This window comes from Rhinichthys klamathensis, unplaced genomic scaffold, assembly GCF_029890125.1.
Source record: "Rhinichthys klamathensis goyatoka isolate OS25496 unplaced genomic scaffold, OSU_Roscu_1.1 h1tg000454l_1, whole genome shotgun sequence".
NCBI lineage: Eukaryota > Metazoa > Chordata > Actinopteri > Cypriniformes > Leuciscidae > Rhinichthys > Rhinichthys klamathensis.
In genome coordinates this window covers 17,647-89,735 of record NW_026606946.1, presented here as the reverse complement: position 1 = coordinate 89,735, position 72,089 = coordinate 17,647, and the positions used below count along the sequence as shown (strand labels likewise).

The following is a 72,089-nucleotide window of genomic DNA, read 5'->3' as shown; positions in this document are numbered from 1 at the left end:
ACGATATTCTAAAAATAGTTAATAATTATAAAAGAATAGCAGAGTCCACATCACAATTATAACGATAACAACGATAACAGCACAGTGAGATATCGCTGAAATCACTTTCAGAATGTGTTTTTGTGCTTTTTTCAGCTGATCAACGATTTGAAATATTGACAGCCAATCAGAATCCATCCTGCTTTAACAAGCTCGAGCATTTAAAGCTGCAGCACTATAATACAATACAATAACGATATAGTCCGTTGATGTGGACGCTAATATAGTTATCGTTATATTTATCTTTAAGTCCAGTTCACACAAAGGATTTATGAAAACGATAGTTATAAAATTAAAAATCGCTGTAAATATAAAAGAATAGCAGATCGAGTCCACAGCACAACTTCTAACGATAACATCACAGTGAAATTAGACGATTTTGTCCAGCTGATTAACAAAACATTGACAGCCAATCAGAATCCATCCTTCATTAAAGCGCTGGAGCATTTAAAGCGACAGAGGACAAAACTGCAGCACAAGTTAATAAACAGAACAATATCGTCCAATGGACGTTAATACAGGTTATCATTATAGTTGTCTTTATAATTATTGTTCTTGGTGTGAATAGGCCTTAAAGGATTAGTTCACCCAAAAAGGTAAATAATCCCATAATTGGCTCACCCGCAAGCCATCCTAGGTGTAGCCTACATGACTTTCATCTTTCATCCAAATACAATCAGATCAATATTTTAAAAAATCCTAGCTCTTCCGAGCTTTATAATGGGAGTGAATGGGAGTTGAAGCCCAAAAAAGCGAATGTATTGCAGTCGAGACTTATTTTTGGACAAATTTAACGGCTGAATGTCAAGTGTTGTGAATCTGCGGCTGCTCCCAAACAACACAAGTGTCCGTCAGCTCTCATGATAGTGAAACTAATTTTAGCCTGGTGTTAAAGGGTAGAGAGGGGGAAACAGGGAAAATAGAGGCATGCGGTGCGGGTGTGTGTGTGTGTGTGTGATCATCATAGGTGCCCTTTAGGTCCGAACTCAAACGCACTCTCACATTTCCCCCTTTAATTCAACCCTGACCTTTCATTCAAGTCTGGAGGAGGACTAGGGAGAGTCTGCGTGTTTCTACACCTCCGCTGAAAGGAAAAGACCGTCTCCAATCATTGTTCTCTCCTGTTTCTTTAACCCCGGATCTATACATATCTGACTCTTATGGAAGCTTGTTTCCGCCACAGAATAAAAGAATAAAAAAGGTAGTTGCATGTTTATATCTCACAATTCTGACTTTGTAAAACGCAATTGGGAGATATAAAGTCAGAATTGCAAGATATAAACATGTAATTCTGAGAAAAAAATCGGAATTGTATGATATAAAGTTGCAATTGTGTGTTATAAAGTCAGAATTGTGAGATATAAACTCGCAATTCTCAAGAAAAAAAGTATTTTTTCCTTAGAATTGGAACTTATAACTTGCAATTGTGAGATAAAAAGTCACAATTATATTTTAAAATGTTTTATTATGTGGCGGAAACAAGCTTCATAGACTTGCATTTAAAAAAAAAAAACTTTAAACTTTATGCAATTGCAATACCATTGTATTCCTTTCAATATGTTAACTGAGTTTGTTCTTAAGATTTACTCTAAAAAATGCAGGGTTGTTTTAACCCAACTTTGGGTCAAATATGGACAAACCCAGCCATTGGGTTGCATTTTTTAATTAGATTTTTAACCCAACGTTTGGGTTTGTCCATATTTGACCCAAAGTTGGGTTAAAACAACCCAGCATTTTTATGTGGAAAAATCTGTTCTTTATTTGGTTGAATGTGCTATTGCAAGTTGAGAAAATATGCCAAATTAAGTTCAATGAGTACAGATAACTTGAAAATGTAAGTTATCGTCTTTCAGCTAAACTTTGCAAGGTGTCCAGGTTACCTGAAATAAGTTGTTGGATCAACTATTTTAACTATGTGAACTAAACTTTTTAAGTTGAAATTACTTAGAAGATTACGTAAATAAAACCTGAGTCAAAGCAAAAAAAAAAAAAAAAAAAAAAAATTAAGTTGAGTGAACAAACTTTTTTTTACAGTGTAGAACATACACATTCAGCCATATTATCATACTTCATGCGGCAAGCATATTTTACATGTGGACATAGCAGGGGCTAATTATCCCAAATCTGTTAAAATGTTGCTCATTTGCACATATAATAATATTAATGCTTATAAAGTTATGCTGTGTTTGTAGGCCGACCCGTTCGTACACATTTGACATTGGATGAAGTGCATGGAATTTAGGATCAAATCTGATGTTTTTTGTAAATTAGGTTTTTAGGCAACATTTGATTTGATTAACTGTGCAGTTTGCAGGTTACAGTAATTTAAATAGCACTGACCTTCAGACAATCTGAAACCCAAAGGCATGCTTTCGAATGACCTCTTGACCTCCAGATCAAACAGGCCTTTTGTTCACAGTACAACCATATGACTTAGTAAACTTTATTAACTTTATAAAATTATACTAGTTTTGCAGTATGTTCATTTTCAGTATGCGTGGAATACGAATACCAAGATTTGCCGTATTTAACCAGAGGAATAAACCTGATGTTTATAGTTACAAACTGCATTATATTTAACATGTGTCTAAAAAACAGGCACTCATAGCACACACTCTTCAGTATCCAGTTAAGAAATATACAATCCATCCCAAACATATCCAGAATAAGTGACCGTTAATCTAGAAATGGCAAGATTGATCTGGTTGAATGTCAAACATTGTCACTACAACTACATTAGCTGCTTAATTTAATGCGTTAGTGCCTGATGTGTGTATGTGTTCAGGGTCTGTCCTGTATATAAAGCCTGACGTGGAGTTAGAACCACATCAGGTTATTATATAAATATATCAGTGCCTGGGTAAATTACAATACATTAATTAAAAGAAGTGCGTCATGGTTTCTAATGTCGTTCAAAGCAGATGCATATTGTTTAGTTAAACGAGTGATTACATTTCTATTTAATGCAACAAAAAACAAGACAAAACAGTAATGAGCAATAATAGACAACAATGAGGGTTACAAGACAAAACAACAAAGAATCTTAAATTAGCTTAAATGTTTTACACCATGACCGAGTCAGAGATTTCCTGAAGGAGTTTAAATACATATCAAACTCTTAAAAATAAAAAACAAATGATTTTTCTTTGAAAATTTACATTTGAAAACAAAGTTTGAAAAGTCAACCCCAAATACTTTGCAATACACAGTCCCAAAACAAATGATTAGATGAGATTAGACAACTTTATTAATCCCTGTAAGAGGAAACTCATTTGCCACCATTGTACATTACAAACACCACAAATAGACAATTAAACATTCAAAACAACAACAATCAGTACAAAAAATGACACAACTTCATTAAAAAAACAAACTGCAGTAATAAAAGACCTTCTACAACGCTCTGAACCCCGAGGCATTGCTTAATAAGAGATTAAGTGTCTATTCAAACTGATGATAATTACATTTTGAATTACTCTGTTGTAATATAGCCTGACACACTCGCGCTGTGGGCGTGTCCTGAAACACTCGCGCGCTCTGTAATGTTCGGTGTTTTTAGACGCTCCCCAAAGGTTTTCCCATATACGGGGACGTAGTTTAGAGACCGTCTATAAATTGCGGTGCTGCAATTTCATTGTTCATTCCCACCCTGTCAAACGCCGAGACTGACACCGACGCGAATCGCCCTCAGGTAAACGCGCACGCATTTCACTCGAACTGTGTTTTTATGAGCTTTTCTGACACTTGTTTTGCGGTATCGAACGGGCGCGTGCACGAGTTCTGCAAAAGTGCGTTGAAGTCTAATGTGGAGTTACTTCCTGATTGGGGAGCAGCTGATCTGAGATCAGCTCTTAATGACCGAACTCTCGCTAGTCTCTGTCTTTATTTGACGCGTCTTCTGATCTGGGACCTGTAGATCTTTAATCTTAAACTTTACACCGCCTGAGAGCTGGATGAGTGTGTAAGTTTGCTGTAAGGGGATATATCGTGTTATATGGAGACTGTAGATAAACGCTGAGTTTGTTAAACCGGAGCAGATTTAAGACCGTTAGACTTTCTGTAGTGAATGACCTTCACGCTTCCGGTGGCACCATCACAGGTTCTCCGGTTCTAGATCAGAAACGTTACGGTTAAAGTCGTGTTTTACAGGGACCATCAGTGGCGATTTAACATCATGACCAATAAACGACATGCACAATTATCATTTTATTTACAAAAAAAAAAAAAAACGTATAGAAAAGTTACACCTCGGGTAAAGTCCACTCGGAGTCGCTGAATATTGCGTCATTAGGGGGTTATTTAATAACTGATTGTTGCGTCAATGTGCACGCGCCTATAGATAGTTGGGTTTGTATGATGATCACGTGCCACACGTTCGTGGGCAGCTCCGCGCGCTCGATAAAATGCTGTGCTGTGATTGGTGATTTATGCTCTGTCCGTCTCGCAGACAAACTGAGAAAACTTTAAAATGTCAGAGAAGAATAGGCTAAAGACATTGTAATAAATGATGATGATAAAAAGTATCAATATCCTGATAAAAAAATAAATAATAATAAGATTGATACCTGATATCAAAAATGAGAACTTCGGTTTCAAAATGTAAACATTGCTTTATCTCTGAAATACGAAAAATCAGGTAAAAAAGAGTGGACCCTAATGCAACATGGATGGACGCTTGTTTCTGCCACGGAATAAAAATATATATTTACGACAGTTTTTTGCAATAGTAATTTGTTTCTTCTTATAGTTCTGAGAAAAAGTTATGAGTTATACAGTCTGAATTGTAGTCACAATTGCTTTTAAAAACTATTCCATGGCAGAAACAATATTCCATAGTCCATCTGCATGTCTGTCAGAGGAAAATTACATTTGCATTGTTTACATTGTCCACCACTAATCTTCAAAAATGGCAAAAAAAAAAAAAAACTTGTACCAATAGCACCAAATTGAAATTTAGAAGATCTGGTGTAGATTAATTTAATTGAATTAAATCAAATCTACTGTGTCGGCCTAATGTCTTCTATAAAGCTGCACTACGACACAGTGTGTGTGTTACAGTTGCATGCATTGCTCAAATACAAAGGTCAGAATGTTGTACACAAAGGTCAGGGTTCAGCAGGGCTTTGTAAAGGGCATATAGAGTCGTCGAGGTATGACTGAGATTTCTCACACACACACACACACACACACTCCTGAGGTATTTTCTGTCTTCTGCTGTAGCCGCTCTATTAATAGCAGTGAAACTTCAGACTGTATCAGACAGCTGAGGGGTGACCGTGTGTGTGTGTGTGTACAGTATTTTAAGGTTTGTGCAGAGGTCTTAACTCATTTCACCAATTTAAGTTTTTTTTGTACTCCTAAAAATGGTTTTCTCTCTCATAATTTGGTGACTGTTTTAAATATGCTATCCAAACAAACAGGACTTTATTTGCTAAGCACAGAAATGAAGCTAAACGTTCAGAGTGAGAACGATACACACACTCTCTCACTCACTCACACACACACACTCTCTCTCTCTCTCTCTCTCTCTTTCAGGATGTCCATCAGCAAGATTCACGCTCGTGAAATCCTCGACTCCAGAGGAAACCCCACTGTTGAAGTCGATCTTTACACAACCAAAGGTACAAATGCTGTGTTTTAGTATCATTGCGTTTCTATTGTGGTGTCATTCATTTTGAAATAATTTTCATTTTCAGTTATTTTGTTGTGTTTGTCACTTTAATTAATAGTTTATTTAAAAGTCTATACAGTTTTTATTAATTTACTTTCAATGTACTTGTTTTAGTACATTGAGTTAGCAGCTAACTTAAGTTAATTGAAAAATTTAACGCCATTTTTAAGTTTTTCATGTACGTGTATTTTACATGTACATCATGTTCGTACCGACGTACAAAACGAGCCTAACGACGCTGTGTTCTGCTGCCGGGCCAGTGGGTGGCGCCGTCACTCAAGAAACGCCACACTCTTATAGACTGAACATGTGATGTGCATGCTTATGATGTCACTGTTTTCACAAATTTAAGCTTTTACACAAAAACGATGGTGGTATCGCTTTAAAACTTGAGTTTTCAGGCTGCCAGAACACACAACTTTTCCGTTTTAGGTTAAATGGTGTTGTTGCCCCGTATAATAACCCTGGAGTGACTGAATTAATCTGGTGAAGCCCTAGTAACAACAGAACTCCTTAGCAACTCCTTAGCAACCACCTAGCAACACCCTAGCAACCTTTACTCAGTAGACCGGCAGGTAGATCAATAATCTTTTGATGTTCTTCAGACTTTTTATTTTATTTTTTTAATTACTTCAATCAGAGTTTGCCTTGAGAAAGTGTGTAATGGTTGATTGTTTCCTGGTGGTTTCAGGTCGTTTCCGGGCGGCTGTTCCCAGCGGCGCTTCCACTGGAGTCCATGAGGCTCTGGAGCTCCGAGATGGAGACAAAACACGTTACCTGGGCAAAGGTACCCCACACACACACACACACACACACACACACACACACCATTCATGAGACAAAGACCAATATTAATGTGTGTGTTAAGGTACCCAGAAGGCTGTGGACCATGTGAACAAGGAGATCGCTCCCAAACTGATTGAGAAGGTGAGATCACGGATTACTTTTTTCTCATATTTTAATAATCATCATTCGAAAGCTCACTCTAATTCATTCTTTGAAAAGTTACAATGGAAATGCTCCGAAAACCTTTTAACGGCTCAATTTTTGTGATGCCAACTTCAAATTTTGAACACAACTGTTTATTTTATAGCGTTTTTAAAACAAATTATTTTGTGAAATATATTTTGAATTAAAAAAATATATATATATTTAGTTAAATTCTGCATTTGCTTTGCGGTAAACTTACACAGTTTATCGTGATGGTTTTTGGTATCATATTTATATAAATAATCTTGGCTTCCAACCTAATAAACCCTTTATCCTCATAGTATTTAATATATGTACATTTGTATTTAAAATGTGTAAAATTTGTATAATTAAACTAATGAAATGCTCCATTTACCTGATAAATATTCACATTTATTTGATTCATCCCATCATAATTATCAGAGTGAATAACCGCCATCTGCTGGCCACTATATGCACATGATTCTCAGATGGACCAAATGTGAGATTCTCTTGTTTTCTTTGTTTCAGCTTATAGAGATGTAGATTTTTACTGTAGTGAAGTTTGCATATTTGCGTGTACAAATGAAGAAATACACTCATTTACACATCTTAATGACCTGAGAGTCTTTTGTTACTTCTACAGTGAAATTATTTTTATTTTATTTTTAAAAAAGTTACTCTTACTCTTACTGTTCCAAAAATGACTGCGAAAGCCAATGTGTTTCTTTTGTCAAACTGATCTGACATCCCATCATGCTTGTGTCTAAACAGAAGTTCAGCGTCGTTGATCAGGAGAAAATTGACAAGTTCATGCTGGAACTCGATGGAACTGAGAACAAATGTAAATAACACACACACACGCATTCTCACACACACTTAAGCTCAAATACATGCGCACGCACACACACACACACTTATGCTCACACACGCGCACGCACGCACACACAAACAGTCACACACACACACTTAAGCTCAAATACATGCTTACACACACACTTATGCTCACACGCGCACACACAAACGCGTCGTTCATACAGTCTCACATACACATTTATACAATAAACAGTACGTGCACTCACGTACACACAAACCCATACACACACACACACAATTTATGCTCCCACACAGCCACACTCTCACAGACATTTATACTCACGCACACACAAACACATACACACATTTATACGCGTACACACACATACACACACACACACTTATGCTCATGCTCACGCACACCCACACATACACATGTATACACTCACGCACACACAAACGCATACACACTCACATTTATGCTCATGCTCACGGACACCCACACTCACACATACACAAACATTTATACACTCACACACACACACATTTATGCTCATGCTCACGGACACCCACACTCACACATACACAAACATTTATACACTCACACACACACATTTATGCTCATGCTCACGGACACCCACACTCACACATACACAAACATTTATACACTCACACACACACACATTTATGCTCATGCTCACGGACACCCACACTCACACATACACAAACATTTATACACTCACACACACACACATTTATGCTCATGCTCACGGACACCCACACTCACACATACACAAACATTTATACACTCACGTCGCACACACAAACACATACACACTCACTCACACATTGATGCTCACGCGCAGACACTTTAGAACGTGTCATTAATGTGTCACACACTCTCCCCCACAGCTCAGTTTGGGGCGAACGCTATCCTGGGTGTGAGTCTGGCGGTGTGTAAGGCCGGCGCGGCTGAGAAGGGAGTGCCGCTGTACCGCCACATCGCAGACCTCGCGGGAAACAAAGACGTGATCCTCCCCGTACCCGTACGTGAGCCGCACGCTAGTTGTGTTTTCTTTTATGTTTTTCATCGTAATCTCCGTTTAAGTTTTAGTAATTATTTTTTGCTTTTGTCATTTTTATTAGTTTAGTTATACAAATAGAATATATAAATAACCTTGTTTACTACTAAACTCTAAACTTTTATTTTATACAATTAGTTTTCATTTACGTTACTAATTTATGTGCCTTTGTAAATTTTTTTATTTTTTTATAATTTATTATTAGTAGTAGTTTAGTATTATTATTTGTATACCTTTTACTCCTATTTTGAATGAGTTTTTTTATATATATTTTCAGGTTTTATTAATTTTAGTGTTGTGCTTTTGATTATTTTATTTTTTAATAGTTTTCAGTAGTGCTGGGCGATATGACCAAAAATGTATATCATAGTATTTTTCAAGATTATGAAAAATAATTCATAATATGAATTACTTTTTTTTTTATTCAAGCATGATTGTGTGTTAACTACATTTTCTACTGATTGAGAGGAAATACTGTAGTTGATTGGCTTAAAATGCCCTATTTTCTGTCATGACTGAGTTAATATTGTAGAAAAATCCACACTAGTATTAATACAGGTTTGCAAGGCCCCACAAAATGATGCTGTTTACAAAGAGCTGCCAGCAGGAGGCGCTCTAATAAACGCTGCTTTATCAGGAAACATTCAATGAAAATAACATTGAATCTTTTCTAAACGCCGTCAGTTCCCTTCAAAGATACATTCATATATAAACACCTGCGCCGCATTTTGACTTTGAAATTCAACGTTTTATTTATTCAACTATGTCAAAGCCTTTTAACACTGTAATATAATTTGACCGCTATCAATTATAGTTTAACCTATCCATCTTCACCGTCAGGCTTAGTAACACACACACACACACACAGAGAGCTGAGCATCACCACAGTGAAGACCCTCTCAAACAGTGTCGTGCCGCGTTCCCAATGTTGTTAAAGCGACATACTTAAAAGTGATGTATTGCGGTATATTAAATTCAAATCATAACAAAAATGAACACCGGTGTTCGGTGTGAACCGGTATACCGCCGATCACTCTGTCTCCGCTCATCCCTCTCTTCTCGTTTCTTTCCCTTCAGGCGTTTAACGTCATCAACGGAGGCTCTCACGCCGGGAACAAGCTGGCCATGCAGGAGTTCATGATCCTCCCTGTGGGAGCCAAGAACTTCCACGAGGCCATGAGGATCGGCGCCGAGGTGTACCACAACCTGAAGAACGTCATCAAAGCCAAGTACGGCAAAGACGCCACCAACGTGGGAGACGAGGGCGGATTCGCACCCAACATCCTCGAGAACAACGAGGGTACGAGTTATTGCATGAGTTTATACCCAGTGGCTGGTCCCAGTAATAGCTCATAAACCCAGAGTCTCGATCGCCCCCCGGTGGCTGGTCCCAGTATAGCTCACAAACCCAGAGTCTCGATCGCCCCCCGGTGGCTGGTCCCAGTAATAGCTCATAAACCCAGAGTCTCGATCGCCCCCCGGTGGCTGGTCCCAGTATAGCTCATAAACCCAGCGTCTCGATCGCCCCCCAGTGGCTGATCCCAGTATAGCTCATAAACCCAGAGTCTCGATCGCCCCCCGGTGGCTGGTCCCAGTATAGCTCACAAACCCAGCGTCTCGATCGCCCCCCAGTGGCTGGTCCCAGTAATAGCTCATAAACCCAGAGTCTCGATCGCCCCCCGGTGGCTGGTCCCAGTATAGCTCATAAACCCAGCGTCTCGATCGCCCCCCAGTGGCTGATCCCAGTATAGCTCATAAACCCAGCGTCTCGATCGCCCCCCCGGTGGCTGGTCCCAGTACAGCTCATAAACCCAGAGTCTCGATCGCCCCCCGGTGGTTGGTCCCAGTATAGCTCATAAACCCAGAGTCTCGATCGCCCCCCGGTGGCTGGTCCCAGTATAGCTCATAAACCCAGAGTCTCGATCGCCTCCCGGTGGCTGGTCCCAGTATAGCTCATAAAGCAGCGTCTTGATCGCCCCCCGGTGGTTGGTCCCAGTATAGCTCATAAACCCAGAGTCTCGATCGCCTCCCGGTGGCTGGTCCCAGTATAGCTCATAAAGCAGCGTCTCGATCGCCCCCCCGGTGGCTGGTCCCAGTATAGCTCATAAAGCAGTGTCTCGATCGCCCCCCGGTGGCTGGTCCCAGTATAGCTCATAAACCAGCGTCTCGATCGCCCCCCGGTGGCTGGTCCCAGTATAGCTCATAAACCAGCGTCTCGATCGCCCCCCGGTGGTTGGTCCCAGTATAGCTCATAAACCCAGAGTCTCGATCGCCTCCCGGTGGCTGGTCCCAGTATAGCTCATAAAGCAGCGTCTCGATCGCCCCCCCGGTGGCTGGTCCCAGTATAGCTCATAAAGCAGTGTCTCGATCGCCCCCCGGTGGCTGGTCCCAGTATAGCTCATAAACCAGCGTCTCGATCGCCCCCCGGTGGCTGGTCCCAGTATAGCTCATAAACCAGCGTCTCGATCGCCCCCCGGTGGCTGGTCCCAGTATAGCTCATAAACCCAGAGTCTCGATCGCCCCCCGGTGGTTGGTCCCAGTATAGCTCATAAACCCAGAGTCTCGATCGCCCCCCGGTGGCTGGTCCCAGTATAGCTCAGAAAGCAGCGTCTCGATCGCCCCCCGGTGGCTGGTCCCAGTATAGCTCATAAACCCAGAGTCTCGATCGCCTCCCGGTGGCTGGTCCCAGTATAGCTCATAAAGCAGCGTCTTGATCGCCCCCCGGTGGTTGGTCCCAGTATAGCTCATAAACCCAGAGTCTCGATCGCCTCCCGGTGGCTGGTCCCAGTATAGCTCATAAAGCAGCGTCTCAATCGCCCCCCCGGTGGCTGGTCCCAGTATAGCTCATAAAGCAGTGTCTCGATCGCCCCCCGGTGGCTGGTCCCAGTATAGCTCATAAACCAGCGTCTCGATCGCCCCCCGGGTGGTTGGTCCCAGTATAGCTCATAAAGCAGCGTCTCGATCGCCCCCTGGTGGAGTTGCCACTTGGTTTATTCACTGCAAAAAAAAAAAAGTTTAAACGTTCTCTAATAAAGATGCATTTCCGTAGCTCTCGAGCTGTTGAAATCCGCCATCGAAAAGGCCGGCTATCCTGATAAGATCATCATCGGGATGGATGTTGCAGCATCTGAGTTCTTCAGGAGTGGAAAATATGATCTGGACTTCAAATCACCCGACGACCCGAAGCGCCACATCACTGGAGAGCAGCTGGGAGATCTGTACAAGAGCTTCATTAAGAACTACCCAGGTACACACACACACACACTGACTCACGCACACACACACACGGTTTGTGCACAAACAGACCTGCTTATGTGTGTCTGGGTTTTTCTGCAGTTCAGTCCATTGAGGATCCGTTCGACCAGGACGACTGGGAGAACTGGAGCAAGTTTACAGGATCTGTGGACATCCAGGTGGTGGGAGATGATCTGACCGTGACGAACCCCAAGCGCATCCAGCAGGCGTGCGAGAAGAAGGCCTGCAACTGCCTCCTGCTTAAAGTCAACCAGATCGGCTCTGTCACCGAGTCCATCCAGGCGTGAGTATACAGCACAGCCTCCTCGCAGAGCTGCGCCACAGGGCCCATTATGGCCTCCTCGCAGAGCTGCGCCACAGGGCCCATTACGGCCTCCTCGCAGAGCTGCGCCACAGGGCCCATAACGGCCTTCTCGCAGAGCTGCGCCACAGGGCCCATAACGGCCTCCTCGCAGAGCTGCGCCACAGGGCCCATTACGGCCTCCTCGCAGAGCTGCGCCACAGGGCCCATTACGGCCTCCTCGCAGAGCTGCGCCACAGGGCCCATAACGGCCTCCTCGCAGAGCTGCGCCACAGGGCCCATAACGGCCTCCTCGCAGAGCTGCGCCACAAGGCCCATTAAGGCCTCCTCGCAGAGCTGCGCCACAGGGCCCATAACGGCCTTCTCGCAGAGCTGCGCCACAGGGCCCATAACGGCCTCCTCGCAGAGCTGCGCCACAGGGCCCATTACGGCCTCCTCGCAGAGCTGCGCCACAGGGCCCATAACGGCCTTCAATTATTATTCAGTTCAATAAATGTGTCAATGTTGCAAAATTCATAAATGATTGATTAAATTCAGTTCAATGGTAATGCAGTTCAGTAAATGTTGAAAAATTCATAAATTATGAAATTCAGTTTCTGTTGTAAAGCAGTTCTACAGAATTCAATAGTGTCATTCAGATCCATGTCAATGCTGAATTTTGTCAATTATGAAACATTCAATTCAGTTGTCAATGTGGCAAAATTGATTAAATTCAGTTTAATTTAATTCATCAGTAATAGGCCATGAGACGGGACCCCAAATTTGGGCTACCGTTACCATTTAAGGGATTGCATTTCTTTTTGATTTTCATGAAGCTACACATCTCTAGTGTTGGAAAATGTGTGATAGCATCCGATCCATGGTAGCTTTCATCAGAAATCAACACTTATATCATCCTACCTCAAGGTAAGGTGTTCAGTGACTACAAGAGAGAAAAATGTATTAAAAAAAACTATAATTTTATTATAAAATTTATAAAATTTCATAATTTTATAAATTTCATAAAATTTTCAAATTTAAGGATAAATAAATAAATGTATCCTTTTTCTTGACACATGTTTGAAAATCGTCCTCCGTAACCAAAAACTACCTTGAATCTAATGCTATCACACATTTTTCAAATACAGGGTCATATACCTACACAAATCACCATGCGGTTTAATCCCTCAAAATGGTACCAATCAACCCTCTGTCTCACGGCCTATAATGAAAAGACTTCAATTCAGTTTCTCTTGTATAGCAGTTCTACAGAATTGAAGAGTCATTATTCAGTTCAAAGTTGATTCCGTTCTGTTCAATCAGTGTTTAACTCTGTCAGTGTTGCAAAACTCCATTGAACAGCTCAGTTTTACAGCGTGTGTGTGTGTGTGTGTGTGCAGTTGTAAGCTGGCTCAGTCTAACGGTTGGGGTGTGATGGTGAGCCATCGCTCCGGGGAGACCGAGGACACCTTCATCGCTGACCTGGTGGTCGGCCTCTGCACAGGACAGGTACACTAAACTCATCACACAGCGAAACAGATGCAAAATAACCGATTCTTAGTTCTTGCCACACTATACGCATTAAAGATGCATTGTGTAATATTTAGGAGGATCTGTTGACAAAAATGCAATATCATATACATAACTATGTGTTCAGTGGCGTGTAAAGACCTTACATAATGAACCGTTATGTTTTTATTAGCTTAGAATGAGGCGTTTCTCTCTACACACACCGCGGGTCCGCTTACATTGACATGCTTCTACGGTGGCCCTGAGCGGACAAACGCGTTTCATCACTGTTGTTTTTCGCGCAAAGAAGCTGCTAAAGTCAGCGAATAAAACACTGACACAATGATGAACAAGTAACAATATTTGCATTAACATAGTTTTACTGATTAATGAAGTGAAACTAATTTCCTACTGTAAAGAAACAAAATCTTTTGTTTAACTAGCTCCTCTCTGCTGTCTCTGACGATGACATCACTTCCTTTCGGCCACCGTAACTTCTGTTGGTTGCAATTCGCAACCTCACCACTAGACGCCGCTAAAACTTACACACTGCAGCTTTAATCAGAAAACCATCTCTCTTCTCGAATGTTCTGCCACACTAACGCATCTCCTCATGTGCTCAGATCAAGACCGGCGCCCCCTGCAGATCGGAGCGTTTGGCAAAGTACAACCAGCTGATGAGGTCAGCGATGACATCATTATACACCTCACAAATCAGGTTAAAGGACAATCTGTGTGTGTGCCAAACTCATCTGTGTGTGTGTGTTCAACAGGATCGAGGAAGAGCTCGGTGACAAGGCCAAGTTTGCAGGCAAAGACTACCGTCACCCAAAACTCTGAACATCCACTTTCCTCCATCAGTACTTTTTTTGAAACGAGTAAATAAAAAGATAAAAAAAGTGAAAGAAATGGCGTGTCAGTGCATTATTTACATGAACCGTCAGAACTTCAAGGGGACCGATAGTTTACTCCATATCTTCATCTTTCTTCAGTGTGTAATACTAACTTGCATTAATTTACAGTTTATTTACATAAACTTACACTAACTTACAATAATACTAACATTATCTTCTATTCTATATCTATCATCTTTATAAAAAAACAGGGTAACACTTTTATTTCGATAGTCCACTTTAGACATTCTACTAACTATAAGTAAGTTTGCAGCTACATGTAAACTAACTGTCATTAGTCAAGTCATCTTCATTTATATAGCGCTTTTAACAATGGATTGTTTCAAAGCAGCTTTACAGAGATAAACATATAATTTAAAGTCCCTGTAAAGGCAATTTTAAAAGAAAATTCTAAACACATTATAAATGTTAGAAATGTATTGCTAAAACATATTACAAAGACTGTGAACTGTGAAGTACTGAATTGTGGAGTTAGACCGTTAAACAGTTTTTCACCATTGATATTTTACGGATTTTTTGGGCGGGGCTAAAACGGGGCTCGATGACGCACTGGAGCCCTTGAGCTCCTGGACACGCCCCTACTTGATGACGCACTGAGGCCACTGAGGCTGTCCGCTCCCCTAACAATTCACATCAGTTTTGCCGCTCAATCGTGAGTTACGGTCAGTAGCCTACTATTAGTTACTACAGCAGCCTACAGATTGCTAGCTAGCTATGCCTTCGTCACAGAAAAGCGTAGGCTACTACCTGGATGCGATCACCGGATCACATACAAAACAGATCGGTGTCCTTATTTAAATTTCCGAAAAACGATTAGCTACATTAAGAAGAAGTGGATTAATTTTGTGAAGAGCCAACCTTGATGGAGAACTGAGGATCACTGCGAAAAACCCGCCTCTGTAAGTGATCATTTTACACGGGATAGTTTTATAAACTTTCGTCGGAGACAACTGAGACATTCACTGATAATCCGTTGTTACTGGTGAATGGGGCCGAACCGACTACCTTCCGCCTCGGCATTCATCCTCCCGTCGCGCCGACAACTGGTGCCATCATCGGCAGTGCGTGCCCACTGCCCACCGTGCGAGCATCTATTCCGGCTGTAGAGTTGAGTGTGGCGACGGCAGCTTTCCCGCGAGTGGGCGTGGTTTCAGCACAGCCAGCGGACACGCCCCCAGCGTTTGAGAGCAGAGATACTGCTCATTTTTTCAAGATTTTGATAGCTTATTTTATGTACTTGCTGGCTTTTTTTATCATTCAAATTTGGCAGGGTGGCTAATAACACATTTTTCTGTGGTGTGACAAACTCAGAACACATACTTAATTTTGACTTTACAGGGACTTTAAGGTAACAGATTGTTTTGGCGTTATAGCGGTTCTTGAATAATGTTACTTCCAGCTAAAGTTAACTTTGATTGATTCACCTCCGTCGAAATGATCAGACTTTAAACGCGAACCTGTGATTAACGCTGACGGCGTTCACATGCACATTCAGAATTCTATAGTTATGTGCTTTTTAAAATATGTGCGCAGGTTTTTAATTCATACAACCCAGCCTAAACAAACTACTTTTCTTGCCTATACATTTTGATACAGAATTTTGTTTTATTTTATCACTTCGGGGTACGCGAGCCGGAATTCACAATGCTTTATCTGTAGAGTGGGAAAGGGATCCTCCATAGGGAGAGGATAGTGGATACTTCAGCACTGCATTGTCATCGGGTCCAGGCGGATCTCCTTCGTCAGATCTGGACACGGCCTGGATCCGGCAGGCTGCGGGAAAACCTCGGGATAAACAAAGACACTAATATTAGCGTAGATGCCATTCTTCTTATGATGTAGCGAGTACATCAAGATTTAAGGGAAGTGTTCCCAGTTCCGGCTGACCTAATCTATGCAGCCTAACATTGAATTATAGAAGTCTATAATGTATTATGTGTATGCTAGATCAAAGAGATGTGTTTTTAGTCTAGCTTTGAACTGACAGAGTGTGTCTGCTTCCCAGACAATGGTAGGAAGACTGTTCCAAAGTTTTGGTGCTAAATAGGAAAAGGATCTACCGCCTGCAGTCGATTTAGATATTCTAGGTATTATCAACTGGCCGGAGTTTAGAGATCGCAATAGACGTGAAGGACTATAATGCGTTAAGAGCTCGCTCAAGTACTGCAGAGCTAAACCATTTAGTGCTTTGTAGGTAATCAACAATATTTTAAAATTTATACGATGTTTAATAGGGAGCCAATGCAGTGTTGACAGAACCGGGCTAATATGGTCATATTTCCTGGTTCTGGTAAGAACTCGAGCTGCGGCGTTTTGAACTAGCTGTAGTTTGTTTATTAAGCGTGCAGGGCAACCACCCAGTAGAGCATTACAATAATCTAGCCTTGATGTCATGAACGCATGGACTAATTGTTCCGCATTTCCCAATGAGAGCATATGGCGTAATTTAGATATATTTTTAAGATGGAAAAATGCAGTTTTACAGATACTAGACACGTGGCTTTCAAAAGAAAGGTTGGTATCAAATAGCACACCCAGGTTCCTAACCGATGACGAAGACTTGACAGAGCAGCCATTAAGTGTTAGACAGTATTCTGGGTTATTACGTGAGGATGCTTTTTGTCCAATAATTAGAATCTCTGTCTTTTCAGAATTTAGTAGTAGGAAATTACTAGTCATCCAATTTTTTATATCAGCTATGCATTCCGTTAATTTTGTGAATTGGTAAGTTTCGTTGGGTTTTGAAGAAATATACAGCTGAGTATCATCGGCATTACAGTGAAAGCTAACTCCATGTTTCCTAATGATATCTCCTAATGGTAGCATGTACAGAGTGAACAGCAGCGGTCCTAGTACTGAGCCTTGTGGTACGCCATACTGAACTTGTGATCGATAAGACATCTCTTCATTTACTGCTACAAACTGATAACGGTCAGTTAAGTATGATTTAAACCATGCTAATGCAATTCCACTAATGCCAACATAGTTTTCTAGTCTATTTAAAAGATTGTTGTGGTCGATGGTGTCAAATGCAGCACTAAGATCGAGTAACACTAATAGAGAGATACAACCACGATCGGATGATAAGAGCAAATCATTTGTGACTCTAATGAGAGCTGTCTCAGGGCTATGGTACGGTCTAAATCCGGACTGAAAATCCTCGCAGATATCATTTCTTTCTAGAAAGGAACATAGTTGTGAAGATACTGCTTTTTCTAATATCTTTGACAGAAAAGGCAGATTCGAGATCGGCCTGTAATTGACTAATTCTGTAGGATCAAGTTGTGGTTTTTTAACAAGCGGTTTTTATCATAGCCAGTTTAAAGGTTTTTGGTACGTATCCTAGAGACAAAGATGAATTAATGATATTAAGAAGAGGATATATGACCTCTGGAAGCATCTGTTTCAGTAGCTTAGTCGGTATAGGGTCTAACATACAAGTTGTCGATTTAGATGAATTAACGAGTTTGCAGAATTCTTCCTCTCCTATAGCAACAAATAAATCAATTTTTTCCTCAGGGAGACTACAATGCACTGCCTGATGCGATACTGTGGTAGACGGTTGCATAGTTATAATTTTGTCCCTGATATTATCAATCTTATAAGTGAAGAAGTTCATAAAGTCATCACTGCCGTGTTGCTTTGACACTTCTGAGCTTGAAGCTTTCTTTTTCGTTAGTTTAGCCACTGTTTCAAATAAATACCTAGGATTATGTTTATTTTCTTCTAATAGGTTTGAAAAATAAGCAGATCTAGCAGCTTTTAAAGCCTCTCTGTAAGCAATCGAGCTCTCTTTCCACGAAATCCGAAATACCTCTAGTTTAGTTTTCTTCCAGTTGCGCTCCATTTTTCTGGCTGCTCTCTTTAGGGCCTGAGTGTGCTCGCTGTACCACGGCGTTGGACTATTTTCTTTAATCTTCTTTAAGCGCAACGGAGCAACTGCGTCTAAAGTGCTGGAAAAGAGAGAGTTAAACGTTTCTGTTGCAATATCGAGTTCTTCTAAGCTATCTGGGATGCTGAGATGATGAAACTGATTAGGAAGATTATTGATAAAGCAATCTTTAGTGGCAGAACTTATAGGTCTAACGTATTTATAACACGGAGTCGGCTTTGCAGCCTTGGCTAAATGTAATTTACATGAGACTAGATAATGATCTGAGATGTCATCGCTCTGCTGCAGAATTTCAACGGCATCAACATCTATTCCATGTGATAATATTAGATCTAGAGTATGATTACGACAATGAGTAGGTCCTGACACGTGTTGTCTAACTCCAATTGAGTTTACAATGTCTTTAAATGCCAATCCCAAAGCATCTTTTTCATTATCTACATGTATATTAAAATCACCAACAATTAGTACTTTATCTGCAGCCAATACTAAATTTGATAGAAAGTCCGCAAATTCTTTGATAAAATCTTTATGGTGCCCTGGTGGCCTGTACACAGTAGCCAGCATAATTCTCAAACGTGATTTATCGTTTACACTATATATTTTTACATTAAGCACCAATACTTCAAAAGAAGTATATTTAAAGCTACATTTCTTAGTGGTTTTGAAAATATTACTATAAATTACCCTTTGCCTTTCAGAGTATTAGTAAACTGTCTGCTTAATATCTGCTAAAACTTTATTTTGTTGGTCCTGCAATAGATATTCTACTGACTATAAGTAACTTGTAAACAAATAAATGTATTCTACGAACCCCAACCATAACCTACCAGTCTATGCTAATACTCTAATGACAGTTAGTTGACGTGTAGTTGCAAAGTTACTTATAGTTAGTAGAATGTCTAAAGTGGACTATTGAAATAAAATGGAACCTAAAAAAACAACAGTACACGTACTGCGTTAGATTAAACTGGGAAGGGTCATGGCAGTTTCACTGCTTCTATTCTCATTCGTAAGTTGCTTTGGATAAAAGTGTCTGCTAAATGAATGAAAAATGTAATCCAATCACACGCCTGCTGCATGAGCGATCGACCAATCACACGCCTGCTGCATGAGCGATCGACCAATCACACGCCTGCTGCATGAGCGATCGACCAATCACACGCCTGGGCTGCGTTCAGCGCCGACAAAACGTTGCAGAACGTTTTTTAAACAGAAACGGTGATGCGTTGAACGCACTGTTGTGATGACGCAAGAGTTGCAACTACGGCAGCTGAGAAGGCTTTTTGTGTTCTTTGTGAAGAATTTTCGGAGCCTGATTAAGTCGGTATAAATATGTTTAATACTACAAAATATGCCCGATGTTACAGTTACTGCACTTGCCGCCCAGAACACAAGAGAACATCCCAATCGAGTGAAGGGATTTGTGGAAACTGAAATGGAAGCACATCTTACCTAATAAAGACTAAAACACATCTATTTAGCCTCACATTCTTGTTGTTCATAATGTTTTATTAATACCCTGTATTTTCTTTCTCATTTTTAGGAAAAGCACTTTGCATTGTTTATTTCTATACCAAATGTCACACACTTGCAATGAAGCTAAAAATATAAACAACTACATCATTATGTTGATATCCTATATTTTTACAATAATACTTACGACAAACATGTTTTCTAATATCCTTAGTTGTTGCGTATCGAACACATTTGTAAATTACTTCCATTGTGCGAGTTCTCTTTAATACCGTGTGCTTTATATACATGTTGCTGCTGATTGGACTGCAGTTCTGACACGCCCACCAAACAAGAGAAAACGCATCTCAAACCCCGTTGCACACCGGTGCACGCCGTTTCCAGGAAACATGACGTTCAACCCGGAAACCGTAGCAAAACGTTGCGCACCGTTGTGATCTTGAACATGCCCCCAATCAATGAGCGATCGACCAATCACACGCCTGCTGCATGAGCGATCGACCAATCACACGCCTGATCAATGAGCGATCGACCAATCACACGCCTGCTGCATGAGCGATCGACCAATCACACGCCTGCTGCATGAGCGATCGACCAATCACACGCCTGATCAATGAGCGATCGACCAATCACACGCCTGCTGCATGAGCGATCGACCAATCACACGCCTGCTGCATGAGCGATCGACCAATCACACGCCTGATCAATGAGCGATCGACCAATCACACGCCTGCTGCATGAGCGATCGACCAATCACACGCCTGCTGCATGAGCGATCGACCAATCACACGCCTGCTGCATGAGCGATCGACCAATCACACGCCTGCTGCATGAGCGATCGACCAATCACACGCCTGATCAATGAGCGATCGACCAATCACACGCCTGCTGCATGAGCGATCGACCAATCACACGCCTGCTGCATGAGCGATCGACCAATCACACGCCTGCTGCATGAGCGATCGACCAATCACACGCCTGCTGCATGAGCGATCGACCAATCACACGCCTGCTGCATGAGCGATCGACCAATCACACGCCTGATCAATGAGCGATCGACCAATCACACGCCTGCTGCATGAGCGATCGACCAATCACACGCCTGATCAATGAGCGATCGACCAATCACACGCCTGCTCCATGAGCGATCGACCAATCACACGCCTGATCAATGAGTAAATCACCACAGAAGTGAATACAATGACAAAAGCACACTACAAAATTAATGAAACCAACTATAATGAAAATAAAAACTAATTCAAAATCTAAAAGAGCACCTATTTTACTTTGACGCGTTCATCTGTCTTCAGTGTGTAATGTTGCAGTTTGAGCATGAAAAGTGAGACTCCTGAAACGCCTCCATTGTAGTCTTGAGTTTCTCCCGGGAACGAACACGTCACAATATTCCTCATTATAATAATTCATACGCAGAATAAAGGGGCGGGGCCTGTTGAGTTAGTAGTGTGTTAAACTGGCGGTTATGGAAAGGGGCGGGACATTTCCCAAACACACTGGAAGCGCTCGAACAATCACAACACACTGCTCCAGCCGACCAATCAGAGCACAGTGTGCTTTTGACGAAGTTTTTCGGTTCCTTGCCACTGTTGCCTTTGGCTTGCTCAGTTTGGGGATTTTCAAATAAAATGACCCATCATCCCATTGACTAGCTCTACCAAACTTGGATGTCTTTTTTCCAGTAATAAACAAACACTCTTAGGTTGTTTTGATTGATACTGTGAAGCAGCTTTGATACAATCTGTATTGTGAAAAGCGCTATATAAATATATTTGACTTGACTTGACTTGACTTTCAGAAGGAGGGGCTTCACAGAGATAGGAACTAATCAGGTGTTTCCAGAACACCGCCGTAACTCGCTGTTTAACTATTATAGCACGATATATCGATGAAGAAGTCAGCGAGCTCGTCACGACTGTTTCCCCAAACCGTATAGTCGCAAATTGGTTGTTCAACCGCGTTGGTTAATGATGTCACACAGATGTCGGAGTAAAAATAACTACTGTTAATGAATCTGTTTGAGATCGAATTAACGCTAGATGTTTTGCTATAAATTACAGACATGCATCTGAGGACTTACTCATTTTTCTCAGTTATTTCGCTTTATTTCCAGATTCAACCTAGCGTTCACACACACTAGAGCTCGTTCACACACGCGCACTCTTCAAAAACGATGCTTTAAATCACATGACGAACTAAAAGACGTAAATTACATTTTGTATGGGTGTAACAATATATCGTGCCCAGGGCTTGACATTAACACCCGCCAACCCGCCAAATGCGGGTGGATTTTGCTCGTGGCGGGTAACACAGTCACTTCAACTAGCCACTTTGGCGGGTTGAATAATTGTAGTCTTTTCAAAAGGCATCTGAAGCGCACTGGCTGCGTGGCGTGCGCGTCTCCGCTGCGTGGTGTGTCCGTTTTTATTTCGGCTCCCATGTTAACAGGTTAGAACTTGCACACTGCCTGCGTGACGCGCGTCTCGAGCCGCGCCGAAAACGCGTGCATGCTAGAAAAAAAACCGACGCCTATTTCCCACGCGACACGCAAGCCTGTTGGAAGCGTTTCCAGGCTAAATAGAATAGGAAAATATGTCATGTTGACACGAACACATATTAATAAATGGCATTTTTATGTTTGAAAGTCCATAGGTTTTGGCAAATGCAGATATAATTTAAAAAAAAATCAAATATTGCACCTGTCAATACAGAACGAAATATTCTTATAGCCTATTTTGCCGTCTATGCTGCAACGCCCGAATCCCGAGATAGCCCTCCATGTACGTTACCAGCAGACACCAGTCAGACACGTTTCTGCTGTGCAAAGACACAGAAAACGCAACTTGTAACAAAGAATTTCCCATCGGGGCTCAATAAAGTAATTCTGATTCTGATATTTAAACAGACAGTGTTTCTAATGCTAAAGGTTTTTTCAGTTTATTTTTTTATATTTTTTATTAATCTTCTACATCCATGCACCACTTTTATTATGCAAGAAGCTATGTCTTCATCTTAATACCTGGTTTTATAGGAGCTTTAAAGGAGCTTTACACACAACCTTATCAGAGCTAATGATAATGACCTGTATTGTTATACCTACCTAGTCTTGATTTGCGTGTGTACAGTGGTTTTACATTTAAAAGGGTTGTAAATCTAGTTCAAGTAAATTTTAGCACGCCATAGTCAACTTTAATCAGGTAATTTCAAAACAACAAAAATGTGGCTAGTAAAAATGCTGTGTGGCTAGTAACTTTGGAAAACCACTAGCCACATTGGCTAGTGAGCAAAAAAGTTAATGTCAAGCCCTGATCGTGCCACAATATATCGCAATACAAAAATGCAACAATATGTATCGTGGATAGCTCCCCCAAAATAAAAATTACTGTGTGAGAAAAAAATTACATTTTTCAGAGTTTTAGTGTCAGTACTACATTAAACTACTATACATAATGTTGATTATAATGTATAATAATGCAATGGGGGAATATTTGTGGGTCCTGATAATGCCAAATGTCTGATGTTACCAGTAAAAAGTCCATTATTTTAAATATATCTAGGACAGAGTGCAAGCAAATTCGTCTAAAATAATTCTTTATTTTCAGCTTCAGAATCATGAATATTGTTATTCTGGTGTCACTATTGTCCTTGCGGGTAACAAGCACCAAGTCCATCCTATTCATTTAAACCCACAATGTAATATCAAAGTTAGCATTTTAATCAACAGTACATTTTTTGTTAACCTTTTATCATATGTCTTGGAGTATCGCAATAATATCGTATCGTGAGTTCAGTGTCGTGATATGTATCGAATCGTGACATGAGGGCATCGTTACACCCCTTTTGTGTTCTAAATAAAAGACCGTTTGCACTGAATGTCCGCTTGCTTATATTCCTGAAGATCAGGAGTTATTGAGTCACGTCATGCGATCTAGAAACTGCTTCTAACTGCAGATCTCGAGTGTCGCTCACACACACACACACACAACTCTGCGATGCCAATTGCGAATGTTTGTTGGAACTATAGTTTCGGGAAACACCGACTCGTTGAACTGTTAATACCGACAGAACTCGCGAACATAGTTGGCTAACGATGCTTTCCGGAAACCAGAGCGTTACTGACAGACTGGGAAGAGAGGAGATTAAACAATGGAGAATATGAGGAAAATAATCAACATTCAAGCAGGAAAACCTGTTCTAGTCGAGCCTGAATTACAACAAAACACCCCCCCCCCCCTTTATTAGCGCTTTCAGGCTATAAAGCTAAACCTGTATGTGAAGTGGTTTCGCAGTCTCATGCTGCAGTAATGCACTATAAATATAATTTAAATCATGTTTTTTATTCATTTATTTTAAGCTTATTTACTTTAATATTATTTGCCACACTGCAAAAAATGATTTTCTTACTTAGTATTTTTATCTTGTTTCCAATCCATAGTACTGTATATCAAACATTTCTTAAAGCAAGATCAAAAGTAGTAATTTTGATATAAGATTTATAAATAAATCTAAATCAAGTGAGTTGATGCTTAAATTATCTGCCAATGCGGTGAGAAAAATAATGTTGTTTCTGTTTAAATTAAGATTATTTGTATCACCGCATTGGCAGATAATTTTGCTTTTTTTTAAGTATCAACTCACTTCATTTAGATTTATTTCCCCAGAAAACAGGACATAATATCTTATATCATTTTACTCATCTAGTAAATGCATCTTGATTTAACGATTTTTTGATATTTGGACTGGAAACGAGACAAAAATACTGAGTAAAAAAAGCATTTTTTGAGTGCCAGGCACATCCAATCAACAACCGATGCACTGAACCACGTCTCGCCTGACAGTTGTCTTCTAGATAATGTGTTATTTGTCACGATGCGGAAGAAAAGCTCTTCAGAACTGTATGGCGAATGAATGATCTTTGGCTGTACCGGGCCTGTGCGCCGCTGACGTCAGAGAGCTGGAGGCTTCGGGTCTCGGGGCGAGAGTTGCTCGGCGACGATCATCAGGCCGAAAGCGTTTCAGCACGACATCCGAGAAACACACCCGTGTGTGTGTGTGTGTCATATTAGCGTGCGTGAGTATGATGTAGTGCCCAGGGGTCAGAGGTCAGGCTGTCGTTGGCTGCGCTGTGATGTTTGCGTCAGAGAGACACTTTCACACACTATTCTGTGTTTTTGAGTCTCTAAAACGTCCTGCTTTTAAACAGCGATGAGACACTTGTTTTTGCAAAAGAGGCTTTTTTTCATGTTACGGCCAAAGTGAATTTTATTTAAAAATATCTTAAAAATAGGCTTGGTAAATTACCGGTCAAAAGTATGGAATAATTATTAGGCCTACTTTTGATTTTCAAATAAATCTTTTAAAGGCTGCATTTATTTGATCAAAACTACATTTTTTTTTTTTTTTTTTTTTTTTTATATTATTACAGTGTAAATCAGTTGTTTTCTATGTGAATATCTAGTAAAGTGTAATTTATTCCTGTGATCAAAGCTGTATTTTCAGGATTATTACTCTATTATTAATATTATTAATATAAATAATAGCGATTCTTATTATTATCAATTTTGAAGGTTTTAAATGTCTCAGATCTCTTTGATAAATAGACATGTCAAAAAAACAGCATTTATTTGAAATAAAAATCTTTTGTAACATTATAAATGTCAAAATTAAGTTATAATTATCAAATAATTGCAGAATAAAAGGTTTTGTATCACAGGTTCCACTGTTTTCAACACTGATAATAATCATAAATGTTTCTTGAGCATCAGATCCTCATATTAGAGTGATTTCTGAAGGATCATGTGACACTGAAGACTGGAGTAATGATGCTGAAAATTCAGCTTTGATCACAGGAATAAATTACACTTTACTGTATATTCACATAGAAAACAGTAATTTTAAATGTTGTATTTTAGATCAAATAAATGCAGCTTTGGAGACGATCTTGTTCCCAGGTATGATTGTGTGTGTTGCATGTGTCTGTGTCGGCCCGTCCGGAGGTTGAAAGGCCCGTGACCCGTGGTCATCGCTACGGAAACTCTCATCTGACGCCGAACTATTGTGTCTGCGCTCTCACAGGAGGAAATAGTTCCTGAGCGCCGCCCGTTTCCAGGGGGAACTTTTATAGGGGGCGGAACCTGAAAGGGTCAGAGGTCACATCAGCCTGTTACTGTGAAGAGTGATGAGCTATAAAGAGGCCGACGATTAAACGCGACACAAAGCGCAAAAATGTGAGCGTGCGTGTGACATGTTCATCCTGAAGTGAAAGAGTTGGTGTGTATCAGCTGGAGAAATGAGAATCTGCGCTCAGTGTGGAGGCCGTGACGTGTGTGAGGGGCGGGGCGTCGCTCACGGCAACCGTTAGCGATGTGTGACATCATAGCGATGTTTCTTAAAAGGCCGGGTGTTGCACCGGCTCCGACAGAGACCCGTCCTGAAGCCGTACAGGGCAGAACCCGAGCCGAAAGCACCGGACAGATATTTACTTCTCTTTAAAAACAAGGATGGCTTTTTCATCTCCTCTAAACTTTACCTCCTCTCTTCATCCTGCCCTCCTCGTGTTTCTCATCATCACCATGACAACGCAGATAGAGGGACGGCCATCGCCACGCCAATCAGACGCACAGGTGAGGATTTCACTCCTGACTCGACCAATTGCGTGAGTTTGGGGGCGGGACTAGCTTGACTGATGGATGATGACAGATCGGTGTTTGGGAAACCTGTTTGATAACAGACATTGCTTGTGTGATTCGGTTCATTACATGCTGTATAATGCCTATTACTTTTTAAAAATAGTAGCAATATTGAGGATAAACTCCTCAGACAGTCGTGCACTAGATTGTTGTCACATGACCTCATCTTGTTGCATGTTTAGTAATTCGCAACAGTCGGTTCTGAAGTAAATATCCTCTTCATTTTCAGAATGAAAAAAAAACTGAAAAACAGTTAAAGACTGTGAGGTTGTTAATCGATGTTATTTGCTTTAGTTGAAGTCATCTAATCACATTACTTAAAGTCCCTCTGTAATCAACCATTTTTATCCCTTAAAAACTCATCTTTGATCACCAAAATTACATATTTAAACGTGTTTTTTTTCCCTTGGATTTTTTTTCTTCATGCCTTAAAATATCTTGAATGTAACTCGACACCCTTGCCTCATTTAGTATGCGTGGTTCTATGAATATGCAAATAAGCCCCGCCTCCACTCACTCCCTCAGCTCAGAGATCCACTGGTTGACGATCACACGTTGATCTGATTGGTAACAAGGTCGTTTGTGACGTCAGAAACACCAGCGATTTCAAACCGTGTTTTTGAGACTGTCTTTGGTTCACTGCAGTTTTAAGCAGAAAATACTCAGCAATGCTGTCGACTTATGAACTTACGTCTTAAAGCGTATTAAAAACACCACATAGACATATAAACATCATTAAAAGCTGGATTTTCACCACAGGGGGACTTTAATTAATTTTTTTAAATAATCATGTTTGTTTAGCAGTGGAATTCCTGATGGAAAAAATACATTCGCGTTCTCAAACTACTCAAATATTTGTATGCATAATATGCTAATTGTTTCTACATAGGCTATATAATCAACATCTTTAAATCAATAATTTTATATTTAATTCGATTATATCATTTGAATTGCATCTCAAAGTAATGAACAAACCAGTGAAGTTTTAAATAATGTACTCAAAACATTAGCAATAAAACATATTGTTCAAGTGTTTCAGAATTTTTGTTCAAAAGTAATGTTCCCATAATATTGTATTTAATTTTCTTACATATTTTTAACGTTGATTTTTATTTATAGATAAAGTATAAAATGACTAATTAAAACAATAATTATCACGACAGTAAAGTTGCAGAAGAAGAAGCAGAAGGGCCTTTCCTGTGAGCGAGATGCAAGAGCACGGGGAAGTAGCCATAGGAACTTGAACACAAACTGAACACATATATTAAATGAGGAACTGATAAATCAATCATGTCAAAAATATAATTTCAAAGTATCAGCTGTGGCCCTCTGGGCAGCTAAATATTAAACGCTGTGGTTTTAACACTTCATAGAGGCAGAACGAGCATTTTCATCGAGCCTAGACCAATTAAGAAGACGAGCTCATGCGACATGGGTAGGCTAGTCTATATAACTGTATCATACACACACACACACACCAATAATTTAATGGAAACGTTAGCAAAAATGTTCTTGGAAAACATTTTTGTTACCTGGGTTAAAGCCGTTTAGTTTTGAGTCAGATTTTCAAACAATCTTTAGTTTCAAATACAAGTTTGTAATGTGATTCTCCTCATAGGTTGGCTTGGTTCATGCGTTATGGAAAGGATAATCTATGTGGAATTTTGCTAGCATTGACCATTTAAAACTGTTATTGATGTTTGCAGCGCGAATTTGACCGGAAGGGTAACATTTAACGTTACTGTTATTTTCCCCAGTCACGGCTCGTTAGATCTAGCATTCTGATCGATTTGAATCAGAGAAGTATTGCATAAGAGTACATTTATTTGAATGAACGAATAATATTAAAAATTATCTGAATTTATTATCGAGATAATAAATAGAGAGAGAGAGAGAGAGAGAGAGAGAGAGATATACGAATTACCTGCAAGTAACAGTTTAGCAGCAACTGTTTTATGCACAGCTTCCAGCCAATCAGAATCGAGTATTCAGACAGACCAAAGAAACTCCTAACAAAGACATTTCAAATGCTTATGGAAAATGAATGGAAAAAATGGGCTTGTTGTCATCAGAAATATAAAATATTATTGGCTGTTTTAATATATATATATATATATATATATATATATATATATATATATATATATATTTTTTTTTTTTTATTTATAAAAATGGAGGGTCAAGCATAGAGGTCAAGTCTAGCGCTAGTCGAGTCACACACTAGCATAGTCGGCTACTCTATAAATAAATATATGATATGAATAGTACATGTAGTATTGCTGTCTATTTGAAAATAGACATCATTTAGGTGATTCTGTCTTAAAATTACACACTTAAGCTTAAGCTAAACTTTTTTAGATTTAAAATGCAAAATTACGATTTTCTTTTTTACATTAGACATCCAGGGTTATTTAACTAAGGGGTGTTAACACGACATAAAAACGGAAAACTTTTTAAGCGCTTTCGCCGTTCGTTTACACGAGAAAACCGTGTTTTGTGGGCCTGAAAACACAAACTTTTTGAAGTTTTCAAGTTTTTGAAAATGATATCATTATCATCTCCTGTTAAAACTACACAAATGTGAATTTGTGAAAACAGTGACGTCATGCACATGGGTCAGAGTTTATTTTTCTTTTTACAAAAAGTGGCATCGCCATCTACTGGCCTGGAAGCAGAATAGAGCGCTTTTAGTCGTTTTTGCGGATCCGGTTGAACGGGGATCGTTTTGACAACGTTGTCGCCTGTACGCAAAAAACGCAAATGAAAAACGTTTCCATTTTTAGTACATCTTTGTCGTGTTAACGTCCGTAAATATATGATACAGTTTGAGTAGGATTGCGCTGTACTATTTGAATCGTCAAGTTATTCCAGCATACAGAAAGTTGACATTATAAACTGTGTGCAGGTTCTGCAGGATTTGTTTGGGCTGAAGATCGGCTCTCTTCTATTGGCTCATCCAGAGGTCATGGAGGGGTCAGCAGACTCCGCCCCCCCGCTCTTGCCCCGCCCCCCGCCACACGTGTTCCTGGACGTCCTGAACCGGCACCGGAAGCTGCAGGGCCGGAGCCGGAAGGGAATGGCGCGGGGGTGCTTCGGGATGAAGGTGGACCGGATCGGGGTCATCAGCGGTCTGGGATGCTGACGCACACACAGGTACTCATAAAATTATTAAAGATGTTTGATATGACCTAGGGCTGCACAATTAATCGCAATGAAACCACACGTGATTTGGCAAAGGCTGCGATTATTTTATGCGGAGTTTGTCAGTGCAACACGGCTGAACGGTAGTAAATGCTGATCCATTTGAACACCAGAGGGCGTCTCACACACACACACACACACACGCACCACATATCCATCTGAACACCAGAGGGCGTCTCACACACACCACACACACACCATATATCCAACTGAACAACAGAGGGCGTCTCACACACACACACACACACACAAACACACATGCACGCACCACATATCCAACTGAACAACAGAGGGCGTCTCACACACACACACACACACACATTCGCCACATATCCATCTGAACACCAGAGGGCGTCTCACACACACACACCACACACACACACACCACATATCCATCTGAACACCAGAGGTGTCTCACACACACACACACACACACATGCACCACATATCCATCTGAACACCAGAGGTGTCTCACACACACAGACACACACACACACATTCGCCACATATCCATCTGAACACCAGAGGGCGTCACACACACACACACACACACACACCACATATCCATCTGAACACCAGAGGGCGTCTCTCACACATACACACACACACACACACACACACACACACATTCGCCACATATCCATCTGAACACCAGAGGTGTCTCACACACACACACACACACACACACACACACACACACACACGCACCACATATCCATCTGAACACCAGAGGTGTCTCACACACACACACACACACCATATATCCAACTGAACACCAGAGGGCGTCTCACACACACACACACACCATATATCCAACTGAAGACCAGAGGGCGTCTCTCACACACACACACACACACACACACACACACACGCACCACATATCCATCTGAACACCAGAGGTGTCTCACACACACACACACACACACCATATATCCAACTGAATACCAGAGGGCGTCTCACACACACACACACACACACGCACGCACGCACACACACACACACACACACACACACACACACACACACACACACACACACACACACACACACACACACACACACACACACACACACAAGCACCACATATCCATCTGAACACCAGAGGTGTCTCACACACACACACAAACACACAAACACACACACACCATATATCCAACTGAACACCAGAGGGCGTCTCACACACACACGCCAAATATGCCCCGCCGCAGAAGTACGATAACACACATCACTCCAGGAAATCCCCATCGCTGTATCTGAATAAACAGAAGATTGAAACGCTCTGATTGATTAAACATGACTAATAAACACACGACTGCCTTCAATGACAAGCTGCACATAACTATCACAGCCTTTGCGATTTCAAAATCGCGATCAGCCAAATCGATTGAAGTGCGATTACATTTATATTGTGATTAATCGTGCAGCCCTAGTTTGACCCCTCTAAAAACACAAAGTATATTCGTGAACAATCATATGACAACCTCTTTATCATTGTGTGCTATTGTTATGACTCATTTTCTGCATTTGTGTGTGTGTGTGTGTGTGTGTGTGTGTGTGCAGGTGAGCGCGAGGATCATACAGACCTTCACCTGCGAACATTACACAATCCTTCTGTTCTGATGCTGCCTTCACAAAAGTGTTCGTGTTGTTTTAGCATCTGCTGGATAATTTTCAGTCAACGGCTTTAATGTGACCATCTGCAACAACAAAACTCACAGCTTTGGCCTTTTACACTGAACTGAACGCAGAACTTGACATATTTGTCGTTTTAAGATGCTGAGGTTTACTCAGCTGAGTGTGTGAGTGTGTGTGTGTGTGTGTGTGTGTGTGTGTGTGTGTGTGTGTGTGTGTGTGAGAGAGAGTGTGTGTGTGAGAGAGTGTGTGTGTGTGTGTGTGTGTGAGACCTCTGGCTGATTGTCCAGTCAGTTTTGTTGACTTTGTTTTCCTTGACTTGACAGAGCTTCTGTTCAGACATTTTTGTGAGTGGGAACTTGTTCTCAATATTTAACACAAGTTAAAACTTGTTTGTGCGATGTCCATAAATGTTATTTAACATCTAAATTAAAGGTGTTGTTGATTTTAAACCTGACTGATATGTGTGTCACTCAACAATTAAACTGCAGATTCCCAACAGAAAATGATCAAATCCATTATAAGTAACTGTGGGATCTGTGAATATATATATAAAACACAGTATAAATTATACTTAAACACTTTGTTTTACACACACACACACACACACACACAGTTTTATGAAACATACAAGTTACAAATACGAGGCTTTACATTGAAACAACATAAAATCTAAATTTAAAACAGAGCGGAAACTATTATACGTTTTAAAGTTTTAGGTTTCAAATATCTTTTTAATTTTTTGAGAACATTATATAACCAAATAAGGAAGCAGTGTAGAACAAATAAACGAGAAAAGAAAAAAAGATACAAGACGGGTATATAACTAATCAGAAAAGATTACATATCAAAGTAAAAGACTTGGGCTACATATTTCAATTGTAGTTTTCAAATATTTTTATTTCATTTTTATTTTTTAATTCAATGCCATGACAACAAGAGTTATTACATATACATTTGCTATGTTTCAAATATCTTTCAAATAACGGTTCAGTGGAGTGACGTAAGGAGGAGGCGGGGCCTCCGCCATGGTCACGTGATACTGCTGCTGTGTAGCTCGAGCGACTGGATCGGAACCGAATCACCGCACACAAACCCGCTCCGTTTACCGGCCCAGCGCGATCTTCCGCCTCCCGCCACGCGTTCCAGCAGCGGCAGCATCAGCATCATGTCGGCGGTGCAGCGGATGAAAGTAGCAAATGAGAAACACAGCAAGACGATCACACAGAGAGGACACGTGCAGAAAACCACGGTACGCGCGCTCCCGCGGCTCACAGAGACATACCACACGCGAACACGTAAATTAATACACAGTACATGGATTTACACACTACACATATTTACACTCACAACATCAGCACAAATAGATGAACACATTCACCACTAACAAAAACTACAATGTCTTTTGCCATTAGTACCATATTTTCTGAAATATATATATATCAGAAGTATGGAGTGATGTTTGTGTCAAAAAAAGTGTCGACTGGTTCGTGCAATAAATTTGCCTATTTCTGTTACTGCTTTTGTTTATTGTGTCGTTCGTTCAGCTTAGTTTTATACCTCAAATACAGTATGTTATTGTTTTCAGTGAACGTTAACGCATTTTACAGACATCCATGCAGGTTTATAAATAAATAGAAAATTTAGATTTTTTTTAATGAGTTTTCTAAAACATTCAGATGCATTTATCTTTGTTATACTGTATAAACGTGAATGAATCTATATTTCATCTACGTGCTTTGTCATAATATTCAGAGTTTTAATTTAGAAATATAGCTGCGAGCAGCGATTACGGGCCCAAGCCGGTGGCACCGCAACCCCGGTGCCTTTAGTTACCTAAAGGCACCGGGGTGGCGGTACCACCGGCTTTGGCCCTTCATCGCTGCTCGCAGCTATATTTATATATATATATATATATATATATATATATATATATATATAAAGCCGGTGGCACCGCCACCCTGGTGCCTTTAGGGTTATTGTGCACGACGTGCAAAAACGTAACCCTGCTTTGACTGTCGAAAAGAAGTGTGCTGTAGAGCTTGTATCAGTGTGGGCTCTGCAAAAGTGTGCATTGAGGGCACATATCAACCACAAAGTATCCGAGAGCAACCTTCTGAAAGGTCAGGTCTACATCCAGGTCTACATCTGCCGTGTGTTTACATCATAGTAGTGAAGTTTGAAGCAATCAGGTGATTTCAAAGCTTTTTGAAAGTGACAGACTTCCTGCTGCCAGTTGGTGGCGCTATAACCGGGGTGGCGGTGCCGCCGGCTTTGGCCCTTTCATCGCTGCTCGCAGCTATATTTATATATATACACACACAAACACACACACACACACACACACACACACACATATATATATATATATATATATATATATACATAAATATATATATATTGTTTTTTTAAGAGACAAGACAGAATATTACTTGCCTGATCTGATTAGAAAAATAGTGTTGTGTGTGTGTGTGTGTGTGTGTGTGTGTGTGTGTGTGTGTGTGTGTGTGTGTTTGTGTGTGTGTGTGTGGCGTAATTGAACAATGTAGACATAAAAACATACTCCGTCCTTTTGTTCATACAGGACATTATTCAAACTGCAAAGTGTTTACTTATATTTGTGTACACTTGCAATAAAACACAACATTGTGCTTTTGTCAAGCTATAAACTCTTGTCAAACTGTAAACTACAACTGTCACCCAACCAAAATCTCTTACACACACACACACACAGTTTAAAAGCAAAAAATATCAAACAATCCTATTTAAAAACAGTCTGTGGGAGCCATCTTTTGGACATTCATCATATCGCATTGGTTTTCATTTCTTATCATCAAACAGAGCCCTTATCTGTTTATTTTTTCAGTTACACATTCTACATTGATTAAAAAAGAAAAATCAAATGTGTTTTTATTTTATACAGAAATAAATAATCTATCATTCAGATGAGAATAAAGTTAGTGTTAGTTCAAATTTTAAGGAAAACAAATATATGATCTGAAATATAGCACATTCATTTAAAATTCATTCAGGTTCAATTACCAAACATACAATCTTAATGTAATTTAAAGCAAACAATACATTTAAAATATATGGGTTGTATGACTATTTTTTAATATAAAAAGATATATATCCAAAAAGACAAGGCCTAAAGTTTAACAAGGGTTAAACTCTTATCACTGTAACAGACACAATCACACACACAATCACACACACACACACACAAGTCAAATCACTTACATTTTACATGCAATATTGACTTTTTTTCTGTTTCAGCAGCGAAAATAGTTAAACAAAGATCACAGCAGAACCATCGCGCATCTCACAGCAACGCGTTCTCATTACTGAATGATTCAGCATTTTGAACGAATCGGTTGACTCAAAGATTCAATGACCAATCAATCCATAAACATCTATCTCATTCATGAATGACTCAGTCGTTCAAACGAATGAATCAATGACTCGCTCATTAAGACGGTCGCCTGGCGACACCTAATGACGGTTTAGTGTTATGTTTAAAAGTATCATTCTTTCCAACGATTGTTAATTAACTCATATTTGAAACATAAGCTATATTTATATATATACATACATATACACACACATACACAAAAATAAAATAAAAACACATTTGAAACGTGTTTGCTTACTAAATTGTGAGCTGAACGAAAGTTGCAGCAAATATCAGCAACAGGAGTCAAATTTCATTAATCACGAGAGTGAAGAGCTGACTGAAAAGATGATGATGGAATAGGCTATTTTATGTAAAAACGCCTATTTAAGCGAATCTGTCATTGTACTCTTTTATTGTTGTGTTTTCCGTGAAAAATAATAGACTATTGAACTCACAATTCAAGCAATCGGCCCCCGAAATTGCACTAATTTTAGTGACACTAAAAAGTATGCGGCTGCACTGGCATTCATAATGGTGCGCGTCCATGGCGACGAGCGAGCAGAACAGAGCGAACGTTTAGTTAATTTCTACTTCCATAGGAATTCATTCGAGCGCCACCATTTCAATGTCTGTGCGGACGTACATATTATACTTTCGCTTTCAAGTTAGTGTTTTTAAACCCCCCAGCGGGAGGTTTACACAATTGGTTTACACAATCACACGTTGATTAACCGGTGGGAAAATATTCCCATAGTAACATCCCTAATATATAAATATTTATAAATTCAATAGGCCTACCTGATTTTGAACACAAGAGGGCAGTATAGCACTATATATGATTTGGATTATTATTATTTTTGACTAAACAACCATTCTGGCTGTTTTTAAACTTAAAAATAATTCTTAAATTGAAAAAAAGGAATAAAATGGGTTTAGTTCTAATATTTGTATAATTTTATATAAAAATAAATGGTGTATAATTACATTTTAGAAAGATATGAGACATGCCCTGATTCTTTTTTTGACATTACTTGAATCCCTCAACCATAGCAAAACCGTTTGAGATATTCAATATCTGTTCACAATTTAGCATCTTCAATGTATTTTCATCATGTTGAAAAAGTTTGGCATGAATAAAATAAACTACTTAGGAGGAGTAGCTAAAAACTCAGAATCTGAAATCCACATTCAAACCAAAATATCTGACTTCCTGTTGGTCGTAGCTAATTACGGTAAATTAGAAAGTTGTCCGGCTCGAAGAGTACAATATACATATCGAGTTTTGTTACTGTAGATAAAACTAACCCCCCCACTTTTGTCAAAAGCATTTAGAAAGTGACACACTTCCTGCTGCCAGTTGGTGGCGCTATAACTTTGACTCACAATAGTCACATCCATGTGATCGGCCTCTTACAGCGATCACACTGCTGAAGTTTCATCAAGATCAGTTAATGTATGCAGAAGTTATAACGCACTTCTTGTTTGTTGTTTCTCGCCATAAATTCGTTTCCTCGCCACGGCCAAACCGTTCGAGATATCAAAAATCCCCTCGCAAACTTTCATCCTCAATGTCTTGACTTCATGCTGACCGAGTTTCGTGCCGTTTGTTTGAATTCTCTAGGAGGAGTATTTCACATTCCATTGCGTGTGTTTTACCAACAACCCTAAATAGCCGACTTCCTGTTGGGCTGGGGTAAAAAGTAAGAGTGTGAAGTATATATGAAACGAGGAGATCTACATGTGTACCGAGTTTCATATTATTACATGCAAGCGTGTTTGATTTATGGACCATGTTTTCGGACCCCGTTCCAGGGGGCGCTGTCGAGCCCCCCTGCCACGCCCGGGTACCATCTTCAGCCCGGCCCTGATGGCCGCGGGTTCTGACATGTGTGCAAAGTTTCAGGAGTTTTTGAGCATGTTAAGGCCTCCAAAAGTGTCCAAAAGGTAGTAAAATAATAATAATAATAATAATAATAATAATAATAATAACCTAAAGGCACCGGGGTTGCGGTGCCACCGGCTTGGGCCCGTAATCGCTGCTCGCAGCTATATTTATATATATATATATATATATATATATATATTAGGGGTGTAACGGTTCACAAAATTCACGGTTCGGTTCGATACGATACACTTGTGTCACGGTTCGGTTCGGTACGATTCGGTACGTTTCCGATACAGCAAAAAGAAAGAAATGCCAGAGAAATTTCCTTGATTTAATCTTTTTAATTATATTTTTATTAAAACTAACATCATAAAGTATGATATTTTTTAACTTTGAGCAATGATGGAGCTATACTTGACTTTTCTTAGGAGCTTATAAAACAAAACAGCTCCTTGGACAAAATTAAATGTAATATTGTAGTAGTTATAAACAAAGGTTTATTTTAGTTCAGATTAACATTTGAGGGCAGCAATTGTATTCATAATGTCAAAATAAAACCGATGTGATGTTACTTGAAAGCATTATAGCCTACTATTCCTGCCAAACTTCCATGGTTACAGTTAGTAGTGTTACTACAGTAAACCCATGGTGAATGTTGCTGATCTGTGTGTGGACACTGGATAGTTCATTCATGGCACAATGTTTCTTCCTGGTTTCCACGTCAGCGCTGTTTGATCCGTTAATAACGGAGAAATGCGAATGTTTCTCACTAGATCTTGCAGCGATGTTATTACTTCAGTGGCGAATTCAAATGCTTTCTTTACTGGATTTGGCTGTGTAGTAACAGTGCTGATGATTAAGATCGGCTCGCGCTGTATTTGTCCAAACTGATAAACGGTCCTTCAACCACACAATAACGAGTGGTTTCGTTCCGCTTACATTACATTTGCCATTTGATGTTGGGCAATGTTGTGGTCACGCACATTATGAGCGCGCTTGCCACGCGTGACGCGCCTTCATTTGAAATAACGAAATTTTGGTCGGCAGGAAAAATGGTCCAACGAACCGTTCGGTTCAAAAATGCGTACCGAAAACCGAACCGAAAGCCTCGTACCGAACGGTTCAATACGAATACGTGTATCGTTACACCCCTAATATATATATAAAAAGCCGGTGGCACCGCCACCCTGGTGCCTTTAGGGTTATTGTGCACGACGTGACACAAAATATCTGCTCGCTATCTGCCGAACGGCTCTGGTAGTTCCGCTTCAGCACTGATGATGTTGTAGAAATAGTGCGCTCTGGTTGGTCTGGATTATTCTGGATTTTTTATTTTATACAGAAATAAGTTATTTATAATTCAGATGAGAATAAAGTTAGTGTTGATTAAAATGAAGGAAAACAAATATATTGATCTGAAATATAGCACATTAATTTTAAATGTATTTAGGTTCAATTACCAAACATACAATCTTAATTTAATTTAAAGCAAACAATACATTTAAAATATATGGGTTGTATGCACTTTTTTTTATATAAAAAAAAGATATATATCCAAAAAGACAAGGCCTTAAAGGGTTAAACTCTTGTCACTGTAACAGACGCAATCTCTCTCTCTCTCTCTCTCTCTCTCTCTCTCTCTCTCTCTCTCTCTCTCTCTCTCTCTCTCTCTCTCTCTCTCTCTCTCTCTCTCTCTCTCTCTCTCTCTCTCTCTCTCTCTCTCTCTCTCTCTCTCTCTCTCTCTCTCTCTCTCTCTCTCTCACACACACACACACACACACACACACACACACACACACACACACACACACACACGTCAAGTCACTTACATTTTAGATGCAATATTGAATAAGCAGAAAAATCGGATTTTCTGCTCTGAAAATATAAATAAGCATAAAAATTGAATAAGCACTTTGAATATTCTAAACAGAATAAGCACTAGTCGCTAATGAATAAGTACTAGTACTTAATGGAATAGATACTAGTATCTAAAAAATAAGTACTAGTAGCATGAAAATAGAGACTAGTAGGTTAAAATGATTAAATGTTAAAACGGCTTGCCATATTGGCTCAGAGAGAGAGAGAGAGAGAGAGAGAAAATGACCTTTTAGATACTAGTACCTATTAATAGATACTAGTATTTATTCAATAAATACTAGTACTAAGTCATTAGATACTAGTACATATTAAATAGATACCAGTACTTATTCATTAGCTACTAATACGTATTCAAAAGAATATCTAAAGAATAAGCACTAGTATCTAAAGAATAGGCACTAGTACTAAAGAATAAGCACTAGTCCCAAATGAATAAGTACTAGTACTTAATGGAATAGATACTAGTATCTAAAAAATAAGTACTAGTAGCATGAAAATAGAGACTAGTAGGTTAAAATGATTAAATGTTAAAGCGGCTTGCCATATTGGCTCAGAGAGAGAGAGAGAAAATGACCATATTCAAACCACAATATCTGACTTTCTGAGGGTCGGAGCTAATTACTTTAAATTAGAAAGTTGTTCGGCTTGAGGAGAAGAATATACACGCTGAGTTTTGTAACTGTAGGTAAAACTAACTAAGTTATAACACACTTTATATGTCCTTTTTTAGTCATGAAAATTAATTTCCTCTCCGTGGCCAAACCGTTCGAGATATCAAAAATCTGTCCACAATTTAGCATCCTTAATGTCTTGACTTCATGCACACCGAGTTTGGCAATGATTGAATGAATTGCCTAGGAGTAGTACTTCAAATTCCACAGCAAGCGTTTTCCAAACAACCCATAATAGCCGATTTCCTGTTGGGCTGGCGTAAAACTTGACCAGGGGAAAGATGTTCGGCCCGATGAGATCTATATGTGTACTAAGTTTCATATTAATTCATGCAAGCGTGTTGGATATATGGACCAAATTGTTGGACCCCGTTCAAGGGGGCGCTGTTGAGCCCCCCTGCCACGCCCGGGTACCAGCTTCAGCCCGGCCCTGATGGCTGTGGGCTCTGACCTGTGTGCAAAGTTTCAATAGTTTTTGAGCACGTTAAGAGCCCCAAAAGCCCCTGAAACCTTGAACTCCATTAAAAGCAATAGACAAATCCCTCACACACAGAGACGAAGAGAGAGGGAGAGAAAATTCTCATGGTTGTATGCTATTTTTTTATATATAAAAAGATATATATCCAAAAAGACAAGGCCTAAACTTTAACAAGGGTTAAACAATCACTGTAACAGACACAATCACACACACACACACACACACACACACGTCAAATCACTTACATTTTAGATGCAATATTGACTTTTTTTCTGTTTCAGCAGCGAAAATAGTTAAACAAAGATCACAGCAGAACCATCGAGCATCTCACAGCAACGCGTTCTCATTACTGAATGATTCAGCATTTTGAACGAATCGGTTGACTCAAAGATTCAACGACCAATCCATAATCTGTCTCATTCATGAATGACTCAGCCGTTCGAACGAATCGTTTGAACGAATGAATCAATGACTCGCTCATTAAGACGGTCGCCTGGCGACACCTAATGACGGTTTAGTGATATGTTTAAAAGTATCATTCTTTCCAACGATTGTTAATTAACTCATATTTGAAACATAAGCTATATATATATATATATATATATATATATATATATATATATGTATATATATATATATATATATATATATATATATATATACACACATATGTATACACAAAAATAAAATAAAAACACATTTGAAGCGTGTTTGCTTACTAAATTGTGAGCTGAACGAAAGTTGCAGCAAAGATCAGCAACAGGAGTCAAAATTCATTAATCACGAGAGTGAAGAGCTGACTGAAAAAAATGATGATGGAATATTTTGTGTAAAAGCGCCTATTTAAGCGAATCTGTCATTTACTCATTTGTTGTTGTGTATTACCTGAAAACCGGAAACAATCGGCCCCCGATATGGTGCTAATTTTAAAGTGACACTAAAAAGTATGCGGCTGCACTGGCATTCATAACGGTGCGCGTCCATGGCGACGAGCAAGCAGAACAGAGCGAACGTTTTTTCATTTCCACTTCCATAGAAATTCATTCGAGCGCACTGCGAGCGCCACCACTATGTCCGTGCGGACGTCCTTACTTTACTTTCACTTTTATATTAGCGATTTAAAAGGCCTCGCTGGTGTCTAACGTCGATTAACCGGTGGGAAAAGATCCTCACAGCCACATACCTAATATATTTATATTTAATTACAATAGCCATACCTGATAAAAAAGTTTTATGTACTGAGTTGATATCATTTTGGACACAAGAGGGCAGTATAGCCCTTTGTATTGCTTGATGTATTTATTTTTTAACTGAATAGCACATTCTGGCTGTTTTTAAACTTGTACATTATTCTTAAATTGAAAACAAGAATAAAATGGGGTTAGTTCTGATATTTGTGTCATTTTATCTAGAAATAAATGGTGTATAATTAATTTTTTAGAAGATATGAGGCTTTTAGTGTTTACTTTTTTGACATGACTTTAATCCCTCGCCATAGCAAAACAATTTGAGATATTCAATAGCCATTCACAATTTAGCTTCTTTAATGTATTTTCATCATGTTTAAAAAGTTTGGTGGGAATTGAATAAACCACTTAAGAGGAGTGGGTAAAAAATCAGAGGCTTTTTTAGCCAAAAATCCACATTCAGACAAAAATATCTGACTTTCTGTTGATCCGAGCTAATTACGGTAAATTAGAAAGTTGTCCGGCTCGAAGAGTACAATATACATATCGAGTTTTATTACTGTAGATAAAACTAACCCCCCCCCTTTTGTCAAAAGCATTTAGGAAGTGACACACTTCCTGCTGCCAGTTGGTGGCGCTATAACTTTGACTCACAATAGTCACATCCATGTGATCGGGCTCTTACAACGAACACACTGTTGAAGTTTCATCAAGATCAGTTAATGTATGCAGTAGTTATGACACACTTCCTGTTTCACGTTTCTCGCCATAATTTTGTTTCCTCGCCACGGCCAAACCGTTCGAGATATCAAAAATCCCCTCGCAAACTTTCATCCTCAATGTCTTGACTTCATGCTGACCGAGTTTCGTGCCGTTTGTTTGAATTCTCTAGGAGGAGTATTTCACATTCCATTGCGTGTGTTTTACCAACAACCCTAAATAGCCGACTTCCTGTTGGGCTGGGGTAAAAAGTAAGAGTGTGAAGTATATATGAAACGAGGAGATCTACATGTGTACCGAGTTTCATATTATTACATGCAAGCGTGTTTGATTTATGGACCATGTTTTCGGACCCCGTTCCAGGGGGCGCTGTCGAGCCCCCCTGCCACGCCCGGGTACCATCTTCAGCCCGGCCCTGATGGCCGCGGGTTCTGACATGTGTGCAAAGTTTCAGGAGTTTTTGAGCATGTTAAGGCCTCCAAAAGTGTCCAAAAGGTAGCAGAAAAATAATAAGAATAATAATAATAATAATAATAATAAATAATCCTAAGGAAAACAATAGGGCCTTCGCCCTTTGGGCTTGGGCCCTAATGATGGTAAGAAAACTATGGAAGCTTGTTTCCGCCACAGAATTAAACAATATAAAAGACAATTGTGACTTTTTAACTCACAATTCTGACACTTTTTCTTGCAATTACAAGTTTGCATCTTGCAGTTCTGACCTTTTTCTCCAAATTGCATGATATAAACTCGTAATTGCCTGTTATAAAGTCAGAATTGTGAGTTTATATCTCGATACTTTCTCTATAATTTTGACTTTATTTCCCGCAATTGCCACTTCTGCAATTCTGACTCTTTTTATATTTCAATTCTGAGTTTATATATGGCAATTCTGAGAAAAAAGTCAGAATAGCGAGATGTAAACTCGCAAATATCTTTTAAGTTTTTTTTTTTTCTGTGGGCGGAAACAAGCATCCAAAGAAAACTCATTTAAAAAGTCTAAATGTTCTGTTTGTTTAGCGGGATATCTGTAAAATTAGTTTCAGAAAACAACAGAAATAACAGTTAATACTGTGCGAATAATCACATTTTCAAAGTTTCAACTTAAATTTTGGCTTCCAACAATGGCAGTGTTTTATTTTTACATTTGATTATTCAATTTCTGTTGTACGCTATTACGGTAGTTGAATACTGTGGTGTCAGACTTGCATTAAAAGCTATTTTATTTGTATCTTTTTTTCTTTTGAATTTGTCCTATTGTTTGTATTATATTACTGACGGTTCAATAAAATAATCAAATTCTTGAGGGCTTTTTTGTTTGCATTAGTTGGAATAAAATCCTTTTTACGATGCATTGTGATGCTGATGTGACCGCTTCGATGCATAAAAACAAAATAATTTCTTTAAAAAAAAAATAGACCTATCATATAGCATATATATTAATATACTGTTTTATTGTAAATAATGTACTGTTTTTATAGGCCATTTTAATTTAAAAAGTTGCATTTGTTCTTTGTAAGCATACTCTTTGTACGTTTAATTAAAGTCAGTGTATTTGTAATTAATACACTAAAGACTATTCAATTTCTGTATTATTTCTTACTTGAATGTTACTGTTAAAAAATAAAGCACTGTTAATTTCATTTGTTTTTTCCTTATATTGTATTTGTTCTGCCTTTTGTAATTTGTATCTTTGTTCTTATTTTTAATAACACAAATAAAATAACAATACAAACTATTTTGTGATTATTAATATAATAATTATATTTTGGGATGCACCGATATATCGGCCAATAATCGGTATCGGCCGATAATAGCAATTATTTTCACTATTGGCCATCTGCATATTTCTGATAAGAAACAAAGTCTTTCAAATTCTGTCCATTTTATCACAAAATTCAAACAATACATGGTGTTTTTATGCTTTTAAATGTAGGGTAGGCAATTTCTTTACATGAACACTTTGTTATTCTGGTTGAAACTCTTCACATCCTGATAGCAATCCATAATAGAAGTGGTCTATAATTAAAAATGTACATATATCTTCAGTATAAATCTGCAGTAGTCACGTGGTACAAGTTAGAGCTCTGTGAGTTGTTTGTGTTCATTATTATTGTAATAGTATAATACTATTGCGTATTATAGTTGGTAGTTTAACGCTGTCTCTCATGACGCTTTGCAGACTCTGCTTGAAAGATTCAGAACAACTTACTGAAATGTATCATGTTTCAAGTAATCGCTCAAACAGTGCTTCAATCGCGGAAAGACAATAAAAGTCAATAAAACAGCTTGTAAAAAATATCACATAACGTTGGTTTTACCTCAGGAAAGTTATCCAATGTTCACAGTTTGTTAGTTAGCTATAAAAACACTAGAGAGAAACTTATTTATACAGGTTAAACTCGAAAAATGGGAATATCGTGCAAAAGTTCATTTATTTCAGTAATTCAACTTAAAAGGTGAAACTAATATATTATATAGACTCATTACATGCAAAGTGAGATATTTCAAGCCTTTATTTGTTATAATTTTGATGATTATGGCTTACAGCTTATGAAAACCAAAAAGTCAACATTAGAATATTGTGAAAAGGTTTTCATAAGCTGTAAGCCATAATCATCAAAATTATAACAAATAAAGGCTTGAAATATCTCACTTTGCATGTAATGAGTCTATATCATATATTAGTTTCACCTTTTAAGTTAAATTACTGAAATAAATGAACTTTTGCACGATATTCAAATATTTTGAGTTTCACCTGTATGTATGTTTTAATAAATTTGTCATAAAGACAAGTGTTTATAAAAACTCTAGCCTGTATTAGTTTCTTTCTCTTGGTATCAAGAATTGTGAAATGTTACTGGTATCTAAAATTTTGATATAATAGCAACCGGCAAAATATACTTGATATATGTCGCTATCTTGATGAAAATGACTAATATACGATTTTCTCCTATTCGTGTTAATCGTGATTACCATATTGTCCAAAATAAACATGATAATGAATTTTGCCATTATTGAGCAGCCTTAATAACAGCAGACAAGCTATTTTTTATTCGCCTATTATTATGCAAATTTTGGGATATTGGGATATACTGCATAAACTGCGACGGAAACACATTTACCGAATAAATCTCTCAATGCGCAAAACTCATTTGACTTTGCCTCAACAGAGGTTGTGATTGGATAACTGGACTAACCAGCGGACCAATCGCATCGCAGCATCTCAAATGTTGGTTTGGTGGTTCTGAAATGCCTGAGCCAAACTTTTACAAGTTTGCACTGTCGACATGGACGAATGTATATATTACAAAGCAGTCGACTCCTTTTTGCCACGAATGGAACCCCATACTCTGAAACCTGAGCTGTGATTGGATGTTTGAGCAGTAGCTGTGAGTAAGTGAATGTGTGTTTGTCCTGCAGCGTGTGGTGAATGAGGAGAAGTCTCCGGTGGGTCCGTGGCTCCTCGCACTCTTTGTGTTTGTGGTCTGTGGCTCAGGTGAGATGAGAAAACAGCTCAACCTTTATTACATCAGTTACATGATGTGCTCGTTCATAATCACATATCAGTGTTTGTTGAGAAATGCTCCGCTCGAGACGTGGTGCTGTGCTCAAACACATCCATCTAATGCATGTTTACATGGGAAAAACAATAAACAAATTCTATCTATCATTTTATTTCAATCTATCGTTCTATCATTCTATCACTCACTGATTGTGTCTATCGTTGTGTCTATCGTTTTATCTCTCGTTGCGTCTATCGTTGTGTCTATCGTTGTCTATCGTTGTGTCTATCGTTGTGTCTATCGTTGTGTCTATCGTTGTGTCTATCGTTGTGTCTATCGTTGTCTATCGTTGTGTCTATCGTTGTGTCTATCGTTGTGTCTATCGTTGTCTATCGTTGTGTCTATCGTTGTGTCTATCGTTGTGTCTATCGTTGTGTCTATCGTTGTCTATCGTTGTGTCTATCGTTGTGTCTATTGTTGTGTCTATCGTTGTGTCTATTGTTGTCTATTGTTGTCTATCGTTGTCTATCGTTGTCTATCGTTGTGTCTATCGTTGTGTCTATCGTTGTGTCTATCGTTGCGTCTATCGTTGCGTCTATCGTTGTCTATCGTTGTGTCTCTCGTTGCGTCTATCGTTGTGTCTATCGTTGTCTATCGTTGTGTCTATCGTTGTGTCTATCGTTGTGTCAATCGTTGTGTCTATCGTTGTGTCTATCGTTGTCTATCGTTGTGTCTATCGTTGTGTCTATCGTTGTGTCTATCGTTGTCTATCGTTGTGTCTATCGTTGTGTCTATCGTTGTGTCTATCGTTGTCTATCGTTGTGTCTATCGTTGTGTCTATTGTTGTGTCTATCGTTGTGTCTATTGTTGTCTATTGTTGTCTATCGTTGTCTATCGTTGTCTATCGTTGTGTCTATCGTTGTGTCTATCGTTGTGTCTATCGTTGTGTCTATCGTTGTCTATCGTTGTGTCTATCGTTGTGTCTATCGTTGTGTCAATCGTTGTGTCTATCGTTGTGTCTATCGTTGTGTCTATCGTTGTGTCTATCGTTGTGTCTATCGTTGTCTATCGTTGTGTCTATCGTTGTGTCTATTGTTGTGTCTATCGTTGTGTCTATTGTTGTCTATTGTTGTCTATCGTTGTGTCTATCGTTGTCTATCGTTGTGTCTATCGTTGCGTCTATCGTTGTGTCTATCGTTGTGTCTATCGTTGTCTATCGTTGTGTCTATCGTTGTGTCTATCGTTGTGTCAATCGTTGTGTCTATCGTTGTGTCTATCGTTGTCTATCGTTGTGTCTATCGTTGTGTCTATTGTTGTGTCTATCGTTGTGTCTATTGTTGTCTATTGTTGTCTATCGTTGTCTATCGTTGTCTATCGTTGTGTCTATCGTTGTGTCTATCGTTGTGTCTATCAAAATCAAATCAAATCAAATCAAAGTTTATTTATAGAGCACCTTAAAAAACACACTGTGTACCAAAGTGCTGTACAATTTCTATCGTTGTCTATCGTTGTCTATCGTTTTGTCTATTGTTGTGTCTATCGTTGTCTATCGTTGTGTCTATCGTTGTGTCTATCGTCTATCGTTGTGTCTATCGTTGTCTATCGTTGTGTCTATCGTTGTCTATCGTTGTGTCTATCGTTGTGTCTATCGTTGTCTATCGTTGTGTCTATCGTTGTCTATCGTTGTGTCTATCGTTGTCTATCGGTGTGTCTATCGTTGTATCTATCGGTGTGTCTATCGTCGTGTCTATCGTTGTGTCTATCGTTGTGTCTATCGTTGTGTCTATCGTTGTCTATCGTTGTGTCTATCGTTGTCTATCGTTGTGTCTATCGATGTGTCTATTGTTGTGTCTATCGTTGTGTCTATCGTTGTGTCTATCGTTGTGTCTATTGTTGTCTATCGTTGTGTCTATCGATGTGTCTATTGTTGTGTCTATCGTTGTCTATCGTTGTGTCTATCGTTGTCTATCGTTGTGTCTATCGTTGTCTATCGGTGTGTCTATCGTTGTGTCTATCGTTGTGTCTATCGTTGTCTATCGTTGTGTCTATCGTTGTCTATCGTTGTGTCTATCGATGTGTCTATTGTTGTGTCTATCGTTGTCTATCGTTGTGTCTATCGTTGTCTATCGTTGTGTCTATCGTTGTCTATCGTTGTGTCTATCGTTGTCTATCGTTGTGTCTATCGTTGTCTATCGGTGTGTCTATCGTTGTGTCTATCGGTGTGTCTATCGTTGTATCTATCGTTGTGTCTATTGTCTATGGTTGTCTATCGTTTTGTCTATCGTTGTGTCTATCGTTGTCTATCGGTGTGTCTATCGTTGTATCTATCGTTGTATCTATCGTTGTGTCTATTGTCTATCGTTGTCTATCGTTTTGTCTATCGTTGTGTCTATCGTTGTCTATCGTTGTGTCTATCGTTGTCTATCGTTGTCTATCGTTGTGTCTATCGTTGTGTCTATTGTTGTCTATCGTTGTGTCTATCGTTGCGTCTATCGTTGCGTCTATCGTTGTGTCTATCGTTGTCTATCGGTGTGTCTATCGATGTGTCTATTGTTGTGTCTATCGTTGTCTATCGTTGTGTCTATCGTTGTGTCTATCGTTGTCTATCGGTGTGTCTATCGTTGCGTCTATCGTTGCGTCTATCGTTGTGTCTATCGTTGTCTATCGTTGTGTCTATCGTTGCGTCTATCGTTGCGTCTAACGTTGCGTCTATCGTTGCGTCTATCGTTGCGTCTATCGTTGCGTCTATCGTTGTCTATCGTTGTGTCTATCGTTGTGTCTATCGTTGTCTATCGGTGTGTCTATCGTTGTGTCTATCGTTGTGTCTATCGTTGTGTCTATCGTTGTGTCTATCGTTGTCTATCGGTGTGTCTATCGATGTGTCTATTGTTGTGTCTATCGTTGTCTATCGTTGTGTCTATCGTTGTGTCTATCGTTGTCTATCGGTGTGTCTATCGTTGTATCTATCGTTGTGTCTATTGTCTATCGTTGTCTATCGTTTTGTCTATCGTTGTGTCTATCGTTGTCTATCGGTGTGTCTATCGTTGTATCTATCGTTGTGTCTATTGTCTATCGTTGTCTATCGTTTTGTCTATCGTTGTGTCTATCGTTGTCTATCGTTGTGTCTATCGTTGTCTATCGTTGTCTATCGTTGTGTCTATCGTTGTGTCTATCGTTGTCTCTATCGGTGTGTCTATCGTTGTGTCTATTGTTGTCTATCGTTGTCTATCGTTGTGTCTATCGTTTTATCTCTCGTTGTGTCTGTCGTTGTGTCTATCGTTGTCTATCGTTGTGTCTATCGTTGTGTCTATCGTTTTATCTCTCGTTGTGTCTATCGTTGTGTCTATCGTTTTATCTCTCGTTGTGTCTATCGTTGTGTCTATCGTTTTATCTCTCGTTGTGTCTATCGTTGTGTCTATTGTTGTGTCTATCGTTGTGTCTATCGTTGTGTCTATCGCTGTGTCTATCGTTGTCTATCGTTGTGTCTATCGTTGTCTATCGTTGTGTCTATCGTTGTGTCTATTGTTGTCTATCGTTGTCTATCGTTGTCTATCGTTGTCTATCGTTGTGTCTATCGTTGTCTATCGTTGTCTATCGGTGTCTATCGTTGTGTCTATCGTTGTGTCTATCGTTGTCTATCGTTGTGTCTATCGTTGTGTCTATCGTTGTCTATCGTTGTGTCTATCGTTGTGTCTATCGTTGTCTATCGTTGTGTCTATCGTTGTGTCTATCGTTGTCTATCGTTGTGTCTATCGTTGTGTCTATCGTTGTGTCTATCGTCTATCGTTGCGTCTATTGTTGCGTCTATTGTTGTGTCTATTGTTGAGTCTATTGTTGTGTCTATTGTTGTGTCTATTGTTGTGTCTATTGTTGTGTCTATCGTTGCGTCTATTGTTGTGTCTATCGTTGTGTCTATCATTGTCTATCGTTGTGTCTATCGTTGTGTCTATTGTTGTGTCTATTGTTGTGTCTATTGTTGTGTCTATTGTTGTGTCAATCGTTGTGTCTATTGTTGTGTCTATCGTTGTGTCTATCATTGTGTCTATCGTTGTGTCTATTGTTGTGTCTATTGTTGTGTCTATTGTTGTGTCTATCGTTGCGTCTATTGTTGTGTCTATTGTTGTGTCTATCGTTGTGTCTATCGTTGTGTCTATTGTTGTGTCTATCGTTGTGTCTATTGTTGTGTCTATCGTTGCGTCTATCGTTTTCTATCATTGTCTATCGTTGTGTCTATCGTTGTGTCTATTGTTGTGTCTATTGTTGTGTCAATCGTTGTGTCTATTGTTGTGTCTATTGTTGTGTCTATCGTTGTGTCTATCGTTGTGTCTATCATTGTCTATCGTTGTGTCTATCGTTGTGTCTATTGTAGTGTCTATTGTTGTGTCTATTGTTGTGTCTATTGTTGTGTCTATCGTTGTGTCTATCGTTGTGTCTATCATTGTCTATCGTTGTGTCTATCGTTGTGTCTATCGTTGTGTCTATTGTTGTGTCTATTGTTGTGTCTATTGTTGTGTCTATCGTTGTGTCTATTGTTGTGTCAATCGTTGTGTCTATTGTTGTGTCTATTGTTGTGTCTATTGTTGTGTCTATCGTTGTGTCTATTGTTGTGTCTATTGTTGTGTCTATGGTTGTGTCTATCATTGTCTATCGTTGTGTCTATCGTTGTGTCTATTGTTGTGTCTATTGTTGTGTCTATTGTTGTGTCTATTGTTGTGTCTATGGTTGTGTCTATCGTTGTCTATTGTTGTGTCTATTGTTGCGTCTATCGTTGTCTATCGTTGTGTCTGTCGTTGTGTCTATTGTTGTGTCTATCGTTGTTTCTATCGTTGTCTATTGTTGTGTCTATTGTTGTGTCTATTGTTGCGTCTATCGTTGTGTCTATCGTTGTCTATCGTTGTGTCTGTCGTTGTGTCTATTGTTGTGTCTATTGTTGTGTCTGTCGTTGTGTCTGTCGTTGTGTCTATTGTTGTGTCTATCGTTGTGTCTATTGTTGTCTATCGTTTTGTCTATCGTTGTGTCTATCGTTGTCTATTGTTGTCTATCGTTGTGTCTATCGTTGTGTCTATTGTTGTGTCTGTCGTTGTGTCTGTCGTTGTGTCTGTCGTTGTGTCTATCGTTGTGTCTATCGTTGTGTCTATTGTTGTGTCTATCGTTGTGTCTATTGTTGTGTCTATCGTTGTGTCTATCGTTGCGTCTGTCGTTGTGTCTGTCGTTGTGTCTATCGTTGTGTCTATTGTTGTGTCTATCGTTGTGTCTATCGTTGTATCTATTGTATCTCGTTGTGTCTATCGTTGTGTCTATCGTTGTGTCTATCGTTGTATCTATTGTATCTCGTTGTGTCTATCGTTGTGTCTATTGTTGTATCTATTGTATCTCGTTGTGTCTATCGTTGTGTCTATTGTTGTATCTATTGTATCTCGTTGTGTCTATCGTTGTGTCTATCGTTGTATCTATTGTATCTCGTTGTGTCTATCGTTGTGTCTATTGTTGTCTATCGTTTTGTCTATCGTTGTGTCTGTCGTTGCGTCTATCGTTGTCTATCCTTACGTCTATCATTGTGTCTATTGTTGTGTCTGTCGTTGTGTCTATCGTTGTGTCTATTGTTGTGTCTGTCGTTGTGTCTATTGTTGTCTGTCGTTTTGTCTATCGTTGTCTATCGTTGTGTCTATCGTTGTCTATCGTTGTGTCTATCGTTGTATCTATTGTTGTGTCTATCGTTGTGTCTATCGTTGTGTCTGTCGTTGTGTCTATTGTTGTGTCTATCGTTGTGTCTATCGTTGTCTATCGTTGTCTATCGTTGTGTCTATCGTTGTGTCTATCGTTGTGTCTATCGTTGTGTCTATCGTTGCGTCTATCGTTGTGTCTATCGTTGTGTCTATTGTTGTGTCTATCGTTGTGTCTATCGTTGTCTATCGTTGCGTCTATCGTTGGTCTATCGTTGGTCTATCGTTGTGTCTATCGTTGCGTCTATCGTTGTGTCTATCGTTGCGTCTATCGTTGCGTCTATCGTTGCGTCTATCGTTGTGTGTATCGTTGCGTCTATCGTTGCGTCTATCGTTGCGTCTATCGTTGCGTCTATCGTTGCGTCTATCGTTGTGTGTATCGTTGCGTCTATCGTAATGTCTATCGTTGCGTCTATCGTTGTGTGTATCGTTGCGTCTACCATTGCGTCTATCGTTGCGTCTATCGTTGTGTGTATCGTTGCGTCTATCGTTGCGTCTATCGTTGCGTCTATCGTTGCGTCTATCGTTGTGTGTATCGTTGCGTCTATCGTAATGTCTATCGTTGCGTCTATCGTTGTGTGTATCGTTGCGTCTACCATTGCGTCTATCGTTGTGTGTATCGTTGCGTCTATCGTTGTGTGTATCGTTGCGTCTATCGTTGCGTCTATCGTTGTGTCTATCGTTGTGTCTATCGTTGTGTCTATCGTTGCGTCTATCGTTGCGTCTATCGTTGTGTCTATCGTTGCGTCTATCGTTGTGTCTATCGTTGCATCTATCGTTGCGTCTATCGTTGCGTCTATCGTTGTGTGTATCGTTGCGTCTACCGTTGCGTCTATCGTTGTGTGTATCGTTGCGTCTATCGTTGTGTGTATCGTTGCGTCTATCGTTGCGTCTATCGTTGTGTCTATCGTTGTGTCTATCGTTGTGTCTATCGTTGCGTCTATCGTTGCGTCTATCGTTGCGTCTATCGTTGTGTCTATCGTTGCGTCTATCGTTGCGTCTATCGTTGCGTCTATCGTTGCGTCTATCGTTGCGTCTATTGTTGCGTCTATCGTTGTGTCTATTGTTGTGTCTACCGTTGCGTCTATCGTTGCGTCTATCGTTGCGTCTATTGTTGCGTCTATCGTTGTGTGTATCGTTGCGTCTATCGTTATGTCTATCGTTGCGTCTATCGTTGTGTCTATCGTTGCGTCTATCGTTGCGTCTACCATTGCGTCTATCGTTGTGTGTATCGTTGCGTCTATCGTTGTGTGTATCGTTGCGTCTATCGTTGCGTCTATTGTTGCGTCTATCGTTGTGTCTATTGTTGTGTCTACCGTTGCGTCTATCGTTGCGTCTATCGTTGCGTCTATTGTTGCGTCTATCGTTGTGTGTATCGTTGCGTCTATCGTTATGTCTATCGTTGCGTCTATCGTTGTGTCTATCGTTGCGTCTATCGTTGCGTCTACCATTGCGTCTATCGTTGCGTCTACCATTGCGTCTATCGTTGTGTGTATCGTTGCGTCTACCATTGCGTCTATCGTTGTGTGTATCGTTGCGTCTATCGTTGTGTGTATCATTGCGTCTATCGTTGTGTGTATCGTTGCGTCTATCGTTGTGTGTATCGTTGCGTCTATCGTTGTGTGTATCGTTGCGTCTATCGTTGCGTCTATCGTTGCGTCTATCGTTGCGTCTATCGTTGCGTCTATCGTTGCGTCTATCGTTGCGTCTATCGTTGCGTCTATCGTTGCGTCTATTGTTGCGTCTATCGTTGTGTCTATTGTTGTGTCTACCGTTGCGTCTATCGTTGCGTCTATCGTTGCGTCTATTGTTGCGTCTATTGTTGTGTCTATTGTTGTGTCTACCATTGCGTCTATCGTTGCGTCTATCGTTGCGTCTATCGTTGCGTCTATCGTTGTGTGTATCGTTGCGTCTATCGTTACGTCTATCGTTGCGTCTATCGTTGCGTCTATCGTTGCGTCTATCGTTGCGTCTATCGTTGTGTGTATCGTTGCGTCTATCGTTATGTCTATCGTTGCGTCTATCGTTGCGTCTATCGTTGCGTCTACCGTTGCGTCTATCGTTACGTCTATCGTTGCGTCTATCGTTGCGTCTATTGTTGCGTCTATTGTTGTGTCTATTGTTGTGTCTACCATTGCGTCTATCGTTGTGTCTATCGTTGCGTCTATCGTTGCGTCTATCGTTGCGTCTATCGTTGTGTGTATCGTTGCGTCTATCGTTACGTCTATCGTTGCGTCTATCGTTGCGTCTATCGTTGCGTCTATCGTTGCGTCTATCGTTGTGTGTATCGTTGCGTCTATCGTTATGTCTATCGTTGCGTCTATCGTTGCGTCTATCGTTGCGTCTACCGTTGCGTCTATCGTTACGTCTATCGTTGCGTCTATCGTTGCGTCTATCGTTGCGTCTACCGTTGCGTCTATCGTTGCGTCTATCGTTGCGTCTACCGTTGCGTCTATCGTTGCGTCTATCGTTGCGTCTATCGTTGTGTCTACCGTTGCGTCTATCGTTGCGTCTATCGTTGCGTCTATCGTTGCGTCTATCGTTGCGTCTATCGTTGCGTCTATCGTTGCGTCTATCGTTGCGTCTATCGTTGTGTCTACCATTGCGTCTATCGTTGCGTCTATCGTTGCGTCTATCGTTGCGTCTATCGTTGCGTCTATCGTTGCGTCTATCGTTGCGTCTATCGTTGCGTCTATCGTTGCGTCTATCGTTGCGTCTATCGTTGCGTCTACCGTTGCGTCTATCGTTGCGTCTATCGTTGCGTCTATCGTTGTGTCTACCGTTGCGTCTATCGTTGCGTCTATCGTTGCGTCTATCGTTGCGTCTATCGTTGCGTCTATCGTTGCGTCTACCGTTGCGTCTATCGTTGCGTCTACCGTTGCGTCTATCGTTGCGTCTATCGTTGCGTCTATCGTTGCGTCTATCGTTGCGTCTATCGTTGCGTCTACCGTTGCGTCTATCGTTGCGTCTATCGTTGCGTCTATCGTTGCGTCTATCGTTGCGTCTATCGTTGCGTCTATCGTTGTGTCTATCGCTGCGTCTATCGTTGCGTCTATCGTTGCGTCTATCGTTGCGTCTATCGTTGTGTCTACCGTTGCGTCTATCGTTGTGTCTATCGTTGTGTCTATCGTTGTGTCTATCGTTGCGTCTATCGTTGCGTCTATCGTTGCGTCTACCGTTGCGTCTATCGTTGCGTCTATCGTTGCGTCTATCGTTGCGTCTACCGTTGCGTCTATCGTTGCGTCTATCGTTGCGTCTATCGTTGCGTCTATCGTTGCGTCTATCGTTGCGTCTATCGTTGCGTCTACCGTTGCGTCTACCGTTGCGTCTATCGTTGCGTCTATCGTTGCGTCTACCGTTGCGTCTATCGTTGCGTCTATCGTTGCGTCTATCGTTGCGTCTATCGTTGCGTCTATCGTTGCGTCTATCGTTGCGTCTATCGTTGCGTCTACCGTTGCGTCTATCGTTGCGTCTATCGTTGCGTCTATCGTTGTGTCTATCGTTGTGTCTATCGTTGTGTCTATCGTTGCGTCTATCGTTGCGTCTATCGTTGCGTCTATCGCTGCGTCTATCGTTGCGTCTATCGTTGCGTCTATCGTTGTGTCTATCGTTGCGTCTATCGTTGCGTCTATCGTTGTGTCTATCGCTGCGTCTATCGTTGCGTCTATCGTTGCGTCTATCGTTGCGTCTATTGTTGTGTCTATCGTTGCGTCTATCGTTGCGTCTATCGTTGTGTCTATCGTTGCGTCTATCGTTGCGTCTATCGTTGCGTCTATTGTTGTGTCTATCGTTGTGTCTATCGTTGCGTCTATCGTTGCGTCTATCGTTGCGTCTATTGTTGTGTCTATCGTTGCGTCTATCGTTGCGTCTATCGTTGCGTCTATTGTTGTGTCTATTGTTGTGTCTATCGTTGCGTCTATCGTTGCGTCTATCGTTGCGTCTATTGTTGTGTCTATTGTTGTGTCTATCGTTGCGTCTATCGTTGCGTCTATTGTTGTGTCTATCGTTGCGTCTATCGTTGCGTCTATCGTTGCGTCTATCGTTGCGTCTATCGTTGCGTCTATTGTTGTGTCTATCGTTGCGTCTATCGTTGCGTCTATCGTTGCGTCTATTGTTGTGTCTATTGTTGTGTCTATCGTTGCGTCTATCGTTGCGTCTATCGTTGCGTCTATTGTTGTGTCTATTGTTGTGTCTATCGTTGCGTCTATCGTTGCGTCTATTGTTGTGTCTATCGTTGCGTCTATCGTTGCGTCTATCGTTGCGTCTATCGTTGCGTCTATCGTTGCGTCTATCGTTGCGTCTATTGTTGTGTCTATTGTTGTGTCTATCGTTGCGTCTATCGTTGCGTCTATCGTTGCGTCTATCGTTGCGTCTATTGTTGTGTCTATCGTTGCGTCTATCGTTGCGTCTATCGTTGCGTCTATTGTTGTGTCTACCGTTGCGTCTATCGTTGCGTCTATTGTTGTGTCTACCGTTGCGTCTATCGTTGCGTCTATCGTTGCGTGTATCGTTGCGATAACTTTTATTATCGTTTCATCTAATAATAAAAGACAACATACAATAAGAATACTTCCTAAAATTATTATATTAATACTTTAATTAATACTCCTTGTGCAGTTTGTGTTGACCGTCAGAACACAGAAGCTGCTGTTGTGGGAAACACTATATGGGTTTGTTGTTTCCACACTAACTTTGAATATGATCCAGTAGAGATGCTTTATCTCAGATCTCGCTGATGTTTCAGACCAAACTTTCCACCTGCATGAATAAAGCCATGGTGTTTATTTACATCGAGTCGGATCTGTGTGTGATTTACATGTTGTAAATAATGAGACTGCTGTTTCACAGATCTTATATGTAAATCCTATGGCTTTCAACAGCTAAGAAAAATTTTACTGTAAAGAAAGATGTGTGTTTACAGTAGGGATGTCCCGATCAGGTTTTTTTGCCCTCGAGTCCGAGTCATTTGATTTTGAGTATCTACCGATACCGAGTCCTGATCCGATACTTATATAATACATAAAAAAAGAATAAAGAAGAGAGAAAAAACAGATCCAGGATGTTCCTTATTTTTTATTTAATTCACCTTATTTTAACATTCAACAACTCTGTTAACGAACAGAGCACTTCTGTGAGGTAGCTTGAACAATCAAGTAATAAATAACATAAAATCTTCACTTTTGGACTTTAGTGCAACAGTAAATATAGAAAAAGTCTAATATAAAAACAAATAGCACCTCAACTTAAAATACCCGGCAGGCATGTAAACAAAAAATAAAAATGTTTTAAAAGTGTATAAAAAAATAATGAGAATATATATATATAGCCTACATTTGGGGTGTAACAGTTCACAAAATTTGCGGTTCGATACGATACAGCAAAAAGAAAGAAATGCCAGAGAAATTTCCTATTTATTAAAAGAAAAACTATTTTTAAATAAGTTTGAGTTTTCCTACATCTTGAAACTTTCAGGTTTATAAATGGGGGTAATCTTTGAAGGATGAACAAATAATGTTTTGGTAATCACATTAAAAAAAAAGATTTAAATATATATTTATATAATATTTGAGTTTTGAAGTGCAACATTAAATCCATGTTCATTCACGGCACATGAACTCCTGGTGTCCACGTCAGCGCTGTTTGATCTAATAGAGATCTACGGTTAATAACGGAGAAATGTGAACGCTTCTCACTAGATCTCGCAGCGATGTTATTACTTCAGTGGCGAATTCAAATGTTTTCTTCACTGGATCTCTTAGCACAGTGTCGCTTGATCTCGCGCTGCACAGATGTTGCTGGTCCGAACTGATAATGGTCCGTTAAGCACAATATAATGAGAAGCGCAGTTTCGTTCCGCTTTCATTACGTTTGCCATTTGATGTTGCGCAATGTTGTGGTGATCGCGCCAGCGCGGATTTTGTCTGCAGGAAAAATGGTCCAAGGAATCGTTCGGTTTGTATGCGTACCGAACCGGAAGCCTCGTACCGAAACGGTTCAATAATTACGAATACATGTACCGTTACACCCCTAATTTACATATATCCGAGTCCTGATCGGGAGGTAACGTCCGATTCCGATCGAGTCTGAAACCACGTGATCGGGCCCGATTTCCGATCGTGTGATCGGATCGGGACATCCCTAGTCTACAGTGTATCATATCAATAATACAGTTGTTTCAGTGATCAGTCATACATTTTACTGTCATTCTTATACCCCAATATGTTTGTCTTTTCACTGCAAAAATATTTTAAAACAAAACATTTGGACTCTTTAATAACGAGGGTCAAAATATGCAATATATACTTTCAGATGTTATTTTTAATCATGCAACTAATAAAATATGATATTTTTGGTCACACGTCTTGCAAAATGTGCAGTTTGCATTGCTCTTGTGATGTAAACAGGCTTTAATATGTATTAAATATGTATGTATTAATATTATCTTTAATATTATACCTCTCTTTCACTTTTAGCCATCTTCCAGATCATCCAGAGCATCCGGCAGGGAATGTAAGCGCCGCCGGAAGCCGCTCGCACTGATCTTCCATGGAGACGCTTTCTTCTTCGGTTAATCTGTTCGTTTTTGTTTACAGCTGATTTCAGTTATGCGTGTGTGTGTGTGTGTGTGTGTGTGTGTGTTGTGAGGATTTTTTGGCTGCTCCTCAGGATGCTCTGATTTTAGTTTTTAATTGTTAAGTTTCCACTGATTCGTGTCTAGCTGTGTTTCCATCCAAAGTGGCAAATTTAAAGCAACACTAAGTAAGATTTTTTACCTTAAAATAATGTTTCCAAAATGGTTTCAGTGGTTCATTAAGTCGTAAAAGGATGAAAGGCACTTCTCCGCTTTGCGCTCCTATATCTGCTATAACCACGCTATGTAAGATGGCCAGATCAGGTCGAGTTTCTGTAGTTCTAATGAGACATAAGAAAACTACAAATTTGACTTGCTTTACGTCAAGCGTTACAATAGTCATTATTTTGTTTTTCTTCGTTTCTGATGTAGCAATACATCATACTTTCATGAAATCATGCAACATACTCTACCTTGTCTGTGGACATCGTTCACTCCAAAGCCGGCACTGGATAAACAGCGAGCGCGCGCGTGCGACAGTAGGCTGCGCTAGGCTAAATTATTTACCACAGCGGTAATGGACAATTCCGCTTCCAACCTGTAGGGAGAACGCTGAGGAAAAGTTACTTGGTGTTGCTTTAACTTGTGCGCTAAATTGGAATGTTGCATAAAACATTCGCAAATAAAGCAGCGTTTCCTTCTAATGTGTTCAAGAGAACAAAAACATCACGTACTTGGAACTTGCAGCAAAATATCAGTAATAAAAAATCAGGCTATTTTTTCGAGCGGAAACGCAAAAATGCTGTGACGCGATTGGTCCGCTGGTTAGTCCGGTTATCCAATAGGGCTGTCACTTTTGTGAAAAAATCGTGTTGTGAAATTTTTTTGAGACTTAAGTGTTCATTGAATCGATTGTAATATCGATTTTCCATGTCTAAAGACGTTTCCATTTTCAACACCAAATACAGGCAAATCCACGGACACCTAACAGGCGTTAGGACGAGCGTAATGAGGACGCTTGAGACGCACAAGTCAGCAATATTCCTGATGATTTATTGGCGTGAAGTTTCAGCACAATGACAAACAGGAGCGCAACATTCAGGGATTGAAGTTAACTCCCTCCAACCCGCCAAACGCGGGTAAAAATGAGCTTTGGCGGGAAACGCCGTCAAATCACGAGCCAATTTGGCGTTTCTGTGTTTACTCACTTTGCTGGGGAAGTTCGTGTAAGACAAATCTGCGCGGATTTAGCGCAAATACGCACGAGTCCTCATGATATATTAAATACAGCGTATTGTACAGAATCTGCTCATTTCTGGCTTACTTGAACACACACACACACGTCACTACGCAACAAATAACGGCGCTTGTTTACTTGCATTGAAGTAATAGCGAATATTAAAAAGCATTTAGTGAACAGAAAAGACATTGTTATTTTCCAGCATCCAACATGTTCTGTGTGCTGTATTGATCTGTCCTAAAACACATTTTTGGTAAAAAAAAAAAAAGGCTGTTAAAATCAATTCCCTATTTTCGTTTTCGAAACTTGTGTTGGTTGGTCCGATTGTGCAATCGATTTTCGAACGTAAAGTGACAGCCCTATTATCCAATCACAGCCTCTGCTGAGTTAGTTGTTCCTAATCGAGGGATTTATTCGGTAAATGTTTTTCCATCGTAGTTTATGCTTATCAGAGTTTTATTTATAGTTATATATTATCGGATACAACATTTATCCTCCTCAATTGAGCGCATACTCTTTTTTATGCGCATTTTTTTAATTTATGCGCATTCCGGCATTTCCATCCAGCATTAATTTTTTTTTTAAATGCAATATCCCAAAATGTGCATAAAAATAGGTGTAAGGAAACAGCTATTTATGAGATTTTGTATGAACTCAGAGAAATGTGTGTGTTCACTGTTCGGACATCAGTAGCCATATGAATCTGCACCTCTTACAGGAAACTGATGCTCTGGAATAATGATTTTATACAAATAAAAGATATTTTCTCTATCGGCACTGTGTTTTACTTTTTTTTTTTTAATAAATACAGTGGTTTTCTATGAAGTAAAGTACACTCACCTAAAGGATTATTGGGAACACCCGTTCAATTTCTCATTAATGCAATTATCTAATCAACCAATCACATGGCAGTTGCTTTAATGCATTTAGGGGTGTGGTCCTGGTCAAGACAATCTCCTGAACTCCAAACTGAATGTCAGAATGGGAAAGAAAGGTGATTTAAGCAATTTTGAGCGTGGCATGGTTGTTGGTGCCAGACGGGCCGGTCTGAGTATTTCACAATCTGCTCAGTTACTGGGATTTTCACGCACAACCATTTCTAGGGTTTACAAAGAATGGTGTGAAAAGGGAAAAACATCCAGTATACGGCAGTCCTGTGGGCGAAAATGCCTTGTTGATGCTAGAGGTCAGAGGAGAATGGGGCGACTGATTCAAGCTGATAGAAGAGCAACTTTAACTGAAATAACCACTCGTTACAACCGAGGTATGCAGCAAAGCATTTGTGAAGCCACAACACGCACAACCTTGAGGCGGATGGGCTACAACAGCAGAAGACTCCACCGGGTACCACTCATCTCCACTACAAATAGGAAAAAGAGGCTACAATTTGCAAGAGCTCACCAAGATTGGACAGTTGAAGACTGGAAAAATGTTGCCTGGTCTGATGAGTCTCGATTTCTGTTGAGACATTCAGATGTTAGAGTCAGAATTTGGCGTAAACAGAATGAGAACATGGATCCATCATGCCTTGTTACCACTGTGCAGGCTGGTGGTGGTGGTGTAATGGTGTGGGGGATGTTTTCTTGGCACACTTTAGGCCCCTTAGTGCCAATTGGGCATCGTTTAAATGCCACGGCCTACCTGAGCATTGTTTCTGACCATGTCCATCCCTTTATGGCCACCATGTACCCATCCTCTGATGGCTACTTCCAGCAGGATAATGCACCATGTCACAAAGCTCGAATCATTTCAAATTGGTTTCTTGAACATGACAATGAGTTCACTGTACTAAAATGGCCCCCACAGTCACCAGATCTCAACCCAATAGAGCATCTTTGGGATGTGCTGGAACGGGAGCTTCGTGCCCTGGATGTGCATCCCACAAATCTCCATCAACTGCAAGATGCTATCCTATCAATATGGGCCAACATTTCTAAAGAATGCTTTCAGCACCTTGTTGAATCAATGCCACGTAGAATTAAGGCAGTTCTGAAGGCGAAAGGGGGTCAAACACAGTATTAGTATAGTGTTCCTAATAATCCTTTAGGTGAGTGTATATTTCCAAAAGTATGATTCTGACTAATTGGTTTGTCATTTCTGAGGTAAAATCTTTAAAGTGAACTGGAAATTAAAATTAATCTATTTGTTATAGATCTAATTGCATGTTTTTTTTTAATGTTCTGACCTTGTAACTCATAAAATTGATAAATTTGCCATTGATAGCAAATGTCCATTTTGTGATCAGAGGGAAACTATTTGTCACTGTTTTGTACATTGTGACAGGCTTAAAGGCTTATGTTTGATGCCTAATTTAATGTTTGTGGATTTTGAAGGAATATTTTCAAAGGTTGGTTTAGTTTTTGAAAAAAAAAAAAAAATTGAAAAAAAGGGCAACTTGTTAACTTTGTTATTGGAAAAGCGAAAATGGCTCTTTATCTGACAAGAAAGGGAACAAATAGGAGGTTAAGTTGGTCGGGATGTAGTACAAGTTTAATAAAAGTAATAATGATTTTTTAGATTTTTTATTTTATAAATTATGAAGAATATAGAGGAATGTGAAAATGTATGGAATTACAAAGAAATCTTGTGATTTGTTAGAGATGGTGAATTAATTTTTGCTAAATGTCTTGAGTAGGGAGTATGTTTGGTAATTGTTTTAAAATGATTTAATAGTGTTATAAAAAAAAAAAAAATCTCCCTCCCTCTCGCTCTCGCTCTCTCTCTCCCTCTCCCTCCCATTCGCTCTCTCTCTCTCTCTCTCTCTCTCTCTCTCTCTCTCTCTCTCTCTCTCTCTCTCTCTCTCTCTCTCTCTCTCTCTCTCTCTCTCTCTCTCTCCCTCCCTCTTCCACTTGCTCTCCCTCTCTCTCCCACTCTCTCTCTCGCTCTACCACTCCCTCGCTCTCTCTCTCTCCCTCTCTCTCTCTCTTTCTCGCTCTCCCACTCCCTCTCTCTCTCTCTCTCCCGCTCTCTCTTGCTCTCCCACTACCTCTCTCTCCCGCTCTCTCTCGCGCTTTCCCTCTCTGTCTCCCTCTCTCCCTCTCTCTCTCTCTCTCCCGCTCTCTCGCTCTCCCCCCCTCGGTGACGTCAGTAGTGTGAAGAAGAAGATGGCGGCGCTCGTGAAGGCGGAAGGTAAGTTGCGGACCCGTTTCTGTTACGGTGACGCGTTACTGTCAGCGCGCGAGCTGCCGTTAATCAGAACCCGTTCGCACGGCTCGGTTCGGTCCCGGTGCGTGTGTGTGTTTCCGTTACTCCTGCATTAGTGTATCGTGTGTGTGTGTTTATCCCGTCAATCAGTGTGTGTATGTGTCAGTCCGGGGCCTTGGGGTTTGTCATATGTATTTATGTTTATGAATAAAATAATTAAACTCATTCAGATGGTTTCGTTCGGTCCGGTCTGCGTCGACAGGCCTGTCTACATATAGTGTGTGTGTGATTGGGTCATTATGGGTGTGTGTGTGTGTATGTGCAGGAAACGCTGCGTTTATGGCTCTTACAAAAACTATTATCATATTTTTGTACACGGTCATGATTTTCCCCTGTATTATTGTTTAAATACTATGGTGAATATGGTAATAATTCAGTAGCATGGTCTGATACGATAGTACTGGTATTTTTCTCAACATCGCTTTATTTTAAAATTATGGGCATTAATAAACAACTGTCATTTGGCCAATTAACATTTTTCGTCATCTAAAATTTACTGACATTAATACACATTCATATTATATATTTTGGATTACATATACGGATTACATCATATACTCTGCTGTCTGCATATCAGCATCAACATTACATTATATTAAGGAACTTATAAATCGTTTGTCATAAATATTAGGTCATGTTTGATGACCATGTGACTGTTTTTCGTGTGTTAATCAATTGGAGGCGGGGCTATGCTGAATCTAGAGTGCTGATTGGAGGCGAATGTTTGTTGTGTTGATGTTGTTGTGAGGAATCTTGTAGGCTGATATTCCCTCATCAAGTTTGTGAAACTGATATTCCGGTTTATATAATCTGATTGATTGAGCTACATTTGTTGAAAAAAAAAAAGAGCCTGTGATGGAACATTGATTTCTATATCAATGCATTATTGTTTTCAATTCAAATGATAAAACATTTGTTTTGTAAATAAAAGTGTATGGATCATTTGTATCCCATAATGTGAGTCAGCTACATCACGCCACTGATATAATAATTCTCTAAGTTTTACATGCACTGATGTCTGTCAATCCAAACAAAAGTTCTGTTTCTAGAACATAGGCCTACAGGTGAAACTCAAAAAAAGTGCAAAAGTTAATTTATTTCAGTAATTCAACTTAAAAGGTGAAACTAATATATTATATAGACTCATTACATGCAAAGTGAGATATTTCAAGCCTTTATTTGTTATAATTGTGATGATTATGGATTACAGCTTATGAAAACCCCAAATTAAAAATGTGAATATTGTGAAAAGGTTTTCATAAGCTGTAAGCCATAATCATCAAAATTATAACAAATAAAGGCTTGAAATATCTCACTTTGCATATAATGAGTCTATATAATATATTAGTTTCACCTTTTAAGTTGAATTACCGAAATAAATGAACTTTTGCACGATATTCTCATTTTTTGAGTTTCACCTGTATTGGTTTACATGTGAATCCCATCTATTCTGAGCTTTTTTATTTATTTACATAATTTAGAAGTGTCCATTTTGTTTTATTATTAATATTAAAATAATACAATTTCAGCATTCCGCATGTTTTATGAATGTACTTCAGGGATCCTGTTCTTTTTATCTAATGACTTTCCAAGTCGTTCCTGATTTACCAGATGAAGGATAAGGATTTTTCTAGAGATGCACGATATATCGCCACCGTATCAGTATCGGCCAATATATGTTCATTTTTAATGTTATTGTTATCAGCCTGAGAAGAAAATTAAAGCTGATAAATAAAATAATGCATTATTTCCTTCAGCTGAGACACTTCAGATGTGCACTGATCAACATTATGATTTTAAATTGATTGAAATATGATTGAAATCACTTTAAAAGAGGAAAATACAGTTCAGTGCAACATGTGCAGCGCAAGTCTGTCATATCGGCTTCATTAAAAATTATGAGAACATCATAATTGTGTGTTTGAGACATGGCTTTTAATAGTGAGACTTTTGTTTTTGTAATCAGACTCTCAAAAATTATATACAAATTTGGATTAAGATTTATCAGCCGATATATCGGTTATCGGCTTTCAAATATAATAAGTTATCGGTATCGGGCAAAATGTTCATATCGGTGCATGACTAATTCAATAATTTTACTCACAAGTCACAATTTCGACCTGATATAAAATTTTAGAGCTTGGCATAACTAGTTAAATGTGTGTTATTCATTATAAGCTTATTTTAATTCTCCTTTTGTCATCTTGCAGCAGAAGCGGATCGTAGAGAAATAATCGATTTAAGATTACGAGGCTTTTAGGAAACGCAGCAATGAAATCGTTACGGACCTCTTTGAAAACATTGCTATATAATCTGGTGACGTTAGTGCACAGATATTACACAATTCTTGTTTTTTTTGTGGCACATAAAAAAAGTGTAAAATAAAATGTATGTTATGGTGCTTTATTAAGACTTTAATCATTAGCTCTGGCTTTATCGGTGATATGAATGTTTGTCGATTCGCTCCGGCTTCTAAATGTAATGTTTTATGTATTTAATCAGATCATCTTTTGTCATCACATGGGAAGCATTCAGATATCATCAGGACACATGAATATGAATATTTCTGTCTGTGTGATCGAGTGTTTGCTGGTTTCTGGAGGATGTTCATTGAAACGAACAGACGGTTGAGTGTTTGGATCAGAACCGCTCGCACCTCAAACCATTAAACCAGCAGCACTGAACTCACAGGGAGCAAACACATCAGTATTATATAAAAGAAGTGTGTGTGTGTGTGTGTGTGTGTGTAAAAACTGTGAGAGTATATTTGATCACCCACTGCTGTGGTTACTAGGCAACACAGACGGCAGATCCGGAGAGAGCGAGAGACTTTCTATATAAATTCATCAGCATTCTAGTTTTGTTATTTATTTTAATCCTACTTTTGTCGGGTATAGCTTTTATTTTATTTTTCTATATTTCTTTATATATATATATATATTTATGTATGTGTAGTCTGTCTTGTTACTGCAAGTCCTGTAGTTGTAAATATTCTTACTGACAATCACAACAATAAAACTGTGGTGATAGATAGATAGACGAATAGGTAGATAGATAGATAGATCTACAGACAGACAGATAGATGGATTGATAGATAGACGGACGGACAGATGGATAGATAGATAGATAGATAGATAGATAGATAGATAGACAGACGGATAGATAAATAGATAGACAGACAGACGGATAGATAGATAGATAGACAGACAGACAGACGGATAGATAGATGGATAGATAGACGGATAGATAGATGAATAGATAGACAGACAGACGGATAGATAGGTAGATAGATAGATAGATAGGTAGATAGATAGATAGATAGATATAGATGGACAGACAGACAGACAGTAAAGCATTATGAATTATAAAATAATAATCCCCACTATATACACCCCAAAATCATAACATTTTGCCCCATCATTTTTGAAGTGCCACCCTTGACTTACATACAAACCAGTGATGCACCGATATGAACACTTTGGCCGATACCGATAACCGATAATCCTTTATAGCCGACAACCGACATATTGGCTGATAAATCTTAATCCAAATTTTGATATAATTTTTTAGAGTCTGATTACAAAAACAAAAGTCTCACCATTAAAAGCCATGTCCCAAACACACAATTATGATGTTCTCATTATCATTTTTTATGAAGCCGATATGACAGACTTGTTGCACACTTGTATTTTCCTTTTTTAAAGTGATTCCAATCATATTTCAAATCAATTCAAAACAATCATGTTGAACAGTGTGTATCTGAAGTGTCTCAGCTGAAAGAAATAATACATTATTTATCGGTTTTAATATATCGGCCAAATTTTCTTATCGGGCCGATAACGATATTATTAAAAATGATCATATATCGGCCGATACCGATATGGTGACGATATATTGTGCATCCCTAATACAAACAAGTGCATGCGTTTAGTAAGCCGTGTAATAATGAAGCTTGTATTACAGCCTCTTACTGTATGTGCATGTTTTCTCTGTGTGTGTGTGTGTGTGTGTGTGTGAGACAGTGTTGCAGTTTAGTCCTCCCTGGATCGTGTGACTGCCCTCTGCAGGCTGAAGGGGTTAATGAACTTCACCATGAACAACAAGGACGCCATGACAGAGTCAGGTCAGCCTCACACACACCTTTAAAATATGCATGCAAGTCCACTAGAGCTGCACGATTCTGGAGAAACTGAGAATCAAGTGGGTCTTAAAATAAAATAGAGATTATGATTCTCCCGCGATTCTGAACTAAACAAAATAACGTAATTTACTAGATGTTCTGACAAAATGTAAAAAATATTTAATTAATTTGAAATAAAACATTTTTTACTCACTCACTCATTAAGACTTTTATTACTGGATGAATCAGTGTTTTTAAACAAATCTATTAAGTGAATGATTCAATGACAAACACATGTTTAACAGTCACTTGTCTCCACCTACTGGTGTAACGATGTAATGACACAATCATTATTTGAAGCGCCAAGTTTCTATTAAAAGGTGATTTACTCTACATTGATCACTACTGTAGACATCAGTGTTTATATCCAATCTATAAACTTTTATCTTAGTACTTCTGTGATAATCTGAATGATTGTAAGACAGAAATATTGATACTGTATGCTTGAAAAGTCTGTTTGTGAAACTGTTTCATATCTATACATGACAACGGCTCTCTCTGGCTCAGAACGCAGATCTGAATGTTCCTGTGATCGGACTTGTCAGAGGTTTAATAGACAGAGCCGAATGGTTCCCAGAATCAAGCAGAATCATATTAAAAGCAGTAATAATAAGTGATGCTGAACAGTGTTTTGCGTGATGCAGAGACCAGCGGTCAGATGAAAGTGTTTTTGCCCAATAAGCTGTTGGAGTGTTTGCCTCGCACGACGACTTTACCCAAAGAGAGACTGCGCTGGAACACAAATGAGGTGTGTGTGTGTTAGGGTCATTATAGCTTTTATTAAAGTTTTTATTTCTGTATTTTCTGTTTTCCCCTTAATTAGTGATGCACCGATATGAAGATTTTGGCCGATGCTGATAACCGATAATTCTTTATATTTGAAAGCCGATAACCGATATATTGGCCGATATTGATAACCGATATATTGGCCGATATCGATAACCGCTAATTCTTTATATTTGAAAGCTAATAACCGATTTATTGGCCGATATCGCTAACCGATAGTTCTTTATATTTGAAAGCCAATAACCTATATATTGGCCGATATCGATAACCGATAATTCTTTATATTTGAAAGCCGATAACCTATATATTGGCCGATATCGATAACCAATAATTCTTTATCTTTGAAAGCCGATAACCAATATATTGGCCGATATCGATAACCGATAATTCTTTATATTTGAAAGCCGATAACCGATATATTGGCCGATATTGATAACCGATATATTGGCCGATATCGATAACCGCTAATTCTTTATATTTGAAAGCCGATAACCGATATATTGGCCGATATCGCTAACCGATAGTTCTTTATATTTGAAAGCCGATAACCTATATATTGGCCGATATCGATAACCGATAATTCTTTATATTTGAAAGCCGATAACCTATATATTGGCCGATATCGATAACCGATAATTCTTTATCTTTGAAAGCCGATAACCAATATATTGGCCGATATCGATAACCGATAATTCTTTATATTTGAAAGCCGATAACCTATATATTGGCCGATATCGATAACCGATAATTCTTTATATTTGAAAGCCGATAACCTATATATTGGCCGATATCGATAACCGATAATTCTTTATCTTTGAAAGCCGATAACCAATATATTGGCCGATATCGATAACCGATAACCGATAATTCTTTATATTTGAAAGCCGATAACCGATATATTGGCCGATAAATCTAAATCCAAGTTTTTATATAATTTTTGGGAGCCTGATTACAAAAACCAAAGTCTCACCATTAAAAAACATGTCCCACGCAAACAAAAAAAGCACAGTAGTTCCTAGTCTGAACCAGTACAAGTTTTAAAATGAATTTTACAAGCCATGATTCAAGCCAAATTCGAATCATATTTCATAACCATCACGTGTGTATCTGAAGTGTCTCAGCTGAAGGAAATAATACATTATTTATCGGCTTTAAAATATCGTCCAATTTTTCTTATTGGACCGATAACGATAACATTAAAAATGAACATATCGGCCGATACCGATATAGTGGCCGATATTGTGCATCCCTAACTTTAATTTTAGTTAAAGTTTTTTTTGCATTTTTATTATTATTGTTTTTAATGTCTTGTAGTTTACATTTATTTTATTTAAAGGTGCCTTGTGTAAAAAAATCAACTCAAAATTCACATATTCCATAACAGATGGGGGCAGTATACCTCCAGAAGTTGGCCTACTCTAGTCTGTTTTTTAGTTTCGGGTTGTTAATCTTCTAAAACCGTCAAATCGTCCGCTTTGTCCCACCAAAGCCTATTTTGATCGGTGAGTGATGTAGAATAGAATGACTGCTGCGCTTGACAGGGCGCATAACGAGCAGAGAGAGAGAGAGAGAGAGAGAGAGAGAGACCCGGCCGCGCGCACGCACTCTCACGTCTTCAAACAACACGAGCGCAGTCCTCCTGCTCTCTCTCTCCCTCGCGCATATTAATCAAATCAATTGACACGATCGTAAGACCGCAGTTCATTTGGAGATTTTTAGAGATTAGAGACTTAATGAACAACATCTCAACACTAAATTATAATGGCCGGTCTCATATAGACGCGATTGACATCAGGTTCAAGTTCAAGTACGCCCACAAGCCGTGCGAGTTATTCGTGTACTGCAGTTTGGCTGGTGGTTATGTATGTTGCCCGCATACCGCCTCCCATGGCCGAAACTGGTATTATGACACCGGCCGGGCCGGCGCTAGTAATTTAGCATGCTAATTCAGGTTTATATCTCGGCAGCACTATAACTTGTCATTTTTTTAATGACATCATTGCATTTATTTCTTCTCATTCTTTTGATACGTGTAGCTCATTTGTTGGATATTTTTACCTCAATTTTTACATATGGCACCTTTAAAATTCCAAAAATGTTTTTTTTTAAATGGTTTTAGTGTTAGTTAATGATAATAACCCTGATCACGTAATTTGGTGTTCTGGGTCAAAAATGACCCGTCCTTTTAAACTGCTAATAAATCTCTCATCATGCTATATTATCACCAAACACTGGTCTTGTAAACGTGTTTTCTTCAGTTAGCACAGGTTTTGTGTGTGTCTTTGGACTGATTGATCGTAGCCTCATTGATCTGAGCTGATGCCCCTCAGTTTATAAAAGTTCACTCAAGCTTATTCATCTAACAGAACCTGATGTGCCTCAGCTCAGATCAACGACGCTACGATCATTCAGTCCAAAGACACACACAAAACCTGTGCTAACTGAAGAAAACACGTTTACAAACACATTGAGTCCAGTATCTGGTGATAATATAACATGATGAGAGATCATTTTTGACACGGATGTGAGAAAAGTACATAATTGATACATTTTTACAGTTTTTTTTATAGCCTACATGTGCAAAGTCGATAAGTTTAAGTCCAATTCAAAAGCATTTTTTAAGGAAAAAAACTCTTCGGGTCAAAATGTCTAGATTTTAATGCGAGTTTGTCGTGTGTTTGTTTGTGTTTCAGGAAATTGCGTCCTTCCTGATTTCCTTTGACAGACACGACGAGTGGCTTTCCTGCAGCCTTAAGACCAGGTCAGTGTGTCTGTGGGAATGTGGGATTGTGGGATTGTGGGAATGTGTGGATGAGGATACCCGGAGTGACACTTTTCTTCTGTGTAATAACGGACACTGATGAATTGTTCACTATCACTGCAAAAAACTTTGTTTTTACTTAAAGCATTAGTTCACTTTCAAATAAAAATGTCCTGATAATTTACTCTCCTCCACGTCATCCAAGATGTTCATGTCTTTCGTTCTTCAGTCGAAGAGACTTAAGGTTTTTGAGGAAAACATTCCAGGATTTCTCCATATAGTGTCTTCAATGGGGTCCAACGGGTCGAAGGTCCAGATGTGAGTTTCAGTGCAGCTTCAAAGTCTCGACACGATCCAGCCGAGGAACAAGAGTCTGATCTAGACAAACCAGCGGATATTTATAACAAAATAAACATTATATACTTTTTAACCACTAATGCTCGTCTTGCACCATCACTGAGATGCCAGTGTTTACAAGTCTGGAGTAGGAGGACCGTTTAAAGTTATTGTATGTTGAATGACACATATTTATATGTCTTTGTGTCCGTTTATTGTTTAAAATGGTCCTTACGTGTGCACAGGGCCTGAAGTTAACTCTTTTGGCCACCAGCCACTGTGGCAGGTGGATATCAAAATTCACCTGCCACAGAGACTTTTTACCAGCCTTTTTTTTTTTTTTTTTTTTGCCTCATAGCCTAAAGGTGAAAAACGGGAATTTCACAATATTGTTCTTTAACTTGTACACATTTAAGTGCTGTCAAGTTATTAACGAAATCAACATAAGTAATAATAACTCATAGAATATACATTTAAAAAAAATCTTTTTATTCATTGATTTTGACACACACACGCACAACAGATCTATAGACCTACCGCTGCTCGTATGTAACGTTAAACAAATCACCCGCGGCTGTGTTGATGGATGATTTAGTCACGTAGACAGCTAGGTCCTGACAGCTTTTAGTTACAGCGTTCAGGAACCGTTAAGCAGAACTAAATTAATATTATTACAGGTAAAGTTACCGGGTACTGGACCGGTTCCCAACTCCCAACATGTACTACAGTTGCACACGCACACGCACACATCTGTGCAACTGTCATTGTTCTGGAGCCTACGTCAGCGTTACATTATCTCATCCCATCTCACCAACAGTTAAATACTCGCACATCCAAACATAGTCAGAAAAGGGTCTTATCTTCTTTCTGATGGCATGAACGTTACGAAACAACAGTCGCTGTCATAAATCAGCCGCTCACGAACCTAGCTGTTGTCGCCAATTCACCACTTTGTATTAAAATCTCTTCTTTTACTTTTCTTTGACTCATCCTCATCTTTTTGTTGGTTGTTTGTTTCAGCTGGCCTTTTTACCCCAGTATATGTGCCGCCACATTATAGCTAAGGTCCAACGCAATGAAAATGAAAACGTAAAAAAAAAAACTAATGAATCACTCAATTCTCATTGGCTACCTGCCAATGGCAAAATTCACCCGCATTTGGCAGGTGGTCGGGTGTTAATTTCAGGCCCTGTGCGTATCCTGGATGTTTAACGATGTCACACGTGACCTTTCCAACGTAATGTGTGGCGCATCTCAGAGACTGTACAAGACGAGCATTAGTGGTTAAAAAGTATATAATGTTTATTTTGTTTATAAAATGTCCGCTGGTTTGTCTAGATGAGACTCTTGTTCCTCGGCTGGATCGTGTCGAGACTTTGAAGCTGCACTGAAACTCACATCTGGACCTTCGACCCGCTGGACCCCATTGAAGTCACTATATGGAGAAATCCTGGAATGTTTTCCTCAAAAACCTTAATTCTCTTCGACTGAAGAACGAAAGACATGAACATCTTGGATGACGTGGAGGAGAGTAAATTAAGTAAATTATCCTTTAAGATTCTTAACCCTCTGGTGCTCTCCATTTTTGACCGATTTGGTATGTGAACAAACTAGGGGTGTAACGATACGCGTATTCGTATTGAACCGTTCGGTACGAGGCTTTCGGTTCGCTTTTCGGTACGCATTTTTGAACCGAACAGTTCGTTGGACCATTTTTCCTGCTGTTAATCTGAACTAAAATAAACCTTTGTTTATAATTACTACAATATTACATTTCATTTTGTCCAAGGAGCTGTTTTGTTTTATATGCTCCTAAGAAAAGTCAAGTATAGCTCCATCATTGCTCAAACTTAAAAAAATATCATACTTTATGATGTTAGTTTTAATAAAAATTTAATCAAGGAAATTTTTCTGGCATTTCTTTCTTTTTGCTGTATCGGAAACGTACCGAACCGAACCGTGACACAAGTCTATCGTATCGAACCGAACCGTGAATTTTGTGAACCGTAACACACCTAGAACACACACACACACACACACACACACATGAATGAGTCGAGTTTCCTCTAGTGGAAGCGTTTGGTACTGCAGCCAAACACACTCTCACTGAAAGCAAATTTTTTTGAGATATCAACCTCAAATTTGGAGCA

General features: G+C 39.4%; 3 protein-coding genes across 3 annotated transcripts in view; all 3 read left to right on the top strand.

Moving 5' to 3' along the window:
* The first annotated feature begins 3,590 nt into the window (after window positions 1-3,590).
* eno3 (enolase 3, (beta, muscle)) lies at window positions 3,591-14,509 on the top strand. The gene is made up of 12 exons (XM_056236608.1): window positions 3,591-3,730; window positions 5,575-5,660; window positions 6,402-6,497; window positions 6,579-6,637; window positions 7,433-7,502; window positions 8,387-8,520; window positions 9,634-9,856; window positions 11,606-11,803; window positions 11,893-12,094; window positions 13,492-13,600; window positions 14,224-14,282; window positions 14,374-14,509. Exons 2-12 carry the CDS (start codon window positions 5,576-5,578, stop codon window positions 14,438-14,440), a joined length of 1,302 nt encoding a protein of 433 aa, XP_056092583.1. The 5' UTR covers window positions 3,591-3,730; window position 5,575; the 3' UTR covers window positions 14,441-14,509.
* An 11,346-nt stretch (window positions 14,510-25,855) lies between these two features.
* nppcl2 (natriuretic peptide C-like 2) lies at window positions 25,856-31,644 on the top strand. The gene is made up of 3 exons (XM_056236595.1): window positions 25,856-26,520; window positions 29,492-29,739; window positions 31,348-31,644. The coding sequence occupies exons 1-2, from the start codon at window positions 26,398-26,400 to the stop codon at window positions 29,726-29,728; spliced, it is 360 nt and encodes a 119-aa protein (XP_056092570.1). The 5' UTR covers window positions 25,856-26,397; the 3' UTR covers window positions 29,729-29,739; window positions 31,348-31,644.
* A 30,094-nt stretch (window positions 31,645-61,738) lies between these two features.
* Window positions 61,739-72,089, top strand: part of camta2 (calmodulin binding transcription activator 2) — a 26,848-nt gene continuing 16,497 nt past the window's right edge. The window contains exons 1-4 of the mRNA XM_056236590.1: window positions 61,739-61,801; window positions 65,899-65,999; window positions 66,701-66,804; window positions 69,536-69,603. Coding sequence (XP_056092565.1) covers window positions 65,957-65,999; window positions 66,701-66,804; window positions 69,536-69,603 — 215 coding nt within the window. The 5' untranslated portion in view covers window positions 61,739-61,801; window positions 65,899-65,956. The remainder of the gene's footprint in view (window positions 61,802-65,898; window positions 66,000-66,700; window positions 66,805-69,535; window positions 69,604-72,089) is intronic.

Excerpts from the sequence above, each read along its gene's own strand:
- eno3 (XM_056236608.1), top strand. The coding sequence starts at position 5,576 with ATGTCCATCAGCAAGATTCACGCTCGTGAAATCCTCGACTCCAGAGGA. Across the intron at positions 5,661-6,401 it reads CGATCTTTACACAACCAAAG|GTCGTTTCCGGGCGGCTGTT; the intron begins GTACAAATGCTG and ends TGGTGGTTTCAG. Across the intron at positions 7,503-8,386 it reads CGATGGAACTGAGAACAAAT|CTCAGTTTGGGGCGAACGCT; the intron begins GTAAATAACACA and ends TCTCCCCCACAG.
- nppcl2 (XM_056236595.1), top strand. The coding sequence starts at position 26,398 with ATGGCTTTTTCATCTCCTCTAAACTTTACCTCCTCTCTTCATCCTGCC. Across the intron at positions 26,521-29,491 it reads CACGCCAATCAGACGCACAG|GTTCTGCAGGATTTGTTTGG; the intron begins GTGAGGATTTCA and ends AACTGTGTGCAG.